General features: G+C 41.2%; 3 protein-coding genes across 3 annotated transcripts; all 3 read left to right on the top strand.

Annotated features, from left to right (window-relative positions):
- The first annotated feature begins 8,292 nt into the window (after window positions 1–8,292).
- On the top strand, window positions 8,293–11,015 carry LOC117462955 (uncharacterized). The gene is made up of 7 exons (XM_034105329.2): window positions 8,293–8,563; window positions 8,683–8,767; window positions 9,078–9,235; window positions 9,363–9,471; window positions 9,898–10,141; window positions 10,347–10,507; window positions 10,609–11,015. The coding sequence occupies exons 3-6, from the start codon at window positions 9,128–9,130 to the stop codon at window positions 10,504–10,506; spliced, it is 621 nt and encodes a 206-aa protein (XP_033961220.1). The 5' UTR covers window positions 8,293–8,563; window positions 8,683–8,767; window positions 9,078–9,127; the 3' UTR covers window position 10,507; window positions 10,609–11,015.
- A 15,609-nt stretch (window positions 11,016–26,624) lies between these two features.
- LOC117462626 (beta-1,4-galactosyltransferase 1-like) lies at window positions 26,625–43,924 on the top strand. Its single transcript, XM_034104897.2, is given in 9 exon segments — window positions 26,625–26,795; window positions 28,439–28,519; window positions 32,309–32,687; window positions 41,096–41,325; window positions 41,929–42,116; window positions 42,213–42,306; window positions 42,308–42,336; window positions 42,519–42,623; window positions 43,795–43,924. Coding segments are annotated over 9 exon segments (1,407 nt in total).
- Window positions 43,925–48,198: 4,274 nt separating this feature from the next.
- On the top strand, window positions 48,199–60,599 carry LOC139435679 (zinc finger and SCAN domain-containing protein 31-like). The gene is made up of 2 exons (XM_071206440.1): window positions 48,199–48,686; window positions 58,082–60,599. Exons 1-2 carry the CDS (start codon window positions 48,437–48,439, stop codon window positions 59,110–59,112), a joined length of 1,281 nt encoding a protein of 426 aa, XP_071062541.1. The 5' UTR covers window positions 48,199–48,436; the 3' UTR covers window positions 59,113–60,599.
- The last annotated feature ends 11,490 nt before the right edge of the window (window positions 60,600–72,089 follow it).

Raw genomic sequence — 72,089 nt, 5'->3', positions numbered from 1 at the left:
GTCGAGCACCGAACCTTGCGGCACACCTTGGTTGACAGGGGCTGGGGGAGAGCTGGATTTTCCGATGGTCACAAACTGTTGCCTGTTTGAGAGGTAGGAATGGAACCAGGAGAGGGCTGTACCAGAGAGGCCAAGGTAGACGGATAGGCGGTTGAGTAGGATAGTGTGGGAGACTGTGTCGAATGCGGCGGAGATGTCCAGGAGGATAAGAATGCTGACGAGGCCTGAATCGGCGGCTATGAGGAGGTCATTGGTTATTTTAATAAGGGCCGTCTCTGTGCTGTGGTTGGATCTGAAGCCTGATTGGAAGGGTTCGTAGAGCTCTTGGTCGGACATATGGTGGAGTTGGGCAGCAACTGCTCTTTCCATGATCTTGCTAAGAAAAGGAAGGTTGGAGATCGGCCGGAAGTTGCTGGGGTCCTCGGGGTCGAGACCAGGTTTTTTGACGATGGGGGTGACAGCTGCTATCTTGAAGACGGCGGGAACCTTGCCTGATTCCAGGGAGGAGTTGATCATTTTAACAATGGTGGAGCAGAGGATGGGTAGGCAAGTTTTGACCAGGGCAGAGGGCATGGGGTAGAGGGAGCAGGTTGTAGCCTTAGCTTTTGAGACAAGTTTGGTAACCTGTGTGGCATCCACTGGTGCAAAGGAGGAGAGACAACATTGAGGCAGGTGTTGAGTTGAGCGAACAGTGACTGGAGGTGGTGTGGCATGTGGATGGGATGGGGCAGAGGCCTGGAGTTCCTGGTGGATGGAGTTGACTTTGTCCTCAAAGAAGTCAAGGAACCTGGTGCAAAGCTCGGGAGCGTCTGCTGGGTTGGGGGGGTCAATAGGGCGGAGTAGGCGGTTTATGGTGGAGAAGAGCATACGGGGGTGGTGTTGCTGGTTATCGATGAGTGAGGAGTAGTAGTGTGCCTTAGCTTTTGAGAGGGCATCCTTATAAGATTGACAGCATGGTAATGATTTGTTATTATGATGGATTTGATATTAACGAGGCGGCAGTTAGCAGCTAGCGGCTAGCTAGTAATTATGCTAATGTACACATCAATCGTACTTATATTACGCTGTAACAGGATCTAGTGATATCCAAGCAACAGAGCTTCATTTAGCATGAAATAATTATTGCACTGTATATATATATATATATATATACAGTGCAATAAGCTTCTTAGTGCAATAAGAAGCTACAGGGACGTTAATCTAACGTCGGCAATATTAACTTATAATACAACATTTACGGTACAATATTTAATCATACAGCCCATGTAGTATAATAATGAATTACAGCAAACATGTGCAATATATCCATTATTACAGCTCCGTGGGATGGCAGTAAGACGATATGGGTCCGTTCTTATTGTGCATCCATGGGTAAAGATAAACGTAACTCACATTGGTTTCTCATACAGCATCTCTGTAAATTACGTGTATTGTATTCACTGAATTTCACTCTCTGCCGTTAACGGCTCGTTGCCCCGCGGAGCTACGCTCGGCTGGGCACGTCTTCATACGTCACGACGCACACAGGGGCCCCCTGCAGCCCCCTTACGATGGGCCTTTCCGGGCCTTGGAGCACGGCGACAAGCACCTGGTGGTTGACATGAGCGGCAAGGCTGAGCACGTCTCAGTTGACCGGGTGAAGGCTGCTCATTTGGACGTGGACCGGCCGGTGTTGCTGGCTCGACCGCCGAGACGGGGCCGCCCTCCGGCTTTGATTCCTGTCAGGGAGTGCGGAACTGTTGTTCCGGTCCCTCCTCTGATGGGGGCTGCACAGGCGGAAGTCGCTGTACCGGCTCCGGTGCGCAGGACTCGTGGGGGTAGGCGTGTTGTTCCTCCCCGCCATACGGATTTTGTTTATGTGTGAATTCTGGGGGGGCTTGTGTGGTGACACCATGTGGGACCATAATTCACCTTGCTTATTGTGTTGCCACACGGACCCTTTAGTGGGAACACCTGTAGCTTTAGCTGCCATTCCTGCTAGCTCGTCAGGCATAGCAGTTCATGTGTTAACCTCTCTGATATTAATGAATAATAAAGATTGGAACTCCATTCTTAATACACCGCCTCCGACTCCCTTTTCACGGCACTACAGTGATATATATTTTACACACTGCTCTGCTTTCTGCACGGACCTCACAGCTGTTCTCACTGTAAACATCGCGTTGTGATGAAAGCAGTTACTAAAATAATATCCAAGGGATGCATGCAGAGCTGTCATTGGCTGAGATAAGTCCGGCCATGCGTCACGCCTCCACCGTTCCCGGAACTGCATCCGTGGAGGAGCCGTGGAGGATGCATCATGCAGTGTCTCCTCGGTTACAGCTCCTCCAGAGAGCCTCTTCGATGCTCGATGCTCGGTCCTCGAAGTGCATTTAGAGAAATGAGATGTCCTTCAAAATGACGTGCTGAAATTAATTTCCGGGTCACTACCGGAGGACCGAGGAGTCGAGGAGGGGAATTTTAGTATTGAGAAACCTGTTTCGACTCCCCCGTTTGCATTTCAGCTATTGGGACGTCCTTCAAAATGGCGTGTCTTGATCGATTTCCGGGTCAAGTAAGTCCCGGAGGAGGGGAAGAGAGGAGTCGAGGAGGGGTATTGGGATGAGGCTAATGTGACGAATAGCTTGACGCGTGCAGCTTCACAAACTGCAGCGGCGTGAAATAAACACCATGGGTGCAATAGATTATTTATTATTACAAAGGGGAGCGGCAGAGATTATTAGAGTTCAGGAATTACTTTATTGTAACTCATGACATGTTATCTCCCTTATAAAGAACTGACAGGGAGGAGCCAGCTTCTTCCATGCCTATCACCCCATGTAGCCTCGCCACTTTTGATCTAATATGCAGACCTTTTTTATAACACAGATGCATGGTATATTCTGCTGACAAAGTGCTGACAGCCACTACACTTAAAGTATAAAAAACATTCTCCATATGCGATATACATAATTAAATATACTGTATGACATTAGATTGTTAATATTGCTGCATCAAGCAGGTTCTCACAGTTGTAGATAAACACAATTTTGATACACTTTACGATGTTTAGAGCGTCTTGTGATGTATTGTATACTTTTACTTTGTTGTTCCTTAAACAGTTAGTCCACTAATTTAATGTTTACATCAAGTTCATCACGTTTTTAAATCTGAAAAGTAACTACATCTGTTAAATAAATGTAGCAAAATTACATTATTTCTCTTTTAAATGTAGTGAAGTACAAGCATAAATATATGTACTAAATTACAATACTTGAGTAATTGTACTTTGTTACTTTCTAACACTGGAAATATATAATCCTGGCTCATAACTCAATTAACTATGGGGACATGTCCCCAGTGCAACTGAATATAACAAAAAGTGTATCTCGAGCCGGTTTCTCAAATGTACCTACCCCACGTTTAATATATCAATTTATGCAATTTCTACTTAATTTCATAAGTTGTTATTATTTCAACTCAGCTCTGTAAGCCAGTTCAATGACCTCTAAATTATATGAAGTCAATTTGACTGAACAGTGTGAGTTGTGGTGTGTATTGTTCTGGAACTTTCCATGGCCTCTTAACATGGCAGTCGTGATGACATATTCCTGCCCGGTGAAAATAGTCCCGGTCTTATAGTTGTTTGCATTAATTGAAGGCATTTAACAGGGACATGAGTTTTTATTTATTTTTTAATGATATTATCTATGATTACTATATGCCTTACATTCATAATTTCAGCGGAGGGAGGGGAAGCGGCGCTGTGGAACAGCAGAGTGGCGAGGGAGAGCTGTCATCTTCCCTTTACAAGCTTCAAAAATGTATTTATCGTGTGATTTTGGAAATAAAGTAAATAAACGTTTCATATTCTGAAAGCCAAGACTGTGTTTATTTAAAATAAAAATAAAACACGCGAAATAAAAATAAAATAAAAATTATTTTAAAAACATTTTTTTTTATTGGCTCATAGGTAGGGTTGGGTACATTTCGATTCCAACGGCATAATTTAGAAATGTGAATTTCGGTTCCGCTTTTCGATTCCTGAGGAAATATTTCTCGCCGCTCTCCGTAGCCTACTGCATGACTGCAGCGGGGCGGGAAATGTAGCGTTGTATCTACATTTCCTACAGTGTAACCTGAGACCAGGGCCGGCCCGTCGCACTGGCATTATAAATGTTCACCTAGGGCGCCAGATCTGTGGAGGTGCTGCGCTGGCAGCTCTGGGAGAAAAAAAAAATGTTTTGACCGTTGGTGCTCATCCTAATTTTCGGCCTTGATGTAACAACATTCATAATTAAGTAAATGTAACACCCTTTTCATCCCGGTTACACTTTTCATTTGCCCTGTACGATGGGCGCTGCAAGTGATGAAAATGGGGGATGTTGGCTTATCTGGCACCCGCAGCTCCCAGCCAAAGTGCGAGGGAGCGAGGGAGAAAGGGAGGGTGCACTGGAACCGGCGCTGTTGTTATTAGCATCTGGTGCTAGCTGCTCTAACGGAAGAAGAAGATGTGTCTCCAATGATGTGGAGGAGAGTCCTCTCCAGTCAGACTGAGGCTGATAACTACAGCTCAGTGAGGTAAGGACTCGGAGTGTTTAGATAGTTCACTTTAGTCTAAGTTATCTCAGTGGGTCTCAAACGTTTTGATCACAATTTATGTAAACACATATTTCCAAGGCACTCTTTTATAATTATTGGGATAAAACAGGTTTGAAATCATTCCAATGTATACTATAGGACAGTAAACCAGACATATCGTTTTAAACTGGAGAGATACAAAAATATGCATAAATAAAATAGTAAAATAAGATATGAATGAACAACAAAAATAAAATGCGTTACATGTAGGCTATTTGTTATTTAATTATTAAAATGTAAACCGATCTTTTTCATATGGGTGTTTAGAGTTGTACCCCCTAGATCTAGTCTCTAGTAATTCTGCTTAAAGTGCACCAGATTGAAGCATTTTACTTCAAAATGTTCAAACATTTCTTCCCGGTATGCCTGAGAAGGCAGATATGCTTGTTTTTCTCAACAAGAACTGTTTTTAAAAGTTGGACTGTTGCACTGTTGTAGCTTCAGTGGTCAGGTTAAAGTTACATAGCAGTGAATATAAACAGACTGATTAATGTGAATATTACTTTAAACTAACCTGTGTAAAAGTTTCTCGAATAAATGTAATTTTTTTGGTGGAAGAAGCATGTATCATTTTTTTACCCTGCCCCTCAAAGAATCGGAATCGAGAACCGTTAAGAACCGGAATCGAAAAGTAGAATCGGAATCGGAATCGTGGAAATTCAAACGATACCCAACCCTACTCATAGGCCCCCGATCTCCGTAGGCCCCTGGGCTGCAGCCCAGGTCAGCCCGTGCATTAAGGCGGCCCTAAAATTACCAATAGGGTCTGTCTGCAGACCGCAGCAGGGAGGCGTTTCCTATAGGGGCGTTTCCTATAGGGGCGTTTCCTATAGTGAACGACGGGAGCCGGCTCGCGAACGAGACGTTTTTTGTTTTGTTTTTGCGGAGGGATCTAGATCGGCATGAAGGCACAGTATGCAATGTGCAATGTGGACATTATCCCGCTTATTACACATGGCCACATTCTCAACAAAGTAACGACATGACTCCCAATAATAATGGAAATGCTTTTATGGATTTAGAAAAAGATTTTATTGATTTAAAAAATAGTTTTTTGTATTGATTTAAATTGACATGCATCCGCTAAGAAAAGTAGTCCGTTGTTACTGTTTGAACTAACGTAACAACGGCAGGAACTGCTTTTATAGTGTTTTTGAGGAGCTTTTTGATTACAGATTTGAAAACATCGTTGCTTGCTTTAAAAGTAGCACAATTCATTATGTCAAACCTTGAAAGATATCCCTGCCCTAATGCCAAAAGTAACTGGCAACTGAATATATGTCGCCGTAGCTATGATGTCTATGTCTGGACCGCTGCGTAAAAAGGAGGGTTTCTGACCCATTACTTCTCTTCTTACTTCTATAAGAATAAAACACGGAGGACGCAGATCTCTCTTTGTCCCCCTCTTCTCCCCGCTGCAGCCTAGCAGTTGATCTCAAAGCACGCTCCCCTCTCCTGCAGGGAGAAAAACTATATTTATATACTTTATATAGGTTGATACAGTAGCCCCTTTTTTTAAATAGTTTTTATAGGTGTTGCCATCTGTTTTGTGTAGCGTGGTTCTACAAGCAAGTCAATGCATTCATTGGGTGGTATCAGAGAGTTACACGTGTCTGTAAATGCAATGAAAACAATTGGCCACAGCAAATAATTTATATTAAACATGTAATTTTTACTTTTGAATACTTTAGTACAAAGGATGTCTTGAATAATTTAAGTGATATATGTGTACACATATAAATCATTAGTCAAAACAGCGCTACATTTGATTTAATTAAAAGGTATAATATGTGGTAAACTGAAGAGCCCTTTGGGAGCCAAAAGAGCCGGCTCTTCTTGGTGAGCCAAATGATCAGCTCAGCAAGAAGAGCCGGAATTCCCATCACTAGAACAATGACTTCTTCTGCGAGGATTTATAAAAGCAGCTGGATAAAAAAAGTTAGGAAACGCCTCCTATAGGAAACGCCCCTATAGGAAACGCCTCCTTGCTGCGGTCTGCAGACAGACCCATCTCAAAATTACAGCAAGTGAACCACCGTGTTTCGATTTGCCATTATCAAAAGAAGAACTTCAACCGGACAGATTGATGACTACGAAAAGCTAAGCGGCGATGTGACAGTGAGTGAACATTACCTACAGAGTAACGGGTATATCTTTTCGGCTGATGACTGACGGAGAGGCAAAGTGAAGTGAGTGGTTGCATATTTAATTGTTTCAGGCAAAACGAAAAGTAGCTAAATGGAGTTAAATCAATACCTAACTGGTGTATGAATGTTTATTAAGAGATTTTATTTCAGGGCAGTGTTATGAAAATGTCAGTTAACCAAGCTAACATTACAGCATTATGATTATCTAAACTTTTATAAAATAAATAAGTCTCAAGCATTCATACTCATTATTTAAGACGCTTGTGATTTTTTAAAAGTTTGAATGGTAACTGCCTATGTGTTCCAGTAATTAGCCGTGTCCCGGCTCGCTGTTCAGCTAAATATTGAAGTTAAATTAGCGTGTTTCGGAGAGGTGGTGTATATGTTCGTGCCAGTAATTAGCCGTGTCCCGCCGGCTCTCTGTTCGGCTAAGAATTGTAGCTTGTTGGCCCCTGCTATGTTCTAGTAGCTGGGCCCAGTCATTTGTGGATAATTATACGGTACTTGAAGATTGTTTTTTGTTAAGGCCAAGCAAGTGTTAAAGTAATCATATCCTTGCAACGTTTGCCTCGCAGCTTGCGCTAAACCTTCCCAGATACAGAGGGGGTGCCTCACGCCATTGAACGAGTAAAATGCTAATTGTGTTCAGAAATACCATTTATATTGTGTACGAATGCTATGTTCCATTCTTGAAATGGAGGAGACACATTTGTATTTCTGCTTTTTAGAAAGAAAGGAATATATGTAGTTCCCGCATGTCCCTGAATGCATAGTTCTGTGACTTGCGCACTGAAGCGTCTTAATATCAGTAGGCCTAACAGTGTAATACTTGTTACCCAGAGCTGCCAAGTCTCACCCTTTTGAGAGTGAGAGTCACGCAATTTAACCTCTTCACACGCCTCACGCCACACTTGCCATTTCACACGCTTTTCCCCCCCTCTCACTACTTTATAATTATTTTTTTATTTAATGATATATTTCCATAACTTGTTGCTTGAGGTTTGCCGTAGTTCGAGTCAGGGATAGGGTGAGCCCGCCCTATTCTGCCCCCGATTGGCTGACCGAGAAAGGCACCGTATATAAACCAATCAGAGGCAGCTTAGGGCGGGTCATTGCGTCTGGTCTCTATCCTATGAAGAACCAATTTTCATCTGAAGCGGGGGGTCAAACGGTAGGTAATCACTTCATTTTAATTTTACAAACACATTATTTTTATTTTTATGAAGTCAACGGTGAGTCTGACTACGTGAGCGTTACACAAGCTGCTGGTGAGCAGTGTGGCAGGTTGCTGCGGTGGGTTTAACAACAAACAACCGTGAGTTATAGCCGTGTTAGTTAAATCATCACGCGTGTGTGAGCTAATGGATGCTTGCTATGAGCTAAGGGCATTTACAGTACTGTACCTGTGTTGTTTGCATTTCTGTCTAATAACATATTCAATCAATCAAACAGTAACATGTAGCTATCTTTTAAGACTGGATCATTCATTCCTTAACTGTACTTCGATGTATGTCTGTTAGTTTGAAAGTCTGAAAGATGTCAGATAAGAAGAAGAAGAAGCAGCAGAGAGATCTGCTGTCATTCTGGGCCAAACTTGCCAGGTCAGAGGAAACAGTGGAGGAGGCTTTGGATCTCTCAGTGAATGACAGAGTGGAGGAAAATGAGTGTCCAGAGGGCACAGAGAATGAGACTGCAGAGGAGACAGAAGATGATGATGTAGAAGACATCTACATCCATGGGTGCCCTGTCACGTCATCCACAACACTGCCAAACAGGCTGGCCTGGGCTTTTTGGAGGTGAGTTGAATCATGTGTGATTTCTATGACCAACCGTATCCGTTATGCCTAATGTCAAGTCTAACAGGTTGTTTGTTATGCTGTGGAGTCATGTGATTATAAATCATCATGTATTGCAGGTGTGTGGATTTGATCCAGAGGATCTGACTGTGGATGTGGGATACTGGTTTAAAGGAAGCACCAATCGTAAAGGTTACCTGACAGGTATGTGCAGTCCAAATGAAATGCAGAAGAGTTAAATTAAATTGAAATTAAGATGTTCCATTCTTGTCATAGAATTCTGTGAGCTCCATGGAAGCGAGTATTTAGAAATACTTATGCACGTTTCCATTCGATTGTTGAGCCTGGAGAGGTGTTTGACTCGTATCCTGCAGCAGTATGAGCCACTGGCCAGCTACTTCAAGTCATCAGGTAGGCATCACATTTCAATGATCCAAATGAACGAAAGAGTATTATAACAGACTGAAAAGTAAATGTATGTAGTATGCACAACCTGTGTTTTTTGTATTCACAGATGAGAAACAACCGTGGTTCAGGAGGCTGTTGGAAGCATTCTCTAACCCAATGACAGAGGTGTACCTGCTGTTCTATCAAGCAACGTTGCCAGTCTTCTCCACCTTCAGCCTCCTCCTCCAGAGAGAGAAGTCCTCCATCTTCCTTCTACATGATGAGGTACATTGGGAAGGTTGGGATACAGTATGCTAGTAATAATGTACTATGTTTGTTCCTTTTTTCATTAGCACTCTACTTCTAGATTAAATTTAATTTTGAAAATCTTTTCTGAAATACAAATTTGTAGATACGGAGTTTCATCCGCAAGTTGCTTTCGAAGTTTCTGAAGCCCGCAGCACTGCAGCACCAGGAATTGCATGACATCCTCTATAAGGACCCATCAAACCAACTGCCAGGTAATCCTCCAAGTTTCACATCAGCAGATGCACACACACTATCCACTCACTGATCTCACTCACATCGTACTGTTGGTGTTTGTTAGAGGGCTGCTTGTGCAGACAAGTTATGAGTTTGATCATCTCATCTCATCACACACGACCACAATGGAAACAAGTCCACAGGACTTTCCTATGTTATCCTTTTAGCCCAAATGAGGGACTGTACCTTGTGTCACTGATGTGATGAAGATACTTAAAGGGGTGCTTTCAAGTTAGCTATTGTGGTTGTTGATGATTGCTAAAGTGACTCAACACCGGTCTCATTCCCGGTCTCATACTGACATGTTGGTGTTGGGAATGAAAACATATTGCATCAATCTTTCTCCAGAATCGCATACAGCACCTTAATGAGGTGACGTTGATGATTTATTGTGTCTCTCGTAGGAGAAAAGCTGGTGATCGGCTTCACTACTCGAGGTACACTCAACAGGCTCCTTGATGCAGGAGTCATTACACCGCAGCAAGTGCAGAGCTTCCAGCAGGCAGCAGTGGCGTTTCTGGTGAGGGCTGTGGAGTATGCCATGAAGAAACTCCCCATGAGAGAGCCCCTCATAAAACATGCCATGTTTCTGGATGTCCAGCAGAGGGCAGAGTGTGGAGTGGAAGACGCCTTGTACTTTGTCGACAGGTTAGTTGGGGTATCAAGTCAAGTACATTTATCTATAGTGCCAAATCACAACACAAGTTATCTCAATATACTTAATAAGTAGAGCAGGTTAAAGACTATTGGCACATTTTCTTAATAGATTGTAAAGTTTAATGACCACATCTGAAAAACAACCTGTTTCAGCTACATTACTTTACCAGATCAGTGCACATTGTGTTCTTTTTAGGTTTCCTGAACTTCTCCCATACAACGGACCTGACGAGCGTGACAAACTGGGTGAGGAGTTTCTGGACTACCAATCCATGGACATTGCCATGCCCGAAGACCCAGCCACGTTCGTTCGACATAGAGCACTTTTGGGGGAACATGGCATCAATGAAGAATAAGGTAAGAATTATTCTGCACCCTTTGAAATACCCATTGACGTAATCAACTTAATTCTATACAAAAATACTTGAGAGTAATTAGGCTTCCTACATTTTTCAAAGGTGACCGGTATGAGCAGATTTGGGAGGCTCTCTCGTATTGCCAAGTTGGTGTTGGTACTTCCGCATTCAAATGCTGATGCTGAACGAGTGTTCTCTGTGGTGAGACTGAACAAAACCAAAACCCGAAACAGTTTGGCTCTTGATGGAACTCTGTCATCCATCATGACTGTGAAGATGGCAAACCTTGAGCCACAGTGTTTCAAATGGGAGCCCCCTCCCTCTGTCATCAACGCATCAAAATCAGCCACAAACACCTACAACATGAGACATGTCATGTAAAAGAAAAAAACATAAACAAAGACATGCACTTTATTTTTTTATTATATATATTATTCAGGTTCTAATGTTGTTACACTTAAAGAAAAAATGCACTAAAGGAAAAGGCTGCTATTGGTTCTTAAAAGGCTGCTATTGTTTCATTATATTGACATTTTATAAATAAATGTATTTTATTTGTTAAACTTTTTCTTGTTACAATTGTTTTCTTTTCTACTTGTGATGGTCAATTATTAACACTATATAAGCATGAGAAGGCCGACAGTGCAGGGAGAGCAGCTGGCATGGGGGTGAAGACATCACAACAGTCTTAATGTTAATTTAAATTGAGATATTCCTCTAAATCGACGTTAAAAAAGGCCAAAAAAAAATCGCCGTCGAACGCATCAACCCCAAAAGTCTCACTCCTACTTTTTACTGAAACTTGGCAGCCCTGTTACCGATACAGTAAACAGTATTTAAATGAATGAAGGACGAAAAATAAATGAACGAACTGTACTATGCCAATAATTGCCTTAGTCCCAGATGTTCCCACATTGTTCCTATTATTTTCACTATTCCGATCAAATTGAAAAACTAATATAAAAAAACAATTCAGTTGCTTGCTTGCAACTCTTTTCCAAGCAAAGTAAGTGCACGATTTTATCATGTGTAACGTTACTGTGCAAACGGCGGATAAAGCAGCTTCATCATGGCAACTTGACAACAGCTAAGCTAAGCTAAGCTACACTATCATAAATAATGTGCTAAATTTGTACCTTTAGGGGTCCAACAGCTCTTCACTGGGGCAGTACCCTCAAAGGTACACCCATTGTACCCCTTAACAAGGGTACATATTAGTACCCTTACAGTTTGTACCTTATGGGGGCAAATATGTACCCCTGGGGACAATAATGGACCTTGATGCTCTAGGACTTAAATGTACCCTTGGAAATGGTATACATTTGGCCTTTAAAGGGTACTGCCCCAGTGACAAGAGCATTGTACCTTATGATGGCAAATTTGTAGGTCGGTACAACATGGGACACAGTAAAAAAAATATTTTTTCTCACATTTATTAACATAAAAAATAATTACATCATCAATCTATAACACTTTCAACATTTAAATCATACAATTTATGGCAATATCACATTAAAATTCATATAAAAATGCCACATCACAAAAACATATTTTCTATCAATACAGAATTTCAGAATAATGTTAAATGTATCAATGCCACACAATACAATACAATCCAGCATAACGCATTTCATTGAACAATAGCTTTCCCCCTTTTAAGTCACAATTCCCTTAAACATTTTCTTGTCCTGGTTTATTAACACTCCATTGAGTATCAACATTGACTGTGTATGCATGCAGGTGTGAATCATAAGACATTGGGACAAGAAGCTTACGGCATAGAAGCCACAGTGTGTTAACATTTAAAATATATTTGATTATGAAAAAAAGAGGAATATTCTCTGCATGTAAATCATGTAATGCATGTAATCAACAATCAACACATCTTTACATGCATATTTTACACTGTCAATTTATGACCATTGAAACATGCTGCATGTTTTTTTAATGCTTCTTGACTGCCGTGTACACGAGCAAGACATCTCTGTAACTCTAATGGGAGCGATGAAAACAGAGTATCTGTACTTGCCCCTGTCACCATCTCAAATTCATCAAGAATGTTGTCTTTGGAAAACTCCCAATAGTTCATTCATACTAGGTGGTATGTCTGCCCTAGCCTCACGCTGTAGATCATTGTCCATGTTGTCCATATCATTGTCATTGTTTAGATCAGTGTCATTGTCCATATCATTCGCACCGCTATCAGGTAGCACATGCTCTCCATGTTTACGATACACATGACGCCTGAATGATTTGTATAATGTGAACGTTGACTTGCAGTCATTTAGTCCACAAGTAATATTAAAGTTGGCTTTGTGGGCGTGGATAAGACCAACATGTTGAACCAGTTTCATTAAGGTGAAGGTGGTTCTTCTACACCTTGTACATCTATATGGTCGTGGCATTTTTAGTACAGTAGATTGATCATTCGGGTCACAGTGACTGGTAAGGGCTTTTCACCCACCTCAATAATGTCTAGTGTAGTACGTTGGAGAAAGGTCAGCGTATTCGTCATGTAGGGTGGGTAAGCCAAGTTGAAAACAAAGTAGGCACAGAAGGCTGAAATTCATGGAGAACACGAATGATCCTATGTCGATCTCTGGATGACTTCTGACAAGCTTCTTTGTTATCAAGTTTGGTCTGAAGTTGGAAGAACGAATCCAGCAGGCAGTCTCCCCCTTGCCTCATTTCTGACATGGGGTGGGGAAGGGAGGAGATGAGGAACTTGTATTACCAGTAGTAGACAGATCAACCCCAAAGTAACACATAATTAGTGTGAATGCTGTTTAATAGTCATTTTTCAAACCAAACAAATACAAAATATATACATTAAGAGAGTAGATAGAGCACATCTTGTATAAAAAAAACGGTAACTCTTGGTCTGCCAGTGTGTAGTAAAATCAATAGCTACCGTGAGAGCAGGTTACTGGTCACCGTCCAAAACAGACATTACTGACACATGCGGAGCATAAACGCATTTGATAAACGACATCAATAGCGCCTGGTTTAGTAGCTTTTATGTGCAGCCGGTCAGTGCTACACACAGTTCAGGGCTAACTTATTAGGAAAAACATTGACTCAGCACAACATACAATCACACCTGGACAAAGTAATAGGAGCACAAGCACAAAACTCAGCGGCTTCTCTTTCAGGCGCAGCCTTACTTGAGAGACGGGATCACGTACAAGAGCTTCACTCAATCAAGCTAACATTAGCCAAAAACAAGCAACTATAATATAACTCCTGTACTCGACAAAACGCCTCTGTGTAGACAGTCCTATTCAAAACAATGGCACGTCGATAGCTGCACCATGAACTGAACTATCGTTAATGGATTAACAAGGTTTTTCAAACTTTTTAAAACACTTGTACCTCACGGCAGAAATCTGCGGACTGAGGAGAAATCACGCTGAGCAAGCTGATGACGTAATCAACGGGATAACGTAAAAAAAAAAAAACTCCGCTCAAAACCCCATATCAAAAAGGTACATATAGACCTTATAAATTAACGGAAAAACGACAATAGTAACAACATAAAATGAAGAGGGATTTTAAGTGAAATGCATCTCTCTTTTTTATATTCAATAACAAGAAGCATGTCAAACACAACGACATGGCGAATTAAGCCCTTATTACACTCATGAAGGCATAACATTACTGAACCGTTAACGTGCAATCGTAACAATTGTTAGGATTTCCACTGTCTTAAGGTTAACTTATTAAAGTGGAACCTCACAGGCTATTTCAGATTGACCGCACTTAATGTTAGCTTCAATAGGTTCACTAACTTTAGCTAGCTAGCTTTTTAGCTAGCAAGCAAGCCATTCGGTTCAACTGAATTAGACACGACCTTTAGATAAATTATTTAACTTAGCAGATATGGTCTATAAAGCCATACCTTGGTCATGCACTGGAACCTGTATTTTTGGAGCGATTAAACGGTTAAATGGCTGAGTTTAGCAAGCTAACGGTAGCTAACCCTAGGCTGATAACGTCAATTTTCTAGATAACGCTAGCTAGCAATTTAGCCGTTCAGTTAAAGTTTCTTCAGTTTAGACAGAATAGATTGCATAGAACATATAACGCAGTATGTCAACATAATATTACCTCTGAATCTCTGTGCCTCTTCTTCGGTCACCTTTATTCCTGACTCTTCCAACTTCTGGAGAAGCTCCTCGGTTGAAAGCTCCATGGTTTGCCGCCAAGTGCAAATGACAGTTTGAAGTTTGAATAAGCAAATGACGTGTCTGCCGTTGCTACTGCTACACCGAATGCGCATGTGTGAACTCATTCAAATATCAAAATCCACCATTGTATAGACCCTCCAGAAGAACGCGGGCTAAAATCCTTGATTATGCGGGCTAAAATCCTTGATTATGCGGGCTAAAATTCTTGATTATGCGGGCTAAAATCCTTGATTATGCGATCAAACATGCAGGGTTTTATGTGATTTTATGCGGTGAAATTGCGGGAAGTTGTGAAATATGCAGAAAGTTGCGAAATATGCGGAAAAAATAGATATTGGGCTGTCTTATTTATTTATTCTCTCTCACACACAACCTGCCACTAACGTTAAAGCCCTTTACTATTCAATTAAACACATTCAATGTTTATTTATTGTAAAAGCAATTGGGCTATTTTAATCACACACTCTCTCTCTCTCTCTCTCTCTCTCTCTCTCTCTCTCTCTCTCTCTCTCTCTCTCTCTCTCGCACACACACACACACACTTCTCCGCCTCATTCTGTTTTCATTTACTCGTTCGTTATCTGACCAGCTTCAATCTTGTAGGCTACTCACTTCGTTTCGTGTAGCCCTCGAAAGGGTTTTGGAGGTCGATGCCTCGGTGAACGTGAGCTGTTTGGCTTTCTTGTCCGCAGCAGCAGAAAGCATTTTCGAATGTTTGAATGAATCAAAGTGGGTTGTCACCGTCGATGTTCTCTTATGCTCCAACACAGTTGCACGGGGTGCAGAATAGTTTCCCCCCAGACATCGGGGTACTGCTTTGCCCGGTCTTTAGCAGAAATGTTCGTCGGTAAATGAGATGGATTAGATTTTTTCATCTTGGTGAAGAGAAACTCTCGTGTGAGCTCCACACGTTCACTCTACGGTGTTGTTTACCTTCTGTGATGCGCGAGCTGATGACGTCGCGCATCACAATCACTTCACTTCAAGACGAGTTCACTTTTCTTTCTTTTTTTTACTTTGTGTGGAAAAATGCGGGGATTATGCGGCCTTTTGATAAATATGCGGCTTTTTAAAAATATGCGCCATTTTGCTGATTATGCGGTAATTTCTGCGATCGCAGAATCGCGTTTTTCTGGAGGGTCTAATTGTAGCTCTTTATTTAGCCTTATCATCACTGTTGTTTCCTGGATAAATAATTGAAATTAAGTAATTTGCTTTCCAATTCTAATTTTTCCAGCCTCTAAAAGGCTTCAGCCTAAATATTACATGGAATTGTGTAGGTCTACATTACAATTAAATTCCTTCTAATCAAATTTCACCGACAATAAAAAAGTATTGTTGAACCTAGGCTTAATGAATGTGTGCACGCACAAAACCACATTTCACAATTGCCTTAGCAGCCCTGATGCATTAACCATCCCATCCCCCAACAACATGTTGGTCACACACTGGCATCTTTCTGATTGTACCCCTATATGATGGAAAAATGATACAGACATGGCCCCTTTCTCAGTTTGGAACTTATATGTACCTTATCAACCTAGAAAAAGTACCTATTAGTACCTTATGGATCAACTATGACCCTTTTGAGGGTACATCACCAGCAGTTGTACCTTAGAGAACATAAATGGACCTCCACCGTACCCTTTTTTCTGACAGTGTAGGCTAGTACTTACAGCATCCGGTGACTTTTCAGAGTTGTTGTGCCACCGTGGTAGGTCAGTTTCTTGTCGCATATTTGGCACACTGCCTTCTTCTTACCATCGTCCAATTTAAAATGGTCCCACACAGCTGAAGTCTTCGGCATTTTGTGTTCAGGTGTGTGAAACGAGGTGAAGCGAGGTGAAGCGTGCCGTTTGCGTTCGTGACTGTGAGTGAACGCGATGTCAGGAGCACAGGCTGAGATTGTATATATTTCCGCATTTTAACAGTGCAATTCAAAAGTATAAATATAGTATAAGAATATGGAAATTCGCCTTTATTGATGGCATACATTTAGGAAAAAATTTGAATTGAAAATAAATAAAAAAACGAATATCCGAATAATGAAATTAAAACCCGAATAGTTGACCAACGAACGAATATTCGTATAGTCGAATATTCGGGTACAGCCCTAGACACCAGAATGTCAGGTGACATTGTGTATATTTAAAAAAGAAAAAAAAATTTAGAGGGCCAGTGTGAGGTCGAAAAAAGTGGTTTGTTGCCTGAGGGCAACAGTATGCCATAGAGGGATATAAATATATAAGGTGGCAGACATAATTTAATGAATTTTAAATGAACAATAACTGAATGAGTTTGTTTCACTCTTAGACCAGCAGGGGTACCAAATCTATGAAGACTGCTGCAATAAGTACATTAATTAACTGTCTCATCGATGTTTGTCTGAATTAATATGATAATATTAACAATCATATTATTCCTATCAGCTGTCAATCACTGTTATGATTCACATATTCAGTGTTATTATTAAATAAACTATATTTTTTGGAGGAGTTAATGATGAATGTTCCTCAAGATGCTTGCTCACCCTCCTTCAAATTTGAAAGACAAGTAATTACTATCATGTATCAAAATGCAAAGGAACATTTCAGCGCCCCACAACTTTATTGCAAACAGTTACAACCTTGACTTTACACCAGAAAGAACAAACATTAAAGAAGTGACAAACTGCATCAATTAGGATTAAAACAAAAACTTGTATTCAGTTCCATTTTTTCCATGTCTTTCTGAAAATAAAATAACATCTGAATTTATTAATTTTTCTTAATCTTAAAAATAAAATAAATTATATGAAAATGCAAATATATTTTTTCCAAAAAATTAAGTTATAGTTATTTTTATAATTAAAAAATTGAAAGACTTAGATGTTCACTTTTGTCCTCTTAACTCTTTTAATAACAAGAAAAACCCAAACATTACATTTGTTACAGACATGTAAATGTGGCACTCATCTCATATGTTGAAAATAAAACACAATTTATTACAAACTCAACATGTTAGAATATCTAAAAGTGAAAGAAGCTCTGGTGCTTTCTCTCTAAAGACTCATGCTTTACAAGAGAAACAACAACATACAAATACATCAATAACAGTGAGGACTTACAGTGGGCCAAAAAAGGTATTTAGTCAGCCACCAATTGTGCAAGTTCTCTCACTTAAAAAGATGAGAGAGGCCTCTAATTTTCATCCTAGGTATACCTCAACTATGAGAGACAAAATGAGAAAAAAAATCCAGAAGATCACATTGTCTGATTTTTAAAGAATTTATTTGCAAATTATGGTGGAAAATAAGTATTTGGTCAATAACAAAAGTTCATCTCAATACTTTGTTATATACCCTTTGTTGGCAATGACAGAGGTCAAACGTTTTCTGTAAGTCTTCACAAGGTTTTCACACACTGTTGCTGGTATTTTGGCCCATTCCTCCATGCAGAGCAGTGATGTTTTGGGGCTGTCGCTGGGCAACACAGACTTTCAACTCCCTCCAAAGATTTTCTATGGGGTTGAGATCTGGAGACTGGCTAGGCCACTCCAGGACCTTGAAATGCTTCTTACAAAGCCACTCCTTCGTTGCCCGGGCGGTGTGTTTGGGATCATTGTCATGCTGAAAGACCCAGCCACGTTTCATCTTCAATGCCCTTGCTGATGGAAGGAGGTTGTCACTCAAAATCTCACGATACATGGCCCCATTCATTCTTTCCTTTACACAGATCAGTCGTCCTGGTCGCTTTGCAGAAAAACAGCCCCAAAGCATGATGTTTCCACCCCCATGTTTCACAGTAGGTATGGTGTTCTTTGGATGCAACTCAGCATTCTTTCTCCTCCAAACACGTCTAGTTGAGTTTTTACCAAAAAGTTCTATTTTGGTTTCATCTGACCTTATGACATTCTCCCAATCCTCTTCTGGATCATCTAAATGCTCTCTAGCAAACTTCAGACGGGCCTGGACATGTACTGGCTTAAGCAGGGGGACACGTCTGGCACTGCAGGATTTGAGTCCCTGGCGGCGTAGTGTGTTACTGATGGTAGCCTTTGTTACTTTGGTCCCAGCTCTCTGCAGGTCATTGACTCGGTCCCCCCGTGTGGTTCTGGGATTTTTGCTCACCGTTCTTGTGATCATTTTGACCCCACGGGGTGAGATCTTGCGTGGAGCCCCAGATCGAGGGAGATTATCAGTGGTCTTGTATGTCTTCCATTTTCTAATAATTGCTCCCACAGTTGATTTCTTCACACCAAGCTGCTTACCTATTGCAGATTCAGTCTTCCCAGCCTGGTGCAGGTCTACAATTTTGTTTCTGGTGTCCTTTGACAGCTCTTTGGTCTTGGCCATAGTGGAGTTTGGGGTGTGACTGTTTGAGGTTGTGGACAGGTGTCTTTTATACTGATAACGAGTTCAAACAGGTGCCATTAATACAGTTAACAAGTGGAGGACAGAGGAGGCTCTTAAAGAAGAAGTTACAGGTCTGTGAGAGCCAGAAATCTTGTTTGTTTGTAGGTGACCAAATACTTATTTTACCGAGGAATTTATCAATTAATTCATTAAAAATCCTACGATGTGATTTCCTGGATTATTTCCCCCCATTCTGTCTCTCTGTTGAAGTGTAGGATGAAAATTGCAGGCCTCTCTCATCTTTTTAAGTGGGAGAACTTGCACAATTGGTGGCTGACTACATTTTAATGAACTCTGAGGATAAGAATACTACTTCCGCTATTGGTAAAGTATTGATAAATAATGCAATTACATCTATGCGTTATTTTCCCTTACTTCATTCATTAAGTGTGAGTCAAAAGTTCCATCGACCACTCGATAATAATCCGTTATATTTAGTTTTGTATTTTGTCCTGTGTGTTAAAATAGATCCCCTGTGTTGTATGATCAGTCATGAATTTACCTCCGTTAACTCAAAGCTATTAATGGCTTTTCATTAATACACTTTAATGCCCGTAGCCTTAATGAAAATATTGACAAAATCAAACTATATCTTCAACTCATAAATAGATCTTTTGACATCATTGCAATCTCAGAGACCTGGCAAACTGACTCAAACACTGTTGACCCTTTTTTTTACCCGATTATGTGGCTTTTCATGTGAATCGCAAACTCCAAAGAGGTGGAGGGGCTACACTGTTTGTTAAAAACACACTTTCTGCGAGATTGGTAGAAAGTCTCTCTTTCTGCTGTAACAACCTCTTTGAAACTGTCACCGTAGACATTGAGCTAAAACAGAAAAAACATATACTCGTCTCATGCATGTATAGAAAGCCTGGAAGTAATCTTGAGGAATATAATGATCAAGTAGAAATAATGCTCAGACCTCATAAAAACCTTTGTGTGTGTGGAGATTTCAACGTTAATTTATTAAAATACAACTCGCACCAACAGGCGAGACACTTCATGGATATATTTTTTTCTCTCGGGCTTCTCCCTCTAATAACCAAACCAACCAGGTTAACTAGCACGACTGAAACGTTAATTGATAACATTTTCACTAACGTCCTTGAAACGGAACATCATAGTGGGGCCCTCATCACTGATGTCAGTGATCACCTGCCAATATTCACAATTTGCAGAAAATAACCTGTAAAGAACAAAAGACATACATAACTAAGTGGACATTAAATGACAGTTCTCTAAATATATTAAATATTAACCTGAAAAATGTCAAGAAGTATGAGATTCAAGATGTAAACAAATCCTATAATTAGTTTGTAAGGATTTTCATGCAAAACATGAACGAATGTTGTCCATATATTAAAATGTAAGATTGGCAACAGGAATAATAATGACTCAAAACCCTGGTTCACCCGTGGACTGAAAAACGCCTGCTGTAAATAAAAAAATGCTCTCTATAGGACATTTTTGAAAAGTAAAAGCACTGAAGATGAAAGTCGTTATAAATTGTATAAAAACTAATTGACTACAATCCTTAGAAACTGTGAAAAACGATACTTCTGAAACATTTGAAAATGCCATAGGAGATATGAAAACCACTTGGAAGGTAATAAATAGCATAATTAAGAAGAAAATAACTAACAACAGAAATGAATTCAAGAAATTACAAACTGAAGGAAAAACCCCAACGGATGTCGCAAATAGCTTTAATGAGTTCTTTACTGAAATTGGCCCCAACCTGGCGAGTAAAATCAGCCCAATTGCATGTAAAGTGGATGATTTTCTGAAAAACTGCAGCCAACAGAGTATGTTCCTGACCCCAATTACAGAAAATGAACTGCTTGATATTGTCAATACTCAACACAGTAAACCAGGGGTGTCAAACTCAATTTCATCACGGGCCACATTAGCATTATGGTTGCACTCAAAGGGCCGGTTGTAACTATACAAATATACATATAAATAAATATATAATATATATATAAAATAATGTATTATATTATAGCCTCTGAATTGGATTATTATCAGATAGGGTCATAACTAACTACGTTTGAAAGCAGAAGTCCAGGGCAAATAATTGCAAGTCTCTTCAGTGCGCATGTCACAAAATGAGATGCATTGTGGGACATGTAGTTTATGGGCAACATACTTACATGTAGTAAAGTGGCATGTAACCGTATAATAAACGTATTATATTCTTTGAAAGCTTTTGCGGGCCACATTAAATGAAGTCGCGGGCCGGATTTGGCCCCCGGGCCTTGAGTTTGACACCCCTGCAGTAAACAGTCCAAAGATTATTTAGGACTTAGTATGAATATTGTTAAACAAGTTGCACCAAACATTGTAGCCCCCCTAGTAAATATATGCAATAAATCGTTCCAACAGGTATATTTCCTTAATTTTTATTTCATTTATTTATTTTTCTCCAGTTTTCATTAGTTTTCTTTATTTTGTTGTACTTAATTTCTATACGTTTTTGACTAAATAAATGCCATTGTTATATTGATGCCAATGATGATTCACGGGAGGGCTACTCTTCATAAGCTATGCTTCAGCCCTCCCGCTTCTACTAATTTTGTTCTTTTGTGTGTATGAATTATACGTTATTGTATGAATTTAGTAGAATAAAAAAAACAATATTCAACAAATATTTAGAGCAAAGTCTACATTTCCATGCAGAGAAATATGAGTTGAGGTTAACAGCAACCCTCCTGAGCAGTGACAGCCTCCATGGCTACACAGACACAGGAAGGAGCGCCGCCTGAAGAAACTCCAGCATCTACAGAACAACTCGTGAGAAGACGTTAAAGCACATCCCATCATGTTTGATTGACAGCTGATCTCTGTGCAGTGAAGACATGAACACTCAGCTCTCAGCAACAATGATGGACACAATGAGTTTAAGAAGTAGAAGAGTTCCTCAAATGACTTCAGGCTATTTCAGTTTACAAAACTCAGCTGTGGCTCCATTACCATAAAGCATAACTCCAGCATGTAGCGGCTGAGTGAATGTGGTCTGGACTCTGTGGAGGAGAGTCATGGTTTCAGAGACGCTGTAGAAGGACAGAACACCTGCTCTGTGATCCAGGTACACTCCTACTCTGGAGGACAGAGGACCTGAGATGTGAGTGTTGATACTGCTGTGACGAAATGATTAACTGTTTTGTTTACAATATAACGCCTAAGATTTGTCATTGTGTCCAAATAAACTTTCACCCCCTGCTCTGCTGATGTTCTTGTATGCGACTGCTACATAAACTCCTCCCCCTCTCCGCTCCACCTCCCAGTAACAACGTCTAGTCAGACTCTCTCTGCTCAGGACCTGAGGATATGTAATTAATCTGTCTGGGTGACTAGAATAAGACTGTTGTTGTCCCATGGATGTTGCTCTTCTGCACTTCATTCGATCCCAACAGATGTAGGGGTGTAAAAGGAAAGAGTTTACGCTTAAGACAGGCAGGTGTGTCTCACAGCACTAAATATAACATGTCTAGCATAGTTATTTTTAAAAATGTAAAACCCAAACTATCTAAGAGTTTCAAGTCAATTCGAAGTAATCAGTTTATAACAACTCCTACATAGAAAGTTAAATGGAGCTGAAAGAAAATGACCCAAAAAGTAGGTGTCTGTTCAAGCGTTGGTGTCAAATGGCCTTTAAGCGCTAAAGCTTAGTGGGAGATTTGAGTTTAGTTTTTGCTTTTACTAGCTTTCCTCTCCACAGCCACATGGTCAGCTGCTCTCATTAAAACAATCTCCAGTGGAGGATTTCAACCTCAATGACATTGTGTTTATTTTTCTGTCAAAAGGTTGCTATTTTTATTTAATGAGTCTAGTGAGGCATTGCACAAGTTTTACCCCGAGTTAATAACAGATATTTGTTTGTTGTTTCAGATCGACTAGAACCCCAGAGAAGACTTCAACCTAACATCAGACGGAGAATTGGTCTGGACTCTGTGGAGGAGAGTCATGGTTTCAGAGACGCTGTAGAAGGACAGAATACCTGCTCTGTGATCCAGGTACACTCCTACTCTGGAGGACTGAAGACCTGGGACAGGAGTTTTGATTCTGTTGTAATAAACTGTTTTGATAACAATCTAAGGACTAAGATTTGTCATTGTATCCTAATACACCTTCAGAACCCATACACCACCCACCCCCTGCTCTGCTGATATTCTTGTATGTGACTGCTACATCAACTCCTCCCCCTCTCCGCTCCACCTCCCAGTAACAACGTCCAGTCAGACTCTCTCTACTCAGGACCTGAGGATTATCAGTGAATCTGTCTGGGTGACTAGAATAAGACTGATGTTGTTTCATGTATGTTGCTTTGCTGCTCCCCTCAGATAATAACAGCTGTGTGAATGCTGTGTTTGGATCCAGAGTGATCTCCTGTGAGTATCTTAAGAACCCAGCTCTGGTGGCGGGCTCTGCTGCTGACAGTAAAACATCCACTTCAGTCTGTGAGACGTTTGTCCATTCCTCTCTCAGGACGTCCTGTATTTTGTCTCTGACTGCTGACGGGGTCGCCGTCACGTCCTCAAAGTAGCTCAGAGGACGGATGTTGGTGCTGGAGGAGTGTGTAGCTCCACTGAGGGCTGGCAGTGAGGAGGGGTAGCTGAGCAGAAACTGGTTGTGGTCCTCTGTGTGAGACAGCAGCAACAAATTGCAGAAACTGAGTGATATGATCGCGGCTCAGCCTTTAGCTGACTCTGAAAGGAGCCAGAGATCCACCTCATCCTTCCAACAGGTAAATAAACATTTACTGTAGACTATTTCTATACAAGGTAAATTCATGACTCAATCAAGTCCAATGCACAAATATAATGCCTTTTTAACAACACAAAGGTGTTGCGAATTTTTTTTTCACAATGTCAAGACTGACTTGTTTCTAAATACCATAGTGGAAAGATATACCCCTACCATTTGATACAGTAGCAGTAACTACCTCTTGGAACATTATCTTTATTGCCCCTAAATTCTGTGTTTTTTCTCCATTTGCCAATTTAACCTAATGTGCATCAGTTTGCATGATTTTATTAATAGGGAAGTAGATCCATACTTATTACTCTGGGGGTTTCAGCACACCTCAGAAGTCAGGAACACTGACTTTATGTAATTTCAGTCGTCATGTCCTCATTTTGTTTTAGGTTGTGTAGTCATGATGTGTTTCAGAGAACTTCCCCATATGGTACAACACAACGAGTGTAGTGTCTGTGTTACATCGTCCTCATATTGTTGGGTAGCAGATATTGTACAGTTCAAACTATTTCTATATTGGAACCGAAATAACACAATATTTGAATTAAATATACTTATGGTGAAAACAATTATTAAGTCTTGCTTTCGAAAGAATATAATATCATGCATTATATTCTAATTTATCCTTTCAGATTCCCAGAAGAACACAACACTTCAAACAAAGCTTCCTCAAAGTGCTCCAATGGAAAGCAAGGTAAATAAGCATTTTGTCTTTACACTACTCTAATAGAAAAATGTATTGATAACTGTGAAGCCCACTGAGACAAATGTAACATTTGTGATATTGGGCTGTATAAATAAACATTGATTGATATTGATCTTAAATGGATTTCTGAAGGACCTTTCTAGTTTTGTGTACAACTAATGCAACATTTACCATTCACACGCAAATTCATACACTGACCACAGAGGCCATCATTAGCACACATTTGATGATGCTATGATTTAACTACAAACTACAAACTTTTCTATCATATCCCCCATTTTTCACGTTAAAAGAGCAATTTCTCAAATACATTGTGTTTTGTTTCCATTCATGACAGCTGGGAAGATGAGAAGCAAGTGGACAGGTGACGAAGTGAAGGCTATTGAGCGGCATATATATCCTTTCATAACAAGCTGCAGAGTACCAGGTAAAAAGGACTGACTCCTGTCTCAAGGTAGAGCCAGTTGCTCTGAAAGACAGGGACTGGGTTGCCATCAAATATTACATTCACAACAGAATCGTGGCTAGAACTAGAACATGCCAACTTGGTCTGAGGGACAATTTTTGTTTAAAATAAGATTTGTTTCTTCATTCCCTGCAGTTTTATTGGTAGGGATTTAATAATCAGCCTAACCTCAGACCTCTTGTGTTAATGTGTGTACTTGGCTTGGTTTTGATATTATCTTGTTTTCCTTGAATTATTTAATTTGTTTTGTTCTTGTTCAAGCATGTCACATAAGCTTGACTGTAGCTGCCAAATGTTAATATGTTGACATGTATCCATGAGGGATTTTAATGTTTTCCAACCCCCCTCTCATGGTCACTTTCAGCCACTAGAAAAAAAAATTGACGATTATTTACAGTTATGCCCTCATTTCTTTCATAAATAAGGTTTGAGATGATGGGTTAATAGTTAATACTATGTTCTGTCTCAACAATCAATATAACTAGTACTTCAAAAGATTGTTACTTCCATCATTATTTCCAAAGTGTTCACCATTGATTTGTTCTTGCCCACAAGTTGTTTAATGTGGTCTTTCAACTATGAGAAATCATTTGGAGTGGGGGCTACTTGTAACATGCCTCATTTATGGTAACTTTGGTAAACTATATTAAATGTTGTACGTTATTTAGACTGGTTAACTAAACATAGTGTACACTTGTCATGTTTCATAGAAGCTGGAAGTTTTAATAAAAAGTTCTGTTCTTTTTACAAGAAAGAGAAAGTTGCTCATTCCTTTCAAACCATATCTACTTCACTGCCTCACACAATGGAGGATAGGGGCAAAGTTTCTGGGTTGTGGGTGGTCTATTCTGGGTTTAGAAATAGGTTATTTTACAATGTATATGACCAAATAATTGGTTGTTATGTCACCATGGTTCCATCTTTATGCAACAGGAATCAAGCATAATATCTTTATTGTCAGGTAAAGGAATAGTCATGAGGGCACCCTCTTTTAATTTTATATTTGCGTCTATTCTGGTTTATACATTTTGCCAGCAATTCATTAAATGTAGAAACAAATAAAGTGTTTCATCCTCTTTTTTTTTTTTATTCGTAATATGTCCTATATTTTTTGTAGCCTCCAGCTTGTGATGTCTTGTGGCAATGTGTTGGTGACCCCTAACATCCAAGAGGGCCAGGAGCTGAATGGGATGCTTATCCACAAGATTTTTAAAACCAAAGCCTTGTATCTCAGACCATCAAGGACCCTTTTAGTAAGTTCGTTTTTATTGTTTTTTTAGTACCCAATAGATAACATTATAATTATATTAATACCTTTATATATTAAAGGTCCCATGTCATGGCCATTTCTACTGATCATAATTCCATTGTTGAGGTCTACTAGAATATATTTACTTTGTGCGATTTTCCAAACTCACATTGGTTTCTCAAACAGCATCTCTGTGTAGTCTGTGTATTCACTGAATTTCACTCTCTGTCCTAAACGCCTTGTTGGAGCTCCTGCTCCCTGTGAGCCCAGTGTGCTCTGATTGGTCAGCGAGGAGCTGACAGGGCTGGCTTACTGGTGTGGTTTCCTGCTTGCTGCGAGACAGCGAGACTTCACAAATGGAAGCCGGGGGGGGGGGGGTGCTGAGGGTGCTGCAGCAGCCCCATCTGCGAGGCTCCACTAGCGCCCGCACCCCCGCCCCGCACCCCCAAACACGGCGCACCTACAGTTTTAGTACCAGGAAGAAAAAGAGAAATCCCCAACGAGGCGTTCTGGGGCAGCATAGACAGGTATTTTCTGTGTTAGAGTTTTATTCGCTAGAGGGTGTACTTTGAGGGTTTGTGACCTGCAGACCGTTTACATGCAGAAAACCCTTCATAACACCCAAGGGGACGGGTAATAACCGGAAAAGCATGACATGGGACCTTTAAGTATAATTATCTTTTTCATATTACCTGCTTATGGAAATCTAAAGTTTATATACAAATACTGCAATTGAAATTGAGAAGAGTTTAAACAAAGTATTCTTATTGCAATCCATTAAACAATTGATCAATTAGGTATCTTTGGTTTTCTTTTTCTTTCAAAGGCTGAGAAAGAAAATACATTTCTACCGCTGCTGGATCCACTGATAAGGACAGCGATGAAGATCACTGCGTAATCCCTGCTGTAACAAGAAGCTGTGTCACCACCAGGGCAGCTTTGAGGAATACTGACCCTTATCCAAGCAGCAATAATGGTGAAGATATTCCTGGCACTGGAAGTGATGACGCTGATACCAACGATCCAGCTACCAGTGGCAGAAAGAGGCGTAGAGAGAGTCAGGGAGTGGATGGCAGCCAGTGGCACCAGTCAAACTACAGGCTGGCTTGCAAGAGATGGCAACCCTGGTACAAGTGGCTATGACTACTCGTCATATTTAAACCTTGTCTCTACTCTGTCTCAAGAGTCCTCTGATGATGAGGAATTTAACAAGGCATCTTCTCACTACTTGTTAAGGGTTCAGCCAATCCAGCTCTTGAGGAAATTGCTGATCCAGAACTCCTTAATAAAGTCAGAAAGGTCAGTTGCAAGTTAAAGAGTTTGGGTCCTCTCTAGTCTTTTGCTGAATGTTCACTTTCCATGTGTTGTATTTGGAATTCCATAATTTAAGTGTAATCAGCCAATTATATTTTCTATCACATATATAAACAATGTGAAAGAAAAACTGCATAGCTATGAGCTGTTTAGTGATCCTACAGCATCATGTAATCTTGCAGACCTCTGTCTGTTTTTTTACAAATAAATTATAAGAATATAATAATAAGAAGAAGAAGAAGAAGAAGAAGCCTCCATAACAAGCCACCATGATGCTAAGTATGCGAAAGTACAACAGCTGAGGAGCTTGAGGAGTCGAAGGCACCTCTACTTGACTACCTGGCAAATGCAGGATGTCTAAGGCCAGTGCATTCAGACAGTGACAGTCTCACTATAAAAACTCTCCATTTAAGTGAGTAATTTCTGTCAAAGTTAAGAACAAAAGAAAAGATTGTACTTTACCTATGGCGCGAAAATATCGTATATTATATACATATTTAATATATAAATGTTTGATAATATATTATACTATGTTATTTCAAGATGGGGAATTTTTTTTTTTTTATATATAATATAGGCCGACCTTCCGCTGCATCTCCGACTTCAGCCGCTTCAGCTCATATTGTATCAGAGAGAAGTCTTTGACCTTCAGCTAGCTGGCCGCCCTGCGGGAGAAGACTGGAGATGTTGTTCAGGATGTTCTTGATGGTAGTTGGTAGATTCAGATATTCACAGTTTTTGACTTCCACACTGCATCTCAAAAGTCCAAAAGTTGCTATTTTTATTTATTTAGTCTAGTGAGGCGTTGCACAAGTTTTACCCCGAGTTAATAACAGATATTTGTTTGTTGTTTCAGTTTGACCAGAACCCTAGAGAAGTCTTCAACCTGACATTAGACGGAGAATTCAACGGCATCAAGTCGCTGGTGCTGGGCAGAGTGCACGGTAGAGAGACCAGGCAGAAAGGAGAAAGCAGAGGCCTTTTTAGTTAGAGAGCAGCTTTAATGTCATCCAACATGTGCTTTCTTATGAAAATCTGCAGGAATAAATTAAGTATAAGTACTAAGAAGAAAATATAACACAGTTTTAGCACTGACTGCCGAGTAGTGCTGGGTCAAGAGGAAATACAGAAAACTAAAACAGCAGATGGTAAAGATTGAATTAGTCACATCATGTTTACAGAGGACATATGGCTAATGGCCAACGGCAGGTACACAATAAAACAATCTCTATCACACTCACAATTAGAAAACAAAAATAAAAACCTTAGAAAATGTTTGTGGATCGAACACAAGCACGAATTGTTTTTCTTTTAGTAACATCCATGGAAGTAATTATTTTTTCCATATGTGAGTGCTTGTAAAGAATATCTTATGTTATGTTGTTTTGAATGGTGTTGCAGACACTTTTTACAGCATGCTATGCAACGTAAGCCAACTATTTCCTTAGCAACACTTTAAGAAGGTGGAAGACTATTCCCGTATCAACAACCTACTGGCGACATGAACTCTGACCCTACATGAATAAAATTACCTCAAGACCAGAACTACTCAATATCTGTTTCCTCGTGTGTGTCTGGTTCAACAAAATGTCTTCACAACCAAACTTGATCAAATTAATTCAGACTATTTTTACAGTTTTTAAGGCTCTGTGATCAATCCTCTTTATTGTCTTAGTGCTCAAACACCATCTTAGTGTCTCTGAGATGTTTCAGTTACATTAGTTACTGTCTCAGTTCTATTCTCATATCAGCTTCACATTTTCTCCATCAGCTTTGTATGATAACATAAAATGAAGACCAAAACAACCTTTCATTTAACCCTTTGGAGTCCTGGGCTAATTTGGCCGTTTTCGCATACTTTTGATTTGTCTTACTAAACCCCATTGAGGGTGATTAATATCATTTTAACTGGACAACTACTTTGAGGATGTGACTGTTGACAGGGCCGCCGTCAAGACATTAAAGGTGGGGTAGGTAATTCACTTCAGAAACACTAGTTATATTCCATGGAATGCTCTTAACATCCCGATAGCAATGAATACATTAAAAGCTTTGACAATAAATATATACAAAAATCTCATCTGTGGAAGCTGTGGCGCTGTAGAAAGCACGACCAATCATCTGAGCCGGCCCGGCTAAAGTAACTGGATGGCCTACCTGCCTGTCAGCCTTCCATCTGTGCACAAACTTATCTCGTGCCCTCATTGGTCATGTGCGCGTTCGTGTGTGTTGGAGGAGGGGCTCTGGAAGGAAGTCTGTACTTTCAAATTCTAGCGCACTCGAGCTGGTTTCTCCGTTCTTACCTACCCTACCTTTTAAGGTCTGTTCCAAACCAAGTGAGGGGGGGAGTGGGCTATCAAGCCCTCAAACAGCGAGTCTGAAGGTTTCTCATTTCTCCATTCTTACCTACCCCACCTTGAATAAAACAGAAAGGAAATACTTTTCTTTGAATTCAGAGATTCAGAACTCAACTATTTTTTTTTTTATCACACCCTAAACATGTTTTGGGATGTGATCAAAATAAAGAGTTGAGTTCTGATTTCAACAAACACAGGAACTTCTTTTCCAAATGCTGTGGTTCAGAAATCTATTGTTGAGTTTCCCTTTTGATCACAGCCCAGAACTTAACTCTCATGAGATCAAACTCATTGGGACCAAAAGTTTCTATCAAAAAGAGTTGCTGAAAAAATTCAGATTTATTTTTTCATAAAGAAATGTTAAGTAATAATTGTTCTGAATTCTGAATAAAGAAATTAAAATTGTGAGAAATGATTTACAAATGGTCACATGGGTTGTTGTCTTGCGTTATCATTGAAAATTGGAAAATATTTGTTGAGATGTGAAAAAAATAAAAGCGTAGTTCATATTTTCAAAACAACAACAGATTTTTCCAGAAAAATAAATATACAGATTTATTTTTTAATTCAGACTTCTTTTTCCCAATCTTCTGGGATTCAGAAATCTATTGTTTTGTTCACTTTGGTCACATCCCCCACAAATATAATCTCATGAGAAATGATCATCAAATGTAATAACGTTTCTGAATTCTGAAGAAAGACATTTCAATTGTGAAAAATCAGGTTTTGATCACAGCCCTAAATGTTTTTTCCAATGAGATGCAAACATTTGAGATGTGACCAAGAGTTAGAAACTAACAGTATATATACTGTTCTCAAGAAGTAGCAGCCTCCCTGAACCCTTGTGCCCTCCTCGGGCATTTTTGTACATTTTTCCTGACTTTTCTTTTTGATTTGGAGATCATTTCAGCGTGTTAAGCTTTTCGCATGGATTCGCAACAGCTTTCCTTTTTACAACTTCAAAAGAAGAAACCGCTTTCTCTGCACCCTCACAGTTCAACAGGGAAGTTTTTTTTTTTCCGCATACCATCAGGGTTAGGGTAAAGTCAATCATAATGAGCACTACAAAAACATAATGGCAAGATAAACTGTATTGCTGTCACCTGGTTTAAACCAACATTGCATGCCAACTATGAATGTCAGTCAACCGTTTAATGCAACGAGGCTGCAAGCACAGTCATGCTCAAGTGTGTGTGTGTACACACACACACACACAGCTTCAACACAACAGAACCGTGTGGACGAGGTGAAGCAGAAGTTGAGGGCTATTGCCCATTGGATCTTAAGTCCAACGCCTTAACCACTCGGCCATCCTGGTGATATTCTTCTCTGTGTTTATGTCATTCTATGAATCAACTAATCATAACAGTATCTGGAGTTTACAACTGCCTTATTGTAGGTGGAGTTCCTTCAGTACAAAAAGCCCTGCTGCATCTGAAGGCAGCGTGTATGAGGAGAGAGGAACGCACTAAATATATCTTGTATCTGTTCACTATTGCTAAACGTATAGTTCCCTTGATAATCCTACCATGAAGGACTGTGTTGTGTGCATGCATCCCATCATGTCCCATGTTGACGACACTGTTCACATTCATTCAAACTTTTCCTGAGATAACAGAGCTGGGAGCTGAGAACTAATTACGGTCTGTCTCGTTATTGTTTGAGCTATTCCTTTAACAGGTAACATGTGTTCAAGGAATGTAGACAGCGACAGTAATATACCTGCAGGATTCTTGCTTTTTGAAGTTTGTATTCACGATGCAATGCACTTACTGTGAGACGCTTTGTATAAAAGAGTGAGCTGCGTCGTCCTCCCCCCCCCAGCCCCAGTAGTTGTTTGGAAAGCCATTGATCTTCAGGAACTGCTCTTTGCTCATCGAGGACACACCTCCAAAGAGGGGGAGAGGGAACGAAGGTTACGGCAGACAGGTGCAGGATGAGAAGAGATATGTTTGTTCTATCACCTGAGAAAGCACCAGGTTACATGCTGCAGGACCTGCTGGTCTGCTGCTGGAAATGACACACACACACACACACACACACACACACATACATATCATGTAAAATGCATGGTTTCATACTGCAATGGCAGTGAGATCATTTTTGAGAGAAATTAAATAATGAAACCGGTGTTTAAAGGGTTAAAATCCTGACAATGATTGAATGTTTGGTAGTTTTGAGTACGTTATAAGTTGTTTAAGTGATTCATGAAAAAAATAAAGTAGAACAAAATATTGATGTATGATTTAATAGCAGTTGTTATGGGCGTGTACATTTTTGACACGAAGGGGTGAAAGGTTGAAAATTCGAGGATGACACAAGGGTTAAGCAGTATCACTCTCCCTCAGTGACAGCCCCCCTCTCACCAGACAGGTTCACTTCTCTCCCTCAGCGCCTCTCAGAGTATCTCTCCCCGGATAGAGAGCATGGTGCTCGGCTCCCTCTCCCCCACGCTCCGCCGCTTCTCCTGTGAGCTGGTCTGGCTGGTGTGTTTCCTCCAGGTCTCCGTCATCCTCTTCTGCAGCCACCGCTCTCTGGACCCCCCGTGGGGCCAGAACCAGCAGGCCGACCCCTCCGTCCAGAACCAGCAGGAAAACAGGGCCAAGAGGAACCAGGACCGACCCACCGACCCCCCCCGCGGAGAGGAGGCAGGAGAGCCCGGGGATAAAGGACAGAACCCCGGGGGGAAGGCAGTGGGTCCCGGGGGGAAGGAGCTCCAGCACTGTCCTGGAACAGCCCCCTTGCTGGGTAAGACCCACTCTCTTTGTTTTATTTTTGTTTTATTACTGCCAATTTTATTCCATATTTAATATTTTTCTAGTTTTCTATCTGTGTTTTTTAATCTTAGTTTTACTTTATGTTTGCACCTAGACACCAAGTCAAATTCCTCGTACGTATACCTGGAGATAAACCTGCTTCTGATCCTGATCCTGACTCTTTCACTGTGGTATTATTAATGTTTATACATGAGGGTTGGTGTGTCAGGAGGAGGATCAGAGGTGAACACATGGAGGGATTTGCCTATCATGGTGTTACAGACACACATCAGACTTTTATACTTAATTCAAATATTCATCTTATCGTCTTCACTGAATCGTCCTCCTGTCCGTCCGGTTTGAAACGGACTACAGGACATTCCACCTTTACACTTCAGTTCAGCTTTTTGATATCTTTTGCACTTTTTAAATGATCACATTGTAATTCGGTCAGATGCTCTGAGCGTTTCCATAATAAGATGAGACTGACTGTATTAGGATGTGTTCTCCCTCTTTGGGAGATGTCTGCATCTCAGCAGCATAGTAAACTAGGCATAAGTAGCATTTAAAGAGTAGCAATAAACAAAACTAGTATTTAAACATCTCAAAATAGAAATATAAACAGCAGACCGTGAAGATAAAACATATATACACTCTCACAATAAAACACTATTGAAGGGCTTTAGACAGAATATAAAGCAGGATGTTATTAAGTGAGCGGGAAATGCAGTGTTTGAAACTGAGAGAGACACATTTGGCTCAGAGACAGAGAGATACTCTGATACAGGAACCAGTTTGAGAACCGGCTCGGTCAACACATCCTCACTCCCAGGTCGGCCTATGTTGACGTTATGTCAAGTCCCCTGCCGGCTTTTTCCAACGCAAGGGGGGGGGCCTTAGCGTCCATTTTCAACGCAAGGGGGGGGGCCTTAGCGTCCATTTTCAACGCAAGGGGGGGGGCCTTAGCGTCCATTTTCAGCTTTCCGGGATGTCCATGTGCTTCTATGGACGCTCATGGAAGGGCATTCGTTTGTGTCGACTGCCCTTAAAGGCAATGTGAGCGTCCATTCTCATTGGATAGCGGAGAATTGTACACCCGGAAGTAAATATTCCCCTTACTGACGATTGATTTTACAGTGATATCTGCACTACTCATCGACTAAAAAACACCAGATTATTCTTGTTAATTACACAACATTGATTGGTTTAAATTGTGTGCAATGCTTTTGTATTTTTCCCCTTCGATTCGGAGAAACAAATCTTTTTTCGGAGTAAAGGATGGCAGAAGACACTACACTACCCAGAATCCCCAGCTATCATTTCTCCCTGCAGAAAAAGAAAACATGGCCGAACTTCGTTTTATTCTGGGTGTAAAATGCCTATTTTAAAGTTAGTTTGGCCATTAAAATGCATTTTGATGTCATTTGATGCGAGAAATATGAGTTGTTATTTCAGATTATGTGTGCAGTGGATGTACATGATCTTTAGTTTGCTAGTTATTACGAAGATTACTTCAGGAAATTGCGTCCAACGTTTTCATTGTTACCAAGGTGGTTGCTAGGGACGCTGCTATCGATATTATTTCTGTTATGTTGTGTAACTGTTTAATGGTGTTATCTTTATTGCTACCCCCTTCCCCGTCAATGTATAGTGTTGGTCCACAGCGCAAACATATTAGTTTAACAAAATCCGCATCTAAAGATACGTTATTTCCCCCTCTGCAATTCCAGTCTCACATCTCACAGCACATTGTCATTAACAAATACCGGAAACAGACCGAAAACATTTTAAAAAAATAAAATAATACCTTATTCCGAGTGTGCTTGCTTTTCTCTTTGAAAGTCATCACATAACGGCATTGTAATACACGGTTCGGCTGCATTAAATATTACATATCTGCCGTAGTTCTGTATTTATAGTCCTGATGAGAAGACAAACATGAGGAACTGAAAACGTGACGTGGATCATAAATATATCAGCCATTAAACAACATCTTACATTTCTTTTCACACAATACGTTTCCTTGCCGTATCAACACTAATTCGGCTCACTTTTATATTTGATCCAATTGGTAGATAGGCTGTATTTACACCATAAAGGTGCACAGCTGATATCAAGGGACACCTGGTGGTTAAAGCATGTTATTGAATTTCATTATTTTTATTATTAGATATTAATAGGATCCCTATAAAGTATATTCATTACTCGTTATTCTCTACTAATAGTTAATTAAAGACTGTATATAATGACTATGTTGCACATCCCGTTCAAGATTTCAAGATGTTCTAAGGTTTATTGACATATCATATAGGCCTACACAACTATGGTGTAGTTCTGCACTGAATGAAAAACTTGGGTCGCAGGTTCCTCAACAGTGCATTACAAGACATCTATCAATATTTGTGCATACCTCCAGCAATGTTAACTATGTTGAAGCACTTATTTTAACTGATATTATACATAATGTATTATACTCTTATGATGTATGCAGATATTTCATCTCCGGCCTTGTCAGGTATTGAACAATCAATAAATAAAGAACACAGAATTGTTAAATATAAAACACAGAATTTGTGTGATTATACTAAATGATTTTCAAATAAACACCACTGCATATTTAACTGTTACACATGCTGATGTAACGCAAATGTTCCAACTTGGGATCAATAAAGTATATCTTATCTTAAGCTGATCGATGGCTACTGCCATATTTGCAAAATGTGCCTCTGAACCTTGACAAGTGCATGTTTCAGGCTTATCAATTAATGTAATGTAATGTAATGTTATCAATTAACAACAGGAGGGGTCACAAACATAAGTCCAGCTGTTAAATAAAGCTCTTCTGACCTTAGCTGGCGTGTGGGTATATATATTAATACTGCCCATTATGGGCACCAGCAATTTTCACCCATTTATTAATTATATGTTTTAAATGTGAATGTTTCCTGTCCCCTAAACCTCCAGGGATGTACACAGTTTAATACTGGCAACTTCTTATTATGGGAAATACGAAAACGTCTTTTAAAACTACAACTCCCAGTAGAGACGTGCCATAGAGAACATGTTGCGAAACAGAATAGCCAGCATGTGTAGTTCTGGGTACGGGGTGGGGGAGGGGGGGGACGCGGTGGACCCGTTCAAATCCAGTTTTGAACAGTCTGCCGTGGTTCCATCCCATTTCAAGTGCTGTTCGAGGCTCGGTAACCCTCGGAGCACACTCTCCAATCACAGAGCTTGAGGACTATCACGGGGTTTGTCAAACAGAGCACATGGTGTAGTCCAAACGATAGCTGGGGATTCTGGGTAGTGTAGTGTCTTCATTGCCTTTAAGGGCAGTTGACACAAACGAATGCCGTGCTTCCATGAGCGTCCATAGAAGCACATGGACATCTCGGAAAGCTGAAAATGGACGCTAAGGCCCCCCCCCCCCCTTGCGTTGAAAATGGACGCTAAGGCCCCCCCCCTTGCGTTGAAAATGGACGCTAAGGCCCCCCCCCTTGCGTTGGAAAAAGCCGGCAGGGGACTTGACATAACGTCAACATAGGCCGACCTGGGAGTGAGGATGTGTTGGCTCGGTGGGTCCGCCTGACGGCATCAGACCAACTGGTTCCCCTCAGAGTCATCTCATAGGTCAGAGGGGAGATTACCTGCTCAGGTGTTTCTTTTTTTTTTTTGTACAAGTCTTTTTATTTCATCATAGTGTACAGTAATCGATGCCATTTCATTTATATTGTAATATCACAGTACACTCCCCCCTCCCTCCACCCGCACATGCCCACACGGGCGCAACCCAAAAAAAAAATGCTTATCAATATAACTTAAACAACAGAGCCATGAAAATAAACATAAAACGGAAAAGGAAAAAACAGAACAAAAGAAAAAAGAAAAACCCACATCAATGACAACACCACAACTAGTATTTCCGGCCGTCAGGAAAAACAGCCACAGAATGCACCATTCCATCACTGGTCATATGTCAGATATATTTTCCAAATAAGAAAACAATGGCAACCACAGAGCTTGAAAAATGTGTCCACGATTATATTTTTCCAATGTCAGAGGTAAAAAATGTGTTATCTGATCAATGAAAAGTTTAAATGTTGGGGGACGTTCGTTCTTCCAGAGTAAAAGTATACATTTCTTGGCTAAATATGTTATTGTGATTAGTATTCTGTAATGTTTGGGGTTCAGTTTAAAGTTTGGCATGTCATTTAACAGGAAAAAACATGGATTTAGGCTAATTTCGATGCCTAAAACGGCTTTTGTGGGAGCATGAATCGAATCCCAGAAATGTTTCAAGAGATCATAGTCCCAAAACAGATGCATAAATGTTCCTTCTTTTACTTTACATCTCGGACATTTTGGAGAGTTTTCTTTGGACATTTTATGTATCTTTATGGGTGTGAGGTAAAATGTGTTGATACTAGGGCTGTCAAACGATTAAAAATTGTAATCAGATTAATCACAGCTTAAAAATTAATTAATCATGATTAATCACCATTCGAACTATGTCCAAAATATTCCATTTCTTTATGTATATTGTTGTGGGAATGGAAAGATAAATGAAAGAAGGCGGATATATCCATTTAACATACAGTATCTATGTTTATTATAAAAGATTTTTCTGCATGTCAAAATGAAAGACAGCCCACACACCTATCAATCATCAAACCGTGGGGTCTTAATTCATTACGTGTTGATTTCTATCAACGGGGAGTACTTCAGGAAAGTCGACAGAGGGGGGGGGGGGGCTAGTGGAGTAGCCTACTTCGTGACCACATAGTGTGAACGTTGTGATCAGCTGTTTTAGCGCAGGTCTCCAGTGAAGGGGGGAGTCTCCCTCCGCAGCCGGTTGGCGTAGTTTTGGCACAGTTCCGTTTAGTTGAACAGACCGACGTTAACAGCAGCCCTGTCTGTGCACACGGAGACCGACTCTGTCGTCCGGTGATCTGACCGCCTTCTGGAAAAGCTTCACAAGCACGTCGGTACGCAAATGCGCTTTGTGACACAAGTGACGGTACGCATTTCAGATTACGCACATAACCTGCGTACCAGTTATGTGCACCCCTGTACCAGAGCCATATTATTACTATTATATGGCTCTGCCCTGTACTACAGCAAAAGTATTCTCCGTCGGGACTTCCTGCAACAACACCACGCCGTTATCAAAGATGTTCTATTGAGAAGACGATCACTACGTGACAAAAGTTTTCAAAACCGTGGCTACTGAAATCAATCTTACTAACTGCTGTCTGTGCAATTTACTCCGCGCGAGTTGGCAGACTTTATTTAGCTTACTTTAACATCATTTTTCATGGTGGGGCTAAGCCATTTCTTGGTATGGGTGTAGCCTACCCCAGCCATACCCTGGCGCTGCCACTGGTGGCACGTATGGGGCGGGCCATTCTGCACATGCGTTAAATGCGTTAAATATTTTAACGCAATTAATTCAAAAAATTAATTACCGCCGTTAACGCGATAATTTTGACAGCACTAGTTGATACATTTAAAGTTTGCTTCTTTGATTTTATTGCTTGTGAATGGAAAATGTGTTCTTTCACAATTATTCAGCCAAGTAGTTTCATCTATCTGTATCCCTAAGTCCTTTTCCCAGATCTTTTTTAAAGTAAGGTCAAAGGTAAAATTAGAGAGTTTAATGCAGTTTTTTATAAAAGAGCTCAGTCACTCTTTTATAAAAAACTGCATTAAACTCTCTAATTTTACCTTTGATCGTGCTCGATGACATAAATATCTCCTCCTCTTCCAACAATCCCGATCTCAATTTATTGCTTTTAATAATTGATTGGATCACGTTCCTAATTTGCAGGTATCTGCAAAAATCCTTATTTGAAATGTCATATTCTGCTCTTAAATCATTAAATGATTTCAATGTTATATCTTTGTGAAACAAATGTTTCAATTGCTTTATACCTGCTTTCGTCCATTTGTTTATATTGATTGACAACAAATATTTGCTAAGATCAGGATTGTTCAAAATTGGAGAAAAGATTGAAATACCAGAGTTAACATGAACTTTTTTTGTACAGTCCCTCCAGGCTAAAAGTGTATTGACCACTGTAAAAAATGTGACCATATTTTTCACCTTATTGAAATCTTTAACAAATATAAGAGTTTCCACTGGCAACGGGTCAAAGATGTTGGCTTCTATCTGAACCCATAGTGAATCCTTTCTTCCCAGAGACCAAGATAGTACATTTCTTAATTGAGCTGACCAGAAGTAGTGTTGAAAGTTGGGAAGACCAAAACCCCCATAGTTTCTGGTTTCATAAGAGTAATGAACTTGATTCTTGGTTTTTAATTACACCAGATACATTTTGAGATGTGTCTATTGAGAGATTTAAAATAGACAGCGGATAAATAGCATGGTAACATTTGAAAAAGAAAATTACATCTCGGTAGAATATTCATTTTTATGACATTGTTTCTTCCGAGCAGTGATATTGGTAATGTGGACCATTTAGATAAATCCTGTTTGATTTTGTCAATGAGCGGATTGTAATTCTCTTTCAACAGATTATCCAGGTGTGGTGTTATATGTATTCCTAAGTATTTAAAGCCACCTGGTGACAAATTAAAACAACAAGACTTTTCCAAATTTGCTGTTGGCGTCATATGTAAGAAACAAGCATTAGATTTCTTAAAATGAATTTGATATCCTGAGTATCTTCCAAATTGTTCTATCATGTCGTGCAGATGTGGTACTGAATATTCTGGGTCTGTTAAGTAAAGAATGATATCGTCAGTTTACAGAGAAATGTTGTGTTCATCGTTAATCTTCACTCCTTTAATACTTATGTTGTCTCACACACATGACGCCAGTGGTTCAATTACAATTGCCAAAAGCAAAGGTGACAGAGGACATCCCTGTCTTGTCCCCCTTGTTAGTGGAAACAAATCTGAGGAACTGCAGTTAGTGATAACCGCTGCTTTTGGATTTTTAGAAATTGATTTGACCCACTCTATGAACCGATAGCCCATATGTAATCTGTTCAAGATAGCAAAAAGAAAATTCCACTCAACCCTGTCAAAGCCTTCTCGGTATCTAAAGAAAGAAGCAGAGATGGCCTCTGACAGGTGTCCAAATGGTTTATAATATTGGCTTATATTATCAGAAGAATATCTGCCTTTGACAAAACCTGTTTGATCAGGACTAATTAGTTTAGGTAAAATAATTTCCAGTCGTTTTGCTAATAATTTGGTGATAATCTTATAATCATGATCCAAGAGGCTTATAGGCCTAAATGAAGAACAATTCAAGGGGTCTTTCACATCTTTATGTAGTACAGTAATATATGCAAGATTCATTGATTGAGGAAGTGTTCTGTTGTGAGAGAAGTTGTTAACCATTGACATAAATATAGGTTGAAGTTCAGTCCAAAACTCTTTAGAAACTTCTGCAGAGAAGCCATCTGGCCCTGGGCTTTTATTTATAGGCATAGATTTAATTGCAGCCAAAACTTCTACTTCTGTAATTGATGAGTTTAGATACTCTTGATCTAAATCAGATAATGTAGGTAAATTAATGTTATGGAGATAATTGTCCAGTTCATCTTGTGAGTAATCACATTGAGATTTGTATAATTTGTTATAAAATTCATAAAAAGTCTGGTTAATCTGTTTTGGGTGGTAGGTTATCTTGTTGACAAATTGCTTTTATAGCCCTTTCTGCTGGCTCCTTCTTTAATTGATAGGCAAGCAATTTACTTGGTTACTTGCCGAATTCATAATTCTTTTGTCTGATAAGATTCATTTGTGTTATGATTTCGTTTGTCAAGTCAATATTTAATTGAGCTGTGGCTGTGTTTAATTGTTTCCAGTTTTCATCTGTTGATGCGGATTTATGAAGTACTTCACATCTGTTTACTTCTCTTTCAAGTTCTTGTCTGAGCCTAATTCGTTCACGTTTTTTAAAACATGTGTATGAGATAATAAGTCCTCTTAAAGAACTTGTGAACTTGTGACCCCTTGATCCGAAAACCAACACACTGCACCAAACGCCTCTAGACATAAAGCAGATCAAACAGTGCAATAGAATGTTTTGAGATGTGCACGTAAATACAAATGAAATAGAAATAGTGCCAGAAGAGTCTGTATACAAGTACATGGAATATGATATATAGATAGATAATTAGCAAACAGATGAATGTTCTTTACAGAGTTGTAGTGTGTTATATAGGCGTGTGTGTGTGTGTGTGTGTGTGTGTGTGTGTGTGTGTGTGTGTGTGTGTGTGTGTGTGTGTGTGTGTGTGTGTGTGTGTGTGTGTGTGTGTGTGTGTGTGTGTGTGTGTGTGTGTGTGTGTGTGTGTGTGACTGCTGCGATAGAGTCATCAGGTCTCTGACGCACCCTGAACGCACCATCTTTTTATATTCTTGTCTCAGTGGGTCCCCTCCAGGTGGAGTTCAGCTCTCCGGTGAAGCTGATAAAGAAGCAGAACCCCACCCTGCAGCCGGGGGGGCGCTTCAGACCCAGAGACTGTGTGGCGCAGCAGAAGGTGGCCATCATCATCCCTTTCCGCAACCGAGAGGAACACCTGAAGTACTGGCTGAACTACCTGCACCCCATCCTGCAGAGACAGCAGCTGGACTACGGGGTGTACGTCGTCAACCAGGTACTAATACTGCTGCTGATATACTGCTGATATACTGCTGATTAACTACTGAGATACGTACTACGTAAGGTATCAAATAAATAAAGAGACTACAACGTGACCTACAACGTAACTTACAACGTGACCAACAACGTGACCTACAACATGACGTAGAACGCGACCTACAACGCGACGTACAACGCGACGTACAACATGACGTACAACGCGACCTACAACACGACGTACAACGCGACCTACAACGCGACCTACAACGCGACCTACAACGCGACCTACAACGCGACCAACAACGTGACCGAGACGGGGATAAACGATGTCTGTGTTGAGCTAACAGAGGGTCTGGGACTGGGTCTTAACTTCATTTCTTCTTCTCTTGTTTGTGTGTTGTGACTCTGGTCTTCTTCTTCTTCTCTCCTCTCGGTGTCCTCCTCACACTGCAGGATCTGCCCGGTGTCTTGAGAGCCGGCCCTGATTGGTCTGCTGTTTTCTGCTCTGGTAAAACAGGCTTTTCTCTTTCTTTTCTTTTCTTGAGTTACCCTGAAAGTGTTCTGTAGTCTGATATCAGATAACCTGTGAGTCACATTCAAACGTAACTGTGCCCGTCAGGACGGAGAGGGCTCCTTTAATCGAGCGAAGCTTCTGAACGTGGGCTACACCGAGGCTCTGAAGGACTACGACTACGACTGCTTCGTGTTCAGCGACGTGGACCTGATCCCCATGGACGACAGAAACATCTACAGGTGCTTCAGCCAGCCCAGACACCTGTCCGTGGCCGTGGACAAGTTCGGATTCAGGTAAGAACACACGCCTGAGACACACAGGGACACACTGAGACACACCTGAGACATATTTTAAAATGAGATAAACTGAGACATTCAGTGTGTCTGCAGGTTACCCTACACTCAGTGCTTTGGAGGTGTGTCCTCGATGAGCAAAGAGCAGTTCCTGAAGATCAATGGCTTTCCAAACAACTACTGGGGCTGGGGGGGGGGAGGACGACGACATCTTTAACAGGTCAACACACACACACACACACACACACACACACACACACACACACACACACACACACACACACACACACACACACACACACACACACACACACACACACACACACACACACACACACACACACACACACACACACACACACACACACCTCAATAAGTGCTATAATGTGCTGCTGTCTGCAGGTTCTCATATAAAGGAATGAGCATCTCCCGGCCGAGTGGCGAGATCGGGAAGTATCGGATGATCCGGCACAACGGAGACAAGAATAACAAGCCCAACCTTCAGAGGTAACCTTCAATATTTAAATAAAGATTATTAATATGTATGTAACACATGGATGGGAGGGTTACTTCCCTAAAAATCTCAGGGATGTCTAAAGTGATTGCACTTTGTTAGAAACATCTAACGGAAAACCGGTCACTTTTCTGATCATCAAACTTCTTGACTTCTTTGGCTTGAACTTCCCTTCTTGCTCATGTTGATTGGGACGGGTGGCGCAGTGGTCTGTGCATCTGATCATCAGATCAAGGGGAGTGCTGGGGAACTCCAGTTCGAAACCCGCTCCTGCCGCCACTGCGTCAGGCCGTTGTGTCCTTGGGCAAGACACTTCACCCGGATTTGCTCCTGTGGGTATTGTCCATGTATAATATCAATGTGTACTTGTAAAAGCGCTTCGATGACTCCGAGGCGTGAAGATGGACGGTGTGGCGCAGTGTGCTGTGCAATGATCATCAGATCAAGGGGTGAAACCCGCCGTTGTGTCCTTGGGCAAGACACTTCACCTGAACTTGCTCCTGTGGGTATTGTCCACAGTGACCATTGCATGTATAAAAAAAAATATGTGTAATGTGTATCTGTAAAGCGCTTTGAGCACTGGAAAAGCGCTATAATAAATGCAAGGAATTATTATTATTATGTTGACATCACCAAGGGACTTCAGGATCCACATTGCTTGTACATGGGATGTGGTTGTAATGCAGGGGTCTTCTATAAAGCCTCTTATTGGTGGTTGGCTGCTCCCAGACCTTGCTTCAGAAAGTTTACCTGTATGGGTTTTTAATAAACTGAGCCCGCTTGGCTTCCTAACCTAATTGATGAATAGTTTCACCATATCAGAAATCTAATAGTCGTAACCAAAACCAATTACAATTCCCTGATTCTTCGTGGTGTCTTTATGACCTCAGCAGTTTTAACAGTGTTTTACAGTCCGCTCCCAGCTTCTGTCAGGAAGTTAAACATCATAATTCTATCTTTTTCTCAACAAACGTGTTACTTACATTGAACACATCATGGTAACGTTCTACTTTCAACCAAGAGGCTCTTTTACTGGAAGGAGCCTGAACCCACTGTGATGTGGAACCTCTGTTAGCTGTTAGCTCTGTTTCTTAGCCTACGGTTGCTACCTGTGTTATCTCTTTGAGACGGTCTCCATTAATAAAGAATCTGTGTCCCCCCCAGGTTTAGCCGGATTGCTCACACGCTAGAGACCATGTCCTCAGACGGGATCTCGTCCCTCTCCTATTCGCTGGTGAAGAAGGAGAAGCTGGATCTCTACACCCGGATCCATGTGGACGTGGGGGGGCCATAGGTCAGCTGACCAACGTGGGGGAGGGGCCCCGAGGACTGGGCTCTGATTGGATGCTGCTGTGACCAGGGACCCTCCTGGTTTTTTTTTAACGTATATTTTCTGGTACTCGGTTTGCCAAAAACCGCAGGATTTTGTTGCTGTAATGTGAGATTGTGCAGACACCCTTATGTAAAGTAGAGATGTAACTGTTCATTGCCTTTATTTTTATATAAATATGGTGTTAGTGCAAACATTGCACTATAACTTAAGCTGAAGCTAACAGTAATAACTATAAGATCTATCTGAAATAAATAAGTGTACTGAAACAAATACCAATAACTGTATTGCATTGTTTTCTTATGCACAATTACTTCATACTGTCTAGTTCTCTTTTTCGTCCTGCATTTATTGTGCCCCCCTCAGAAGATAACTGGCCCCCACCAGTCAAATTGGTCTAGAACCGCCACTGGCTGTGACACTTCCTGGACCAGACTTTTACTTTGAAAATGTGATCCAGATGACAGACAGATTCAATAATTATTCTCAGGTCCTGAGTAGAGAAAGTCTGACTGGACGTTGTTACTGGGAGGTGGAGTGGAGAGGGGGGGGGGGGGAGTTTGTGTTGCAGTCGCATACAAGAATGTCAGCAGAGCAGGGGGTGAATGTGTATTTGGACTCAATGAAAAATCTTGGTCCTGAGATTGTTTCCAAAAGAGTTATTCATTTTGTTACAACAGAATCAACACTCCCGTCTCAGGTCCTCGGTCCTCCAGAGTAGGAGTGTACCTGGATCACAGAGCAGGTATTCTGTCCTTCTACAGCGTCTCTGAAACCATGACTCTCCTCCACAGAGTCCAGACCACATTCACTCAGCCGCTACATGCTGGAGTTTGGCTTCCTGGTTGTGGAACGGCAGCTTTTGTAAACTGAAATAGCCTGAAGTCATTTGAGGAACTCTTCTACTTCTTAAACTCATTGTGTCCATCATTGTTGCTGAGAGCTGAGTGTTCATGTCTTCACTGCACAGAGATCAGCTGTCAATCAAACATGATGGGATGTGCTTTAACGTCTTCTCACGAGTTGTTCTGTAGATGCTGGAGTTTCTTCAGGCGGCGCTCCTTCCTGTGTCTGTGTAGCCGTGGAGGCTGTCACTGCTCAGGAGGGTTGCTGTTAACCTCAACTCAAATTACTCTTCATGGTAATGTAAACTTTGCTCTAAATATTTGTTGAATATCGATATTGATGTATTTGTATGTTGTTGTTTCTCTTGTAAAGCAATAGTCTTCAGAGAGAAAGCACCAGAGCTTCTTTCATTTCAGATATTTTATTCTTACGGTTTTTTATTTTTGACTAAGTCTCAATGTGTTGAATGCATAAATGAAAGTTTGAAGAAGGAAATAAAACACAAAACAAAAGTTATAAAAAAGAAAAGCTGACAGGTTGAATTTGTAATAAATTGTTTCTATTTTCAAGATGTGAGATGAGTGCCACATTTACATGTCTGTAAAAAATAAAATGTTGTTTTTTCTTCTTGTTAATAAAAGAGCTAAGAGGACACAAGTGAAAATCTCAGTCTTTTCTTTTTTAATTATAAAATACCTCTAAATTATTTTTTCTGAAACAAGATATTTGATTTTCTTTATAAATGTTATAAATGTATTCAATAAATTCAGATTTTCTCATTTCTTTTCAGAAAAACATGTGAAAGCCTTTTAGCTGATGCAGCTCTTTTAGTAAACCCTGCTCATGTCTCATCAGGTTGGTGTAGATTTCTCTTCATTCACATGTGTGTTGGCACATTGCTGTTAATATGTGTCATAGTTTTTTAAGCTGCAGCACGTTACTCCTGATGTAAGCGTTTAACTCGTTGTAGCGCAATTGCTCATGCCGGCCATCGTAGTTTGTACATTTTAAACGTAATCATCGAGTTTAAAGTAATAAAAGGTAAAAAAAAAACTGATCACTTCCTGCCTGTGCAGCACAGACTGACGGCTGATTGGATCCCCTCACCCTCAGCCGGCATATCAGCAGCCAGGGCCTGTCATTAAATGAGGAAATCCAGGAAGCCTTCGCTCTCCTGCTGAGTGGTTTTCAGAGCCTATTTCGTAAAGGGTGGTCCACAATAGATGCATTAATAAGAGTGAGTAATGATGTGGAAAAAACACTGAAAATGAAAGAGATAAGGGCAATAGTGTATTTTGATATTGAAAAGGCGTATGACTCTATGTGGAGGGATGGATTACTGATCAAATTGAGTAGAATGGGTATTGGAGGGAGAATGTACAATTGGGTAGGACCTTTTTAACAGACAGGACATTTAGAGTAAAGGTTGGAGCAGATATTTCCAATTATTTTGAAATAGAAAATGGTATTCCCCAAGAGAGTGCAGTCAGTCCAATATTATTTAACATTATGATTAATGACATATTTACATGCTTAGACACATGCATCCAATCGGCTCTACACGCAGATGATGGGGCTATTTGGATAAGGGGAAGACATGCCCCATACGTAATGGCGAATATAGGTAGAGCGATTAAAAAAGTGGAGGGGTGGTCATATAACTGGGGATTCAAAATGTCAGAAAGCAAGCTACATGATATTTACAAATAAACGCAAGATTGATGGCCAACAGCTAACACTATGATCGTCCAATGACAAAGGTGAATGAGTTCAAATACCTAGGACTGTGGTTTGATAGCAAATATACATGAAAAATGCATATTAAACAAGTGGAAACAAAATGCAAAAAAGTATTACATTTATTGCGAGCTGTAGCTGGATGCAACTGGGGCGCAGACAAACAAGCATTAATAGACATTTACAGATCAATGATGAGGTCCACAATAGACTATGGTTGTATAGCAGCAGCAAAAACATTGCTTTTTGATAGACTACAATATAAAGCATTGCGGCTGTGTATTGTAGTGATAACGTAATCCCCTATTAATGCAGTTCTGATAGAAGCAGGAGAGACACCTCTGGAGATCAGAAGAGAGAAACTTGCTCTATCATTCTGGGTCAGGCTACAAGGAAGTGGAGAGGAAAATATCACAAACAGAATACTACAGGATTGCTGGGAATATACAAAGTTCCAGGGGCGTGGGTTTGGCTGGACAAGTAAGGAGAGAACGAGTGCATATGGAGTGGAGACCATAAAGTTTGCCAAAGCAAGCCCATTTAGCAGTGTTCCCCCATGGCTTTTCCCAGAAGCTAATATAGATGTGAGTATCATAGAAAGGAAAAAAGAGTGGCACATAAATGAAATGGGAATTAAAATGAGTATGTATCTGAACGAAAAGTATTACAATTACCTACACATTTACACAGATGGATCTAAGAAGCAAGAATGTGTGGGGATAGGCATGTATATCACAGAATTCAAAATATCAAACGCAAAACAAGTGTCAAATAACAGTTTATGCAGCAGAAATACTTGCAGCACTTATTGGGCCACATTGATTTGAAGAAGTCAGACCTGATAGGGTGGTGATATGCACAGACTCACTATCTGCTTTGGAAAGTATTCAGTCGACAATAACAGTTAGAAAAGATGTAATCATTTAACTTAACCACTGCTTACTGACTTCAGAGGAGGGGAATAGATGTGCAGTTATGTTGGGTGCCTGCACATGAGGGGGTTCAAGGGAATGAGCATGCTGAAAAGTAAGCAAAAGAGGCGTTACAAAAGGAAATAGCAATACCAGTTTCATTTAGAAAAGGAGAAGGAAAAGCAATAATTAAGAAGAAGGGTATGGAAATATGACAGAAAAGGTGGGAGGAAGATCAGAAAGGGAGGAGATACCACAAGTTACAAAAATCAGTCATAATAAAGATCTATTCAAAAAGGAACAGACGGAGGAGATCATTGTCACCCGACTCAGATTGGATCATACAGGATTTAACGGCACAATGTTTTTAAAGGGAAAAAGCGAAGTTGAAGAATGCAGGGGATGTGGACTGAAAGAAAATGTGGAACACATACTATTACCCTAACATGTACAAAACAGAGAGGGGAAAACTAAGAGACAGGGGCAGAGAGGCAGGAAGGGAGTGGAGCCTGATGGGGATACTGAGAACAGAAGGTGAGGGGGCGAGAGCTACCAGGAAGGCCATTCTTAAGTATTTGAGTGAAACAGGATTGATTGGAAGAATTTAAAACAACGTAAATACAGTGGTATAATTCCACAGGTGGTGATAGGATGATATGGTGATACACAGTCGTGTACAGTAGGTGGCGGTATGCACCTTAAAGTTGTTTGCAATCCGCCAAAAACCGAGAGAAGAAGAAGAAGAAGAAGCTGAACCTGGATCGAGGTGGCGTCTCGTTGCTATGGTTCTCTCTCTATGTGTTCCTGAGAAAGTGTGTGTAAGCTCCAGCACTACTGATCCATCATCCGTGTGTTTGGATACACCTCTGAATGGACTGTGTGCTCTTTTTTCTGGAGCGTTTACCTCGGACTACAGGAGCTAGCTTAGCATGCTAGCTGGAAGCACGTTAGCATTAGCAACACTAGTCAGATTGAGAGTTTGATGGAGAGAGAAACGGTGTGTTTAACGGAGTTTGCAGGAAAAGGTGATCTAGTAAACATGAGTAAAGTCCAAATGCTGCTGTCGTTGAAGAAGCAGCGACTCACTGCTGCTGCTGAAGATATATTTGCTCTGTTTGAAAAAACGATAGCAGAGTACGAAGAGGAGCTGTCTCTTTCCAAAGAGGAGATCAAGAGACTCCAGAAACTACTGGACGCTGCGTTACAGCCTCAGCTTCGGATGCACAGATCAGGTCTGTTCCCTTTATTAACACTTTACACTCTTCAGTAGCACTTTATTATCACATTAATAACACTTTAGACCAGGGGTCACCAACACTCACGCATTGAGCGTGAGAGTCACGTCACACTTGCCTTTCCTCATGCTAAGTTTTCGTCCAAAATAAATGTATATAAATATAAAAATAAAGTGAAGGAACAGCAAACCGAGCGGTCTACGAAATGAGACGGTCTTCTGGCTTAGTTCAGTAAAGTTGGAACGATATTGAGAGATTCGGATTTAACGGATCAATAAATCATGAACAAAACCTTATTCAGACACAAATGACGTCTCCTAAGTACCGTGGTAAGGTTGACAACGAACTACAATCACATTTTGATCAAAAAAAGCCAATACGCGCCGTCCTCCGAGCTGGACACATTACATTGGTCTCTATCTGCAGCCGGAGAAGAAACGAGTGCTCAGGGACCGTCTGCAAAGTGCAACTCCGAAAAAAGAATACAATCATATTCAAACACTATTATACAGCTTATTACCACTAAACTCACTACACACATCAATAGTCTCCTGGTGGTCAGACTACAGCAAGGAGTTTGGAAGAATATACTTTTGAATAATTTTGGGGAATATTTATAATATCTAAAATAACTATGGCATCATCTTAAATAACTTTACTATTATACAGTATATTTCTACCAAACTCACTATTTGCATTGTTGTTGTTAGCATCTGGTTAGCTCGCTGCGCTAACGGATATTAGAAGCTGTTTCTCAAACAATGAGAGGGAGAGCTCTCTCCTGTCAGACTGAGAGAGATAACTACAGCTCAGTGAGGTAAGGGACTCTGTGTTTAGATAGTTAACTTTAGTCTAGTTATCTCAGTGGGTCTCAAACGTTTTGGTCATCATTTATGAGAATAAATGAAAAACAGTTATGAAATACTATATGACAGTAAAACAAGAATACAGTTTAAAAGGTGAGTGATTTGTAAAATATCCATAAAGAAAAAGAAAATCTGTTTACAGTTCTGTTTCATATGGGTGTTGAGAGATGTATCCTTAAATTCATTTTGCTCTCAAAATGCACCAGGTTGATGCATTTAACTTCAATATTTAAAAAAAAAAATCTTCCCGGGGGAGCACGCCCCCGGACCCCCTGGAGGTGAGGACCCCCCCCCCACTTATAAAATAGCACTTTACCTCTGCTTACACCTATATGGCATTTTATATGCTGTGAGCTGATTATCGAGCCTTCATTGTAAGAGTCGCGGGTACAATGTGTATGTGCGTATTCCACTGTGGCGCCCAGTACATTAATGGGAAACCCTAGTTTGTACATGTTCAATACATTTTTAACACTGTACACATGAACGTTTTTTTTTGGGTTCACCAAAAAATAAATCTCACTCCAAGCTGAACTCAAATGTTGGCAGTCCTGCTTTAGACCCTTTATCAGCACTTGCTGCACGTATTAGATCCTGAAGTACAAGACCACACTGGGAAAATACTCCATTAGTTAAAGTACTGCATGCATTCATATCTTATTTAAGTAAAAGTATGTAAGTATTATTAGTAGGGCCGGGACTTTAACGCGTTAATTAAGATTAATTAATTACACAAAAATTAACGCGTTAAAAAAATTAACGCATTTTAATCGCACTTTAATCGCACTTATTTTTGCACAGCGGAACGTTTCTCACTGGATGAGTTTCAGGCGTACCGATTATACTGGAGCACCAACTAACGTTCATGACTTCAGCATGGGACTTCAAACAACAAACCACGGTGAACAATAGTCAACCATGAACGAACAAGCTGATGAGACCGCTGTGGTCGGCCCCGTGGATGGGACCTTTTGTTTTAAAAAAACGGACAGATGGAAGCGTCGACAAGAGCACGGTTGTGTGCAAATTATGCAAAAAAGAATTTGCATATCACCGCAGCTCATCAAGCCTAAAGTATCACCTAAATGCAAAGCATGTAGCAGCTAGCGTGGACGTTAGCCCGACTCCGAGTGCAAGGAACCACACCCTGACCCAACCCACACTCAACCAGATGACTGGTTTCAGGGCCAGGATAAGTCAGTCCACGTCTGAGAAAATAACCAACTCCCTGGCTCACTGGATTGCACTCGACATTAAGGACTGCCCGATGGCCCGGGGCCATCTAGTATTTAGCTCGGGCAATGAAGCCTCACCTGCTGGTTGCCCGATCGGGCAATATATTATGCCAGTATCATGCCGCTCGTGGATCCAGTAATGAGTGACCCGACAGTAAAACTAAACATATCTATAACTAGTTTAGGTAGTTTGAGAGGTAATTAAAATAGCTACGTGTGATATTCTAACCTGAAGTGTGTGTTTTGTTCCGCTCACCGCTGCATGTGATGCAGAGCTGCGTGTCGAGTCTCGACTCGTCAGCAGCAGCTGATCTCTCTCCATATCGATCAGATCCAGCTAGTTCTAGCTAATGATATGACTACCTGCTTATTAAAAGACAACTACACAATAAGTGTCACTATGCAACTGGATGAGGCCACAAAGTATAGCGCAGCATTATGCATTTGTTTACATGCCCACCGGAACCCCGAGGCATTACCAACAGATCAACGCACAATCAACCCATACAGGACATCTCTTTCTCCACATTAAGTGTTAGACATTAGAGTTGACTATTCTTGTCTGTCACATACTCTTCTTGTCTGTCACATAAGTGGCGCAACTGAAGCGGTATTGCTCTAAAGGGAAATTATTTTGACCGAAGATATTTAGATTTGCCGGCTAACGGGAACTCTGACGTGTGCTTCGCGGATGCGCTCGGCTCCTCTCGACTGCTGCTCGGGTCTGCTCGGTCAGCTTCCGGATGAGGAGGCATTCGTTCGACCAACTTACAGTAGTTAACATTACAAACATTTTTAACAGGGGCCATAATAGTGTAAATAATGTTTGTTTTGGCAGTTATAACTGAATGTAATGTTTTCTACTTTTTTCCATCTGGGAAGGCATTTGCCTTCATCAGATGGAAAGTGTTTCGACCAACAACTTAAGTATTTCTTAAAGCTATGCAGGGCATGCAAGCGAGCAAACACAAACAAGAACAAACAAACAAGTGAAATGAAGAATAAAATTGAAATTGTACAATATAATATTGTGGTGGTTCATCTTATAATTCAGTCTAGAGAATGCACCAGACAGCATCTAAGACCTGCAAAAATCAAAATGTTCTAGGGGGACGGAGACCCCCCAAACCCTTCGTGCCATTTCGTCCGCATGCATTTTTCAGGGCAATCTCTATTGGGCTCACGGCCATCTGTAAATTAGCTTAGATGGCCCACAGGAACCAAAATCCTTAATGTCATGCACTTGGACTGTAGACCACTTGGAGTAAAATCCATGTGAAAATTGCTTCTCACTGTTCTCAGGTCAAATATGTATATTTGATTAAAAATGCGATTAATTTCGATTAATTAATTACAAAGCCTCTAATTAATTAGATTAATTTTTTTAATCGAGTCCCGGCTCTAATTATTAGACACATGTACTTTATTATAATAATTAAAATGTATTACGGTAGAGCAAACCTACCAAAATAAATATATTTATAAAAATAAATACATTGAATAATATGCCATTTAATTTACTGATTTAAATATTACCCATGCATGTAGGCACTAGTAACTAGTTGGTTAAATGTGACATACATTGATACTTTAGTTTTAATGTGCTTCTTTATTCACCTTTTCTTTTTAAATGTGTAAAAGCAAATAAAAACAAACACTTTGGATTAATTCCAATTGCAGGAGAATAATTCATAAAGAAATCAATGAATAAATATCCATCCATCCATCCATCTTCTCCCGCTTATCCGTGGTCGGGTCGCGGGGGTAGCAGTTCCAGCAGAGAGCCCCAAACTTTCTTTTCCCTGGCGACATCAACCAGCTCTGACTGGGGGATCCCAAGGCGCTCCCAGGCCAGCGAAGAGATATAATCCCTCCACCTGGTCCTAGGTCTACCCCTTGGTCTCTTCCCAGCTGGACGTGCCTGGAACACCTCCCTAGGGAGGCGCCCAGGTGGCATCCTAACTAGGTGCCCGAACCACCTCAACTGGCTTCTTTCGACGCGAAGGAGGAGCGGCTCAACTCCGAGTCCCTCCCTGATGACCGAACTTCTCACCTTATCTCTAAGGGAGACACCAGCCACCCGGCGGAGGAAACCCATCTCGGCCGCTTGTATCCGCGATCTCGTTCTTTCGGTCATGACCCATCCTTCATGACCATAGGTGAGGGTAGGAACGAAAATGGCCCGGTAGACAGAGAGCTTTGCCTTCCGGCTCAGCTCCCTTTTCGTCACAACGGTGCGGTAAAGCGACTGCAATACCGCTCCTGCTGCTCCGATTCTCCGGCCCATCTCATGCTCCATTGATCCCTCACTCGAGAACAAGACCCCGAGATACTTGAACTCCTTCACTTGGGGTAAGGACTCATTCCCTACTTGGAGTGGACAGTCCATCGGTTTCCTGCTGAGAACCATGGCCTCAGATTTGGAGGTGCTGATCCTCATCCCAGCCGCTTCACACTCGGTTGCGAACCGATCCAGTGAGTGCTGAAGGTCGCAGACCGATGAAGCCATCAGAACCACATCATCTGCAAAAAGCAGTGGTGCAATCCTTAGTCCACCGAACTGCAGACCCCCCCCCCCACGACTACGCCTCGAAATCCGATCCATGTATATTACAAACAGGATTGGTGACAAAGCGCAGCCCTGGCGGAGGCCAACCCTCACCGGAAATGGGTCCGACTTACTGCCGAGGACCCTGACACAGCTCTCGCTTTGGGAGTACAGAGATTGGATGGCCCTGAGTAGAGACCCCCTCACCCCATACTCCCGCAGCACCTCCCACAGTAACTCCCTGGGAACCCGGTCATACGCCTTCTCCAAGTCTACAAAACACATGTAGACCGGATAAGCGTACTCCCAGGCCCCCTCCAGGATCCTTGCGAGAGTAAAAAGCTGATCCGTCGTTCCACGACCAGGACGGAATCCGCATTGTTCCTCCTCAATCTGAGGTTCGACAATCGGCCTGACCCTCCTTTCGAGTACCTTGGAGTAAACTTTCCCGGGGAGGCTGAGTAGTGTGATGCCTCTGTAATTGGCACACACCCTCTGATCCCCCTTTTTGAAAAGGGGGACCACCACCCCGGTCTGCCACTCCTTCGGTACCGTTTCCGACTTCCACGCAACGTTGATGAGACGTGTCAACCATGACAGTCCCTCAACACCCAGAGCCTTCAGCATTTCCGGGCGGATCTCATCCACCCCCGGGGCTTTGCCACTGTGGAGTTGTTTGACGACCTCAGTGACCTCCCCCCGGGAGATTGGCGTTGATCCCCCGTCATACTCCAGCTCTGCCTCTAACATAGAGGGCGGAGTTGTCGGGTTCAGGAGTTCCTCAAAGTGTTCCTTCCAACGCCCCAACACTCCATCAGTTGAGGTCAACAACGTCCCATCCTTACTGTACACAGCTTGGATGGTTCCCTGCTTCCCCCTCCTGAGGTGTCGGACAGTTTTCCAGAACAACTTTGGTGCCGCCCGAAAGTCCTTCTCCATGTCTTCTCCGAACTTCTCCCACACCCGCTGCTTTGCCTCGGCCACGGATGAGGCTGCTGCCCTTCGGGCCTGTCGGTACCTTGCAACTGCTTCGGGAGTCCCCCGGGATAACAAATCCCTGAAGGCCTCCTTCTTCAGTCGGACGGCTTCCCTGACCACCGGTGTCCACCAGGAGGTTCGAGGGTTACCGCCCCTTGAGGCACCTAAGACCTTGAGACCACAGCTCCCCACCGCGGCTTCGGCAATAGAGGCTTTGAACACCGACCACTCTGGTTCAATGTCCCCAACCTCCACAGGAATGCCCGAAAAGCTCCGCCGGAGGTGTGAGTTGAAGGCCTCCTGAACTTGGGCCTCCTCCAGACGTTCCCAGTTCACCCGAACTAAGTAAGCCCATGAATAAATATGTTAAATAATAAATTAAACACATCTAAAATGTTACTTAATAAAGAATAGGGGAACTAGTACAAAGGTCGTTAAGTAATTAAAACATTAATATAAATTAATTGCCAACATGTATTTATAATATATTCTGTATATATTTTGAGAGAGATATGCACCAGTATTAGACGCAGTCAAACGTTTGGACACATCTTCTCATTCAAAGATTTTTATTTATTTAAATTAGTTCTACTTTGTAGATTTATACTGAAGACATCAAAACGATAAAAGAACACATTAATTGGAATTATCTAGTAAACAAAGTGTTAAAAAATCCAGAATATGATTTATATTTTGCTGGCTACTGCAGAAGGCTGTGGTAGCCATGCTGGTTAAGGGTGCCTTGAATTCTGAATAAATCACCAACAGTGACACCAGCAAAGCCCCCCCCCCCCACCACCACCATCTCACCTCCTCCTCCATGCTTCAGGGTGAGAACCACTCATGCAGAAACCATCCGCTCACCTTCTCTGCGTCTCACAAAGACACGGAGGTTGGAACCAAAAATCTCTAATTTGGACCGATCAGACCAAAGTACAGATTTCCACTGGTCTATTGTCCAATCCTTGTGTTTCTTGGCCCAAACAATTCTCTTCTTCTTGTTGTTCATCCTCAGTAGTGGATCTTTGCAGCAATTGGACCATGAAGGCCTAATTCACACTGTGTCCTCTGAACAGTGCATGTTAAAGGTCCCATGTCATGCTTTTCCTGTTATTACCCGTCCCCTTGTGTGTTATGTAGCTTTTACTGCAAACGGTCTGCTGAGTCACAAACCCTCAAAGTACACCCTGTAGCGAGTAAAACTCTAACACAGAAAAGACGTGTCTATTGTTACGACCCGCCCTCTACTCCGTGGTAGTGGCTCATGGGGGGACCCGCAACATAAAATAATGTACACAAAAACCAGTACTTGATAACGACACCCGTTTACACACTCAAGCAATCCGGCAAACAAAAAGAGGTCTGGAGGACTGGCCAAAAGAAACTAACAGAAGGAGGGAACCCGAGCCGGCCACACCACGGGCCATAGGACCCATAGTTTCCCTCCCCTAACCAGAAATCAAATAATTACCCTATGGGAAACAAAATAAAGCTGCGAAAACTGGACTACCAGGTCCCCCAGGCTAAACATAAAAACATCAGCAGATAAATGGTCTATAGCTCAAAAGTAGCAGAGAGATAATTAAAGGCGAGTGTCTCCCGGCGTTAGGATAGGCGAGACCTCCTTCTCCTCCAGTTTCTCCTTATAATACGGCTGAGTGGAATTAGGAACACCTGGGCAGAGACGGAGCCAGGGACAGACCAGGTGCACTTGACAGAAAAGAAAACAAGGAGGGGAGCACGTAACATCTATGCTGCCCCAGAATGCCTCGTTGGAGATTTTTCTTTTTCCATTTTTTCCTTCCTGGGCGTACTGACGTAACGAAGTCCAAATGGACCAATCCGCGGAGCTCCGCACACACATACTCACTCACTCAACCTTATCTTTTGTCAGCCGCGGTGCTGCGCGGTGCTGCGCGGTGCTGCGCGCACAAACACACTCAGAGCCCAGGCTGTGAGTGTGTGTGGTCAGGCTGAGCTCCGCGGTGTCTCGCTTTCTCGCAGACCCCACACAGAAACCAGGAAACAACACCAGTAATCCAGCTCACACTGTCTGCACCTCGAGCCTCAAAGGGCGGAGCAGCGAGCCCCGCAACATCCCGCCAACACGGCATCCAGACCCCACGCAGCATTCTCATCTGTTTGTCATTACTGGTGTCATTCTTTTGGTTGCTAACAAACGCCATTGTAAAACATAAACACTGATATTCCGCTGTAACGGTGGTGGACTCATCAAAACAGAGTGGGCGAGCTGACCAATCAGAGCACAGTGGGCTCATAGTGAGGGGGGGGCAGGAGCTCCAACAAGGCATGTAGGACAGAGAGTGAATACACATACTATACAGAGATACTGTATGAGAAAACCAATGTGATTTTGGAACATTGAACAATGTAAATCTATTCTAGTAGACCTCAACAATGGAATTATGATCAGTAGAAATGGCCATGTCATGGGACCTTTTAAGATTGTCTGCTCCTTGAGCTCTGTGATCATTTATGTGGGCTCTAATCTGAGGTGCTTTAATTTGCGGTTTCTGAGGCTGGTAACTCTGATGTATTTATCCTCTGCAGCAGAGGTAACTCTTGCTCTTCCTTTCCCGGGGGCGTCCTCATGAGAGCTTGTCTCATCATTGCAATCAATGGTTTTTGCAACTGCACTTGAGGATACATTCAAAGTTCTTGATATTTTCCGGATCGACTGGCCTTCATTTCTTAAAGTGATGATGGACGGTTGTTTCTCTTTACTGGGTTGAGTCGATCTTGCTATAATATGGATTACAATAGCAGTCAAATAGGGCTTTCCACTGTGCACTAACTCTACCTCTGCACAACACAACTGATGGTCTCAAACACATTAAGAAGGCAAGTAATTCCACACATTGACTTTTGACAAGGCACACGTGTTATTTGAAAACCATTCCAGGTGAAGCTCTCATGAAGCTGACTGAGAGAAGCCAAGAGTGTGCAAAGCTGTCATCAAGGCAAAAGGGGGCTACTTTGAAGAATCTAAAATAAAAATCATATTTTTTTATTTTTTTTTATTACACTTTTTTGTTAACTACATAATTCCATATGTGTTCTTTCATATTTTGATGTCTTCAGTATTAATCTACAAAGTAGAAACAAATTAAAATAAACAAAAAACATTGAATGAGAAAGTGTCCAAACTTTTGACTGGTACTGTATATAAAACACACATTTTAATATTTAGCAGGTTCCCTCATCTATAATCATTTATACAAGCGCAACTTTGAACATGTACAGCAGTAAAATGCAACATACGAAATAATCAAGAAACATAAACATGAATTGAACACTGACAGGGAACATTTTACTGCACCATCATTACTTTTACATAATAAGGTGCCGTAAAATGTTCTGTTAATACTTGCATACTTTTACTTGAATAAGTTTTGAATGCAGGATTTTAATTTGTAACAGAGAATTTTGTTTCTATACTGTAGGCGTAGTGTATCTGTGAACGATCCCAAATATAATTCATTGTTTACATTGCAGCTAGTGCTACGCCAGAAGAAGAAAAAACCTTTTTCATTTTGAACTGGAAGTGGAAAGGGGCTGGGCTACATAAGGTGAATTGAGCCAACAAAAATACACAATAGGTGGGACTAAGAAAAATAATGTGAAAATATAAAAACAAAGGCATTAATTAGGGCTGCAAAATGTCTCCCATTGTAATGGTGATTAGATGTTTAAATGCTAACACTTAACAGTTTGTTCTGACTGTGTGTTTCCTGTTTCCTGCAGATGTCCAGCTGCTGGTGGTGGTTAAAGAAGAGATTTTCCCTGACCAGCAGGAATGGAGCACCAGTCTGGACCAGCAGGACCCCGAGCCCCCCCCACCCATTAAGCAGGAACAGGAGGAACTCAGGATCAGTCAGGAGGGAGAGCGGCTTCAGGAGCTGGAGGAGGCTGATACCACCAAGTCCACTTTCACTCCTGACCCTGTGAAGAGTGAAGATGATAAAGAGAAACCTCAGTCCTCACAGCCTCATCAAAGACAAACTGAACACATGGAAACAGAAGCTGATGGAGATGAATGTCGAGGACCAGAACCAGCCAGGAACTCAGATCCAGAGAGCAGTTTACAACCAAAGACTGAGGACGACACTGGAGACTCTTCTGAACCTGACACTGGAGACTCTTCTGAACCTGACACTGAAGACAGTGCTGATTGGAAAGAAACCAGAGAACCTGCATCAGTTTCAAACTCACTGAAAAATAGACATGAATCTGTCAGTGATCCACGATGTAGTGCTGAAAATAAACCATTCAGCTGCTCAGTCTGTAAAAAAGCTTTTTCACAGAATGGACATTTAAAGGCACACATGAGAATCCACACAGGAGAGAAACCACACATCTGCTCAGTCTGTAAGAAAGCTTTTTCATATAGTGGAAGTTTAAAGGTACACATGAGAATCCACACAGGAGAGAAACCCTTTAGTTGCTCAGTTTGTACCAAATATTTTGTGCATAGTGGAAGTTTAAAGGAACACATGATAGTCCACACAGGAGAGAAACCATTCAGCTGCTCAGTCTGTAAGAAATATTTTGCAATGAAAAAAGATGTAAAACGACACATGAGAGTCCACACAGGAGAGAAACTTTTCAGCTGCTCAGTCTGTAAGAAATATTTTGCAATGAAAAGAGGTGTAAAACGACACATGAGAGTCCACACAGGAGAGAAACCACACAGCTGCTCAGTCTGTAAAAAAACGTTTTCACGGAGTGATGCTTTAAAGACACATATGAGAGTCCACACAGGTGAGGGGAAATAAAGCTGCAAAGTTTGTGAAAAAAGATTTAAATGGCATAATCGTTTCAAAAGACGATTAGAAGATAAGTGTGTTGGTCGTCAGCTGCTTCTGTAACTGTAAAGGAATACATTTCTCTATTTTGTATCCTGATGACCTAATGCCGTTACATGTAATACGTTACTCCCTAAGCCTGATTTCACCCACCTGAAACTGTAATAGATATGACTTTTCCCCATATTAGGGGCATAACACAACCGATTCGCGAATAATCACAAATATTAATTTCTTTGACCCGACTATTTTTTGTTTAATAATCGTTACATCTCCTCAGAACCAAGTTCCTGTGTCCTGCCTTTCACCTGCTGATCACCCACTGCTCATTTAAAGGTGGGGTAGGTAATTTTGGAGAAACCAGCTCGAGCTAGAATTTGAAAATACACAACCAGAACAAATCTGGCACTTCCTTACAGAGCCCCTCCTCCAACACACATGAACGCGCACATGACCAATGAGGTCAGTGCACAGATGGAAGGCTGACAGGCAGGTAGGCCATCCAGTTATTTTACCCGGGCCGGCTAAAATGATTGGTCGTGCTTTTTACAGTACTACGGCTTCCACAGATGACGTTTTTTTTATGGATTTTTTGTCAAATCACTTAAGATATTCTTTGCTATCGGGATGTTAAGAGCATTCCATGGAATATAACAATAAGTGTATCTCGAGCCGGTTTCTCAAACGTACCTACAATGCATATGCAAATGTTTTGTAAAGTGATGCTAGTCCAAAAACGTGCTGTTGGGTTGTGTGCTCTCTGCAGGACGGTGTCTGTACTCAAAGATTGTTTATGAAATGAGAGCTTCACTCTGTTTTTGTTGTCTAAACAACGCCAACAGAGCGATATGCCTTCTTTCCAGTTGATGGCATATACATGTTACATCATCCAGTTCAACTGTCATCCACATATTAATGATTCAAAACAGCAATGTGTAATATATGTCTAGTAATTGACTATTTCAACAGAATGTGAAGAGTCTTGAGGCCATGTCCAATATGTTTATGTTTTGTTTGATTAAATCTACTGAAATGAGCATTCAATTACTAACATATTCTTAATGACTGTCATTACATCATGGGTTTGTATTGCAATATTAGAATGCATAAAACCCAACTTTATTTCTTCCAAGTTGAGGGTGTTCATTGTTTAGAAGTCTGCTGTGTTTCATCCAAGCTTCCACTTCGTGCTCCGATAATGCTGAAAGTATCTGTTGTATGCTTTACCTGCTCCAGTAACAAAAGTGTAATTCACTGGACAGAGACAAGAGATAGTGGATGGATCCCGAAAAGAACCAGAAGATAGTTGTAGATAGAGAAGATATCGTTAAAGTTGTAGTAGAGCCTTCAGGTTCTGAAAAGGATCAGGGATGGAGCTAGAAAAAAACTCCAAGAAACTGAATAGAGCTAGAAGGTAGCCAGTACAAAGCCAAGAAAGACCCAGTAGAAAGACAGGAAGGAGCCAAAAGAGTTTGTATTTTTTAATATGCAAGCTCTTCTCTTAAGATATTAAAACGTTCTATCTCAACATGATTCCTTTTATTCCAATTATTGAGATTGTTTCACAGCTTTATCTTAAATATTTAGACTTTTTTCTTTACATATAGATTACATAGGATGAACAGCATGATCCACACTGCTGGATTCTGCTCAAAATGCATGCAAACATCTCACTTTATCCATACTGCTGCAGTTGTATTGTTCTGGATTCATAGTGAAGTGTATTAGATGTTCTGAACTCTTATTGTTATGTATTTAATATAAAGTAAAATACCCATAAAGTCAGAAAAGAAAAGAGACTCACTTAAGGAAAAAGGTTCTGAACCAGTGAGAGTTCTTCATCTGCACATAAACATGGTCAAATATTTAAAGTTATGACCAGATGGTGTTGCCCTAATCCGTGTATCTACGTCCATTTGTTTTTCTTTATTACACAAGTAAGTGGAAGAGCATCTGAGAGGCCTTTTCGTTTTTGTTTTTTTACCTTACTAAATGGTCATTGGAGCGAGGGGTGGGGCGAAACTCGCGGAAGTGATTTAAAAACAAAAGCCCTCGTTTGCTTGGAACGGTAATATTATAAATAAGGGGAAACAAGGGCCCTTTCTCATTTCTCTAAATCCCCTCCTCGACTCCTATCCTCTGGACTTAGTCCCGCCCACAGGAGATGCGAGCGGAGGAGAGGAGCCGAGGAGAGAGGAGGGGAAGCAGCAGGCGGTTAGAGAAATGAGAACTCCTCTCCTCTGAGCGGTCATTTGAAAGAGACGTCCATTAATGATGACAGGAGGCACAGCAGCCCTCTGTCTGATGGACAGATGTGTTCATGACGACTTATATATTTACTTTTAATTCATTCACAGTGCGGTATAATGCGACAATAGCAGGCTACAGATGCGGACGGACACACACACACACACACACACACACACACACACACACACACACACACACACACACACACACACACACACACACACACACACACACACACACACACACACACACACACACACACACACACACACACGTATATATTTATAAATATACAATCTCAGAATCAAACAGAGCACTCTCATAATAACGTAACACCATCAGAGACTGGATATATCGCCCCCCCCCCCCCCCTATCTCTGGTCGCTACAATGAGGAACATAAATTACGGGCCAAAAGTTTTATTTACAAGTATTAGGCCTAAAAGTAAGCAGAGGACACCAGACCAACTGAGACCTGTCTGTCCGCTGCATCTACGCACACACACCTACACACTGTACCACACGCACCTACAGCTCCTAAAACAGGCTACAGCCGTTGTGTATTTTATTATGTGAAGCACTAAACGGTTTTAGAAAAATATCGACTCTTTGTTTGTAGATATCTACTAAACTAAAGCAAATAAAGAGAGTATTGTTTAGTCCCCTAAATCAGATGCCAAACTAAACTATAACTTCACTTCTTTTCTTGCATCCATCCATTTAGTCTCGTTGGGCAATTTTGAAAATAGCAGATCTACACGCTCACAATGCGTCATTATGCTAGGGCTGAAGTGATTAAATGTATGTTTTGTAATAATCTTAATCAAAATCTACATAGTAACTAACTAAAGTTTTCAAATAATTGTAGTGGAGTAAAAGTAGAATATTTGCATCTGAGATGTAGTGGAGTAGAAGTAAATGTATTGAAAATGGGAAATACTCAAGTAAAGTAAAAATGCCTCAAAAAGTACAATATAAGTAGTAGTAACCTTATAGGTTTACATTAATGCTGCTGTTAAATGTTTCTAGGAGATTAATCCTTAATTATCATGCACAGCAGAGCAGTACATTGATTTAGCTCATTTGCATTTACCACTTGTAGAATAATGCCAAGAAGAGACAGGATAAGAAAAGAAAAACAAAGAGAGCTACAGCAAGCAGCCCGGGGAAGCAGCTCTCTGCTCTCCTGGGTAAAGCAGCCTGAGCCTAGCAGCAAGGAAGATGAGGATGCTGATGTGCCTGATGAACCCTTACCTATCATCAATGATGAAGATGAAGAAGAAAGATCAGAGTCATGTTAAGGGACAAACTGTCTGTCTAGAGCCCTTTCATGCTCAGATTTGAACTGTGATAATAATAGTAATAATAATAATAATAACAATAATAATAAATAATAATATAATTTTATTGAGAGGCCCACAATGTATTTTAACCACACTAAGTGCTTTGGTGATACTAAATCAGACATGAAGCTACTTGCCAAATGACAAAAAAACAACAACTATGTGGTAGGGTGTTGAATTTTGGCCATGACAGTTAAAGTCTGGTGAGTCTTAATGTTGTCATGCATTGCATTGCCTTACCCAAATAATTGAAATAAACATCATATTCTATATTGTTTGTATTCTAGGTACAGCAGGCTCAGGGAAGCAGCCCCCTGCTGTCCTGCAATAGTCCATCTAAGATGAGGGAGACAAATCCATAGAAAATATCTCTGAGTCAGACACAGATGAAGCAGAAATGTCAGAGTCCAGAGCAGCACCATGTTCAGAAACAGTGCTCTCTGATGATGACCAAAATGAGGGAGAGATGGAAGGAGTAACCAAAAACCGAAAATAAATTAACAAAATCCGCCATTATCCGCCAAATTTTCGCGCACAATTTCAGCGCGCGGGCGACCGCCAGACCGCCACGATGACTCAGAAGGTGCCCTTTTTTTTTCTCATGAGCACTTGCCCCTATACGTTACATTACAATATTACTGTCTCTGAAATGTAATGACTTACACTACTTTTATATTAGCCTACTTTTGATCACAAATACATGGATCCTGAGATTGAAGCTCAAGCTGGTGACCAGTGAGATTGTTCTAACAATTTCCAATAAATGTTATTCTGAAACATAACTATCACTGTTGTCTTTCCTTCTATAAATGAAGCCAAAAATATGTCAAACTGGCGCTTAGCCCTCCAAAAAGTGCATGGTTGCAACTTAGACAGTTAAACATTTTATATCAGTGGGTCCTCATGGTGCAACACGGAAGGCAGACAGAATTGCAGACATAGTGTCACATGAACTTTAAACAACCTGATCTCACCAGAATGCGTGACTCCACCACGACTCCTTTACACCACAATGCGTGGTGGAGTCACGAACTTTGTTACATTTACGTGTCGGCACCACGCAAACAACCCCAATGTAAAGTGAATGAGGCTCCTTTGTCGTGGTGCACACACGCATTTCTACAACGTCCCGCAGTGAGCTTTTATTCTATAAAACGTGTTTAAAATCTACGTTATAGCTTGTAGTAACTCACGGGAGGCTTCTTTTATTTTATTTGTATTCATAATTATTTTTCGTCAGAATGTAAAAATTACATTGTTACGAATTTGTGTTCTCAAAAAACACTGCATTGTGTGTAATGCAACTGTGATTTTTATTAAATTAGTTAGTTTTTAAGGAAGGCCAGAGCTTCAGCTGTGTCAAATAGATTGTTCCCTTTAGTTAACGTCATGTCCCCTGTATTGTATTACGAGCGTCCATTCCCATTGGATAACGGAGAATTTTACACCCGGAAGTAAGTAGCCTATTCTCCTTACTGTCGATTGATTTTACAGTGATATCTGAACTACTCATCGACTAAAAAACACCAGATTATCCTTGTTAATTACACAACATTGATTGGTTTGAATTGTGTACAATGCTTTTGTTTTTTCCCCCTTCGATTCAGAGAAACAAATGTTTTTTCTGAGTTTTTGGACGGCAGAAGACACTACACTACCCAGAATCCTCAGCTATCGTTTGGGACTACACCATGTGCTTAGCTTGACAAACCCCGTGATCAGTCCTCAAGCTCTTTGATTGGTTGACCTCCAACTGCATTCCATATGAAAAAAAAAGTTTCGTAAAAGAGAAGATCATACTTTATTCAGCAGTGCTTGCTTTACTCTTTGAAAGTCATCACATGAATGTATTGTAATAAATGGTTTGGCTGCATTAAATATTACACATCTGTCTTAGTTATTTATTTATCTACAGAGATCGGGCATCAGAATAGACCGGAAACTATTATTTTACCGTTCTGTTTTAATTTCACAATAAAGTTAGTAGTAATATTTTGTTTTGATATTATTGTTTTTTATTAACTTCTAGACCGCTGGGTCATGTTAAGACCATCTTTTTTTTGTTGCTAAGGGTTTTTTCCATCGCTTTTGTGTTACAAATATCAAAACAATAACAAAATAATATTCGTCGTAAACTAAACCGGAAACAGCAGTCTATTTTATTTTGTTAACACTGTAAACTTGACAGCCTTTTAACCTATTCTTTTAACCCAAACCACCTACTGGTTAAAGCACGTTATTACACGTGTAGAGTAATTGCAATGCAGGTAGATTGTGTTGCTTTTTAATGACTGTTTAAAATGCCTTTTTCTTAATGTCTTTCATTTTTGTAAAGCACTTTTGAATGTGTTATATTTTATGAAAACATTTAAATATTAAGAGTACATACAAAATAGTGGGAAAGTAGAATGTCAATTATATAAATATAGAATAGAAAATATCAAGAAGATACTCAAATGATATCTAGAATAAAACAGTTTAGTGCCTGATAGGAGGATGTGCAAAACAGACAAACTAATAAGGCTTTATTTAAAGAAATGTGCAGAATACGACAGTGTAATGGTGGAAGTATACACACATTGATAGATGTCTTGTAATGCACTGTTGAGGAACCTGTGACCCAAGTTTTTCATTCATTGCATAACTACACTGTTGTGTATATGATATGTCAATAAACCTTAGAAAATCTTGAAAGGGATGTACAAAATAGCAATTATATACAGTCTTTAATGAACTATTAGAGAATAACGAGTAATGAATATGCTTTAAACGGATCTGCAGATAAATATTTAGTCTTCTCAAGCACCAACTATCAAATATCTCGCCTGATTGTTGGCACTTGACAATCGCCTTCACTGAATTTCATTCAGGTGTAACTAAAGTCTGATTTAAGGGTTGTTTATATTTCACATCATTAATCCAAATCTGTAAAGTAACTAAAATAAATGTAGTGGAGTAAAAATACCAGGTTAACCTTAAAGAAAGCCCTCAGGATTATAAAAGACCCCATCACCCCAGCCACAAACTGTTCTGTCTGCTGCAGTCTGGCAGGCGGTACCACAGCATCCGGACTAAAACCACCAGACACAGAGACAGCTTCATCCCACAGGCCAGAAGACTATTAAACACCTGAACTTAGAAATAACATTCATCTGGCTGCTACTTAGAAATTATTTATCTAATATATCATATTCCAATCACTTGTAGACTCTTATTGCACTATTTCACTATTTTTTCTGTGTATCTGTTTTATTGCGTAGCACTGTTGGAGGAGCCTGTGACCTAAGGGGGGGGGGGAGGGGGGGGTAGGACACGTTCGATTCCTGTTTTGAATAGTGTGCCGTCGATGGGTTTCATTCCATTTCAAAGTCCTTTTTGACGCTCTGTGTAAACGTCGCGCATCCAATCACAGAGGTTGAGGACTGATCACGGGGTTTGTCAAGCTAAGCACATGGTGTAGTCCCAAACGATAGCTGAGGATTCTGGGTAGTGTAGTGTCTTCGGCCATCCTAAAACTCTGAAAAAACATTTGTTGGACAATTTGGTGTTTTCTAGTCGATGAGTAGAGCAGATATCACTGTGACATCAATCGACAGTAAGGAGAATAGGCTACTTACTTCCGGGTGTACAATTCTCCGTTATCCAATGGGAATGGACGCTCGTAATACAATACAGGGGAAATGATCTTTATCTTTTAAATAACGTTAACTAAAGGGAACAATCTATTTGACACAGCTGAAGCTCTGGCCTTCCTTAAAAACTAACTAATTTAATAAAAATCACAGTTGCATTACACACAATGCACTGTTTTTTGAGAACAGAAATTCGTAACTAATGTAATTTTTACATTCTGACGAAAAATAAAAATAATTATGAATACAAATAAAATAAAAGAAGCCTCCCGTGAGTTACTACAAGTGTTGGAGTCTACCGGACCAGGTCCGTCCTCCGCGCAGATCGTTTGGATATGGCCAGAGCGGGGTCGCCGTCCGGATCCGCCGATGACCTTTCTTAGTTCTGAGGGAAAAGGAATTGTGTCCTAGACACTATTCTCTGTTAGCTGTACAAAACTAGACTTTGCACTCCAATGGATTGTTTCTTCAAATAAGCACTTTATTACACAGTTCAACAAAGATATATCAATCCATACTATACCACAAAACGCCAGCGCCTTGGACTCCTTCTTGAGTTCCCACCGTGACAAGCTCGTCAGTGTGAGATCCCAGTTGAAGTGAGCCCAGAGTACTGAATACATCCTGCTTATATACTGTTCCTAGCGGAGCCCCCACCTTTGCTGCTCTCTTGTGGTTTAATCTGCCTTTGCTGACCCTAGCAACTCTTAGGTTAGCCTTCGGCGCGCTTTTGTTTACTTCCTTATTTGCTTTCACTCACAAGACTGCCCTTGTGAACTGTTGCGCCTGCTTGGTGGGTGATTTAGTGATGAGTTCTGCAACCTTTTGGCTTATCAGTTTGGACATAACAGGATGCCTCTGTTCTTAATCTGGTTGACCCCGCGTTTTGTACCACACAGTATTGACACCGTATATTTCCACTGAGGCTGCTCAGCAGTTGGACTTTAACACAGTACTGTACTTTTCCACTCAGCCAGCTCAATGTCTTTTCCATGATAGGCCCACTATTTCTTATATTCACTGCCACATTTCCCTTATTTGTATCCTTCAATCCCCCTTTTGCCCCATTCTAATTATTGGGGCAACAAACCAACGCTATTGTTTATGTACATTTATGTCAGCTGTTTTAGGCTTCTGTCTCTCTTTCCCACATTCTGCCATACGGTGGTACTGGTGGTGCTGTCGGGAAAGTGTCCATTGCTGCCGCTTCTTCTTCGCCTTCTTCAATGTCTGGGTTGTTTTCTAAGGATAGCAAGGCGAGTTGTTGGCCCAGGGGAGTAGAAGGTGCTATGGCGGTACTAATTATTTTGTCCACCATTGAGCGGATACATGGGATGCAGCAGCACCCGCACAAGGTCAAAATTGCTGCAAACACGGCCATTGATACCAATACTGACATCCATTCGTCCCATTTACCGTTGATACCAGATTGATCTTTCATGCGGGAGTTGAGAGTTTTCAGACCGTCCAGTGCTATTTGTAGAGTGCCATCTGCAGCGGTGTTGTTTGGAATGAAGGTGCAGCATTGCTCTCCGAACATTGCACATACTCCGCCTCTTTCTGCTAGGAGCATGTCTAGGGCCATTCTGTTTTGATAGGCCATGAGTGATGTGGCTTTCAATTGCTCACTAACTGCCTTGAGTCCGGCATGTGTGAGGTTTCCTAGGCGTTGGACATTATAATGAACATAATTGATGCGGTCTGCGTTTTTATTGATGACACACCAGGGGCAGATGACGGATGTGAAGCCGTCCGCTACTTGATCGGCTATTTTGTAGTCACTTGGTACGCCCCGTGGTACCCCTATTGCGTCTATGTACGTTGGATCTGGGTCAATCATGGCTTCGCGTTTGACTCTGTTCGTAGTATGATAGGGGTATTGTTCTGCCAGGTTTGTTATGTCCCCTACTTTTAATTCATTGGCACACATTGGTTCTACCGGGGCAGGAATTATGTGGAGCAGGGGTCTGGCTCCCATACAAACGAGGCAGTCATCGCCTGTGTCTAGCGCGGCTTGTTGTGCCATCAGTAACCAGTTGTTGCTGTTTGCTGAGCGTCCCGAGATTCCAGTTGCTACTTGGAACTCTTGATCAGTTGTCCACTCCTTAGTGGAGTGGATCACCACCCCCTTTTGGACGGATAATATGTCAGATTGTGGTCTTTTAATGCGACTGGACATGCATACGTATATAGAGAATTGGGGGCTTGGCGATGCCTTGGGCCATAGATAAAAGGATGCGCAAGGGGTTTCATCTTTCTTGGGTTGGGGTACCCCCGTTAAGTCTAACTGTACTATGAGGCCAGATGAGGATTTTGCTAGATGTACTCTTTGCCTTACTTTTTTCGCTGTTCCTGTTGACGATGAACTCCAATCCGCCCCTGTCTCTCCCACCAAGTCGGTCCACGCTCGACCATAGCTATATCTTTCATTGGGATCGCCTTTTCCGAACCAAAAGTCTAGCGTCATGTACCATTGGTATTTGTTTCCTCACGACCCTCCTTTTTGGTTGCGTTCATTTGACAAACTGGTGTACGGGATGAGGGTAGTGGTGCTTGAGTCCGAGGGTAGGCAAAGTGTCAGCGAGATGTGTCTTAATGCATCTTTCTGGTTACATTGGGTGACATTTGCCGTATCTACTGTGCCGGCCACATTGCGGACGTGTCTAGTTAGGCTGTTTTTTGGAGGAGAAAAGGTATCTTGTGTAGTTTCATTTTGTGGGGAATTTGGATTATTACTTTGGTCAATGATTTGCCTCCCCCTTTCACCCACTATGATAATGATTATTCCAGCAATGATGAAAAAACAAAGTGTTAAGGCCAAGCAATAGAGGTGTTGGTTAGGTCCTGAGTTCTTCTTCATCTTCGTTTTTCTTGTAAAAGTTCTTTGGTGTATCAGTGTAGGTGAGTGTCTCTTGTGTGGTGTGTGTATGTGATGCGTGTGGTGTACCGCCTACTTTGGGGGAGCGGTCCCTTGTTGTGCCTCCTCGCCGGCTGTTATCTCCTGGGCTGCCGTTGGTTCTCCTGTTGTCTCCTCCTCCTCGGAAGTGGAGTCGATGTCCACACTTGGGGGTTGGGGGGCTTCGGTTGTTTGCCTGATGTTCAGTTGGCCTAGGTCCTGGATGGTGTCAGCGAGGGTCCTGGTAGGTGCTGGTGCTTCCACACACCTGCTCCAGTGGTACCACGTGTCTCCTATTCCGTCTACTCTGACTGCATGATCTGTTCGCTGGGTTACCTTGAGTGGTTCAGAGAACCTTGGAGCACACCACTTGGGTTTGATCGTCTTCAGGCGGACGTATTCAGCGTCCCTGCTGCCCTCAGCTTCCTCTGTGTGTCCTTTGGCTCTGGCTGCTGTAGATTCGTCTGCGAACTCTGCAACGAGGCATTTTAGTTGTTTATAGTAGGCCTGGTGCCCCACTTTGTCATACAGTTCCTTTGAAACCGTGGCTCCCGCCCCTGGGCCTGGAAACTGGTGCCCATGAGTCATTTCATATGGAGTGAACCCAGTGGTCCTGCAAATGGAACTCCTGATAGCCAATAGGGCGAGAGGTAGTGCCTCCAACCATGTCATTCCTGTTTCTTCCATCGCCTTTGCTAGTTTCTGTTTTAGATTTAAGTTCATTCTCTCAACCTTTCCCTGTGATTGTGGATGATACACTGCTCCAAATCTGTGGGTTAGCCCAAGAGAGGCTTCCACCACCGCTAAATTGTGATTTTTTAAGTGGCTTCCATTGTCACTGCGAATCTTTTTGGGGAACCCGTGTCTTGGAATGTAGGTTTGTACCAGGAAGTTGATTACAGACTGGCTGTCTTCTAATGCACAGGGGATGGCTTCTGGCCACCCTGTGTAGGTTATGTGTGGCTGTGTCAGAGACTTTTCTAACCTGGTCTGTCTTGCTGATGTCATGGTGAAGGCCGCTGAGTTGACTAGGGCTACAATGCTATGGCTTGTGAGCACTGTGAGTGGGTGTCTCATCACTATGTGTTGGATTTTCCTTAGTACTCTAGCCACTCCAGCTGCATGTCTGATGCATGGGGGTTCTTTTGCCTCTGCTGCATCTAGTGCTACGCTAGCATACAGCAACATTTTCTGCCTGGACTCTGATCCCCCTTTTTCTGGAAGAGTACGCCGTTTACGGTGTTTTCTTTTTCAGAAACATCCAAGAAGAAGGGGTGTTGATAGTCTGCTGATGACAGGGCGCAGACCGTTGACATGTCCTGTTTGCTAACCAAGAATATTAAACTTGAATCTTTTCAGCATTCCAGACCATCATTTAAACAAGCAGCCTCTTATCTAAACACTAAGCATTAAGGTTTCTACACCACCCCCTGGGAAACTCTTGCACAATGATGCTGTAAAATCATTCCATCATTTCTCCAGAACCATCTGAGACAAGCATGTCTCAAGATCTTGTCATAATGAGCACAGTCAGTGATGCAGCTGTAGTCAGTGGCAGGGTCCCCAAAAAGCTAGGACCGGCCCTGGTCAGTGGGCTCCAAGGAAACTCTCCCTGGCATTGGGATGAGGGAAGGAATCACTTGGCAGACACACATTGTCCTCTGTACAGCAGAAATCCCCCAAAACCGCAGTACCTCTTCACACCACTGTTGCCTTGACAACGAGGCACAAGCATAATGTCAATATCTCCTATGCGTTCTTTGCATACTTCTTCTGTTTGCAGTGAGCAACTCTTCACCTACACACAGATTCAGAGAACCCAAAAGGTGATGCAGAACTATCCAATCCTGCTGTAATCACATTCAGCTACTGAGAAAAACTCAATTTAAATCTCTCCCCCAACGGGTTACAAAATAAAACGGCTGAGGTCAGGAATGCTGAAATATGTGAATGTTAAAACAAACTAATGATAGTAGTCTGCCTATTCTTTATTACTTCAGTTCTAAGTTAATAGGCAACACAAAGACACCCTCCTTAACCACTATACTAATCTTTTATCTACTTGGTTAATTCTATTAATTTTCAAATTGTTTATCCAAGTTGTGTTACAAGCATGGTGATGTTGTAACAGAATACAATCCGTATTCAAACTGTATTCAATCCGCGCCGTATTTGAAAACTGTAATGAATTTAAATCAATGTTTAAGGACGTAATATAAGTTAAATATATTGTTAAGCTAATTACTGTTTTATTGTGAAGGCATCTCTGGTGAACAGCGGCCTGTGGCTTTTATTTTGAAAGGCCGTTCCGGAAATATACTCCGTAATATGAACAGTGAGTTTGACTTCTAGAACCACGGAAAGTTACGATAACAATCGTTCTAATGCATTAAATAAAGTCATGAAAGAGACAAGGAGGGGGAAAGGCGTGTGGAAGCAAGCAATTAACTGAAAATGCCACCAATCCTCTGTTTTAACGTGAACCACTTTTTACTTTCCCTTAACGTTACTGTATGTAATATAATTTTTTCCTCGAAATATAATTAAGTACAATCCTTAGTTAATGACAAATACCATGAAATTCACAATGTAATGCAATGGTACCAATCAGTTCTCAAAACCTCTCATAAAACCACAAAGTGACGTAACTGTATCCTACAAAAACTATGCTAAAAACAGCAAATTATAGTTTCTTATTTATTTCAATATCTACTACTTCAGCTCCCACATTGATCTATTAATTGTCAATGTTATTCACTCCAACTTCAGACCACTCGATTATTCACTCCTTGTTTTAAATTCAACGCTCTTTCTTCATGCATTTAAG

The sequence above is a fragment of the Pseudochaenichthys georgianus genome, chromosome 17 (genome assembly GCF_902827115.2).
Source record: "Pseudochaenichthys georgianus chromosome 17, fPseGeo1.2, whole genome shotgun sequence".
Classification (NCBI taxonomy): domain Eukaryota; kingdom Metazoa; phylum Chordata; class Actinopteri; order Perciformes; family Channichthyidae; genus Pseudochaenichthys; species Pseudochaenichthys georgianus.
The sequence above is the reverse complement of the archived record's forward strand: the minus strand, read 5'-3'. Positions and strand labels throughout refer to the sequence as shown.

Bases quoted from the DNA above. Each gene is read 5' to 3' on its own strand.
- LOC117462955 (XM_034105329.2), top strand. From the start codon at position 9,128: ATGACAGAGGTGTACCTGCTGTTCTATCAAGCAACGTTGCCAGTCTTC. The intron at 9,472-9,897 runs GTAATCCTCCAA...TGTCTCTCGTAG, and splicing joins CCCATCAAACCAACTGCCAG to GAGAAAAGCTGGTGATCGGC. The intron at 10,142-10,346 runs GTTAGTTGGGGT...TGTTCTTTTTAG, and splicing joins GCCTTGTACTTTGTCGACAG to GTTTCCTGAACTTCTCCCAT.
- LOC139435679 (XM_071206440.1), top strand. From the start codon at position 48,437: ATGGAGAGAGAAACGGTGTGTTTAACGGAGTTTGCAGGAAAAGGTGAT. The intron at 48,687-58,081 runs GTCTGTTCCCTT...TGTTTCCTGCAG, and splicing joins GCTTCGGATGCACAGATCAG to ATGTCCAGCTGCTGGTGGTG.